The 70842-nt window shown below is 41.6% G+C and overlaps 6 protein-coding genes across 12 annotated transcripts; 4 read left to right on the top strand and 2 right to left on the bottom strand.

The window, feature by feature from the left end:
* The first annotated feature begins 13165 nt into the window (after positions 1-13165).
* LOC139644574 (receptor-interacting serine/threonine-protein kinase 3-like) lies at positions 13166-19715 on the top strand. Of its 4 annotated transcripts, none has more exons than XM_071519988.1 (12): positions 13166-13238; positions 15662-15855; positions 16006-16333; positions 16446-16591; positions 16690-16739; positions 17658-17813; positions 18026-18108; positions 18259-18325; positions 18440-18501; positions 18839-18887; positions 19090-19328; positions 19423-19715. In XM_071519988.1, exons 2-12 carry the CDS (start codon positions 15701-15703, stop codon positions 19435-19437), a joined length of 1350 nt encoding a protein of 449 aa, XP_071376089.1. In that variant the 5' UTR covers positions 13166-13238; positions 15662-15700; the 3' UTR covers positions 19438-19715. The 4 variants fall into 4 exon arrangements, with proteins under 4 accessions (XP_071376089.1, XP_071376091.1, XP_071376088.1 ...); XM_071519990.1 differs by having other exon boundaries at positions 13202-13306; positions 18842-18887; XM_071519987.1 differs by having other exon boundaries at positions 13202-13306.
* Positions 19716-22727: 3012 nt separating this feature from the next.
* Positions 22728-29286, top strand: LOC139644571 (inosine-5'-monophosphate dehydrogenase 1a). Of its 4 annotated transcripts, XM_071519979.1 has the most exons (15): positions 22728-22826; positions 23843-23891; positions 25028-25129; positions 25333-25407; positions 25579-25785; positions 25972-26059; positions 26257-26456; positions 27050-27140; positions 27262-27357; positions 27511-27654; positions 27994-28138; positions 28262-28405; positions 28516-28599; positions 29031-29047; positions 29183-29286. In XM_071519979.1, the coding sequence occupies exons 1-15, from the start codon at positions 22729-22731 to the stop codon at positions 29284-29286; spliced, it is 1644 nt and encodes a 547-aa protein (XP_071376080.1). In that variant the 5' UTR covers position 22728. The 4 variants fall into 4 exon arrangements, with proteins under 4 accessions (XP_071376080.1, XP_071376082.1, XP_071376081.1 ...); XM_071519981.1 differs by lacking the exon at positions 29031-29047 and having other exon boundaries at positions 25333-25392; positions 29183-29204; XM_071519980.1 differs by lacking the exon at positions 29031-29047 and having other exon boundaries at positions 29183-29204.
* Positions 29287-32435: 3149 nt separating this feature from the next.
* On the bottom strand, positions 32436-37166 carry prrt4a (proline rich transmembrane protein 4a). The gene is made up of 2 exons (XM_071519969.1): positions 36521-37166; positions 32436-34558 (listed from the first exon to the last, which is right to left on the bottom strand). The coding sequence occupies exons 1-2, from the start codon at positions 37164-37166 to the stop codon at positions 32436-32438; spliced, it is 2769 nt and encodes a 922-aa protein (XP_071376070.1).
* Positions 37167-40887: 3721 nt separating this feature from the next.
* LOC139644576 (transmembrane protein 53) lies at positions 40888-46116 on the top strand. Its single transcript, XM_071519992.1, has 4 exons — positions 40888-41108; positions 41255-41531; positions 42475-42721; positions 42896-46116. The coding sequence occupies exons 2-4, from the start codon at positions 41307-41309 to the stop codon at positions 43255-43257; spliced, it is 834 nt and encodes a 277-aa protein (XP_071376093.1). The 5' UTR covers positions 40888-41108; positions 41255-41306; the 3' UTR covers positions 43258-46116.
* Positions 46117-46571: 455 nt separating this feature from the next.
* On the top strand, positions 46572-56837 carry rbm28 (RNA binding motif protein 28). Its single transcript, XM_071519986.1, is given in 21 exon segments — positions 46572-46901; positions 47109-47259; positions 47353-47412; positions 47414-47501; positions 47659-47734; positions 47876-47968; positions 48076-48147; positions 48337-48445; positions 48534-48805; positions 50132-50198; positions 50349-50458; positions 50552-50625; positions 50803-50938; positions 51630-51694; positions 51803-51961; positions 52176-52325; positions 52585-52659; positions 52749-52866; positions 53612-53750; positions 53972-54089; positions 55806-56837. Coding segments are annotated over 21 exon segments (2391 nt in total). The 5' UTR covers positions 46572-46783; the 3' UTR covers positions 55947-56837.
* Positions 56838-57146: 309 nt separating this feature from the next.
* On the bottom strand, positions 57147-59902 carry LOC139644577 (leptin-like). Its single transcript, XM_071519994.1, has 3 exons — positions 59897-59902; positions 58980-59181; positions 57147-58879 (listed from the first exon to the last, which is right to left on the bottom strand). The coding sequence occupies exons 2-3, from the start codon at positions 59130-59132 to the stop codon at positions 58544-58546; spliced, it is 489 nt and encodes a 162-aa protein (XP_071376095.1). The 5' UTR covers positions 59133-59181; positions 59897-59902; the 3' UTR covers positions 57147-58543.
* Positions 59903-70842: the final 10940 nt, after the last annotated feature.

Raw genomic sequence — 70842 nt, 5'->3', positions numbered from 1 at the left:
TCCTTTGATCTTAGACAGGCCAATCAATACGGTGATCATGAACAACTTTCAAAGATGGAAACTGGAGAACCAAGGCCTGGAGCTGTGGCCAGGACTTTGTGGACTCAAAGATCGTTTTTACATTCAACCTTGTGGCAACTGATAATAACACCCAGATAATACTGTAACTTGTCAAAATGTAAAACATGTGAAAACTAGCTTGCTAGTTAACTAGCTTGCTCCCCATCTGTTTCTTCAGAGAAGCTGACCAGCGCAACATTAAAGTATTAACTACATCTTTCATTCAGACCTATTTTCTTTTTGAACTTTTACTACTCGACTTACATTACTCTCAGGGATCTCCTTGTCAGCTCTGCCCCACTTTCTATGTTTGAAAACCAAGTGCAAAAGTAATAATCCTAACAAATAATACACATCGTATATGTGTACAGTGTAGCCTGCTAGAAAGAGTTTTTAGAGCGTCAAAGTTGATTCCTGCATCACTCAGATACAGTCAGACACATTGCATCGGCTCAAACTGCAGAACCAACCGCTCAGCAAAATATTTTACATCACTACAGTCCGCTCAGCCAACAAGACTGACTGAGACTGTCAGTCACAGTATTAGCCTATTTATAGTTGAAAGATTAAATCATCCATTAATGATTACTAATCAATCAATCAAATTGACTGAACCCTGACTACACTGATTAGCTAATCTGCCCTTTAAGACAGGAACAACTTTTTATATGGGCAATTCACTTACATTGTATTGCTTCTGTTGCTGATTGATCTGTCTTGGTTGATAAGGCATTTCGGAAAAATATATATGCATTTCTGAATAGGGGGCAGTTAAACAGGAATCTAAAAATGTGTAGCTTTTCCAGTTTAAAATGCAACTTTTTATTACCAAAAAAAAAAGGAGCGCAAACAACATTTTGCATGACATTCCAGACATGAGGCATTCATCATCATGCCTGCCATATATTGAATATTTTTGACTTACTGGTAGCCTACAACAACATTATGCTATGACATATTTAACCTGTGTTTAGCTACAAGTTAAAACTCCTGTTACTAAACTAATAGGCCTACTGTGTAATAGCTGAGACACTCTTACCTGAGATGAAATGCTGCAAAGGTGAGACGTTTGACTTGGTAGCCACTAGCCACTGATCTCAGAACAGCCGCTAGCCAAACGGTCATGCTTTTTACACCTGCACATCCACGAGACAGTAGAGGACTGAATTTTTCTGTGATTTTTCTCCATATTTTTCTATTAATTTCACCACTTGGACTAGAAATGGGCTACTGTGTGTTACAATTGTTAGGATTTAGAGGCTTCACTGAAGTGTTTCTCTAAGTGTGGAGGCAAAGCTGGCTTCATTCATGCCTGTTCTTTTTTTCCCAACGTCCTTGTTAAAGGAGCTCTAGGGATCATATATTGCTTTGTATTTTTCTACTTCAACAATTAATCTGACCTTTATTATTATATCAGGTAACAATGGACATTTTTATTTTGCTGTTAAGTTATTACATTATGCTGCAGTTATTATAGTTGCTACAAGCCTTTACTTCTGCAAACACAAACCAAAAAGTATGCCTGTTAACAATGAAACGACCAAGGACGCTTTCACTGTGTCTAAAATGTCAAACTCCAATTTTTCTGTCAGCGGAAGAACAGTAATGATGAGCAATGAGTTTTGGCCCTTCTGTTATAGCTTTGGGAAAGACTTGCTCATGTTCAACTGCTTAAGATCATAGGAATTACATATGAAAATTCTTTACAGCGGATTTTCCCTTAAGTCACTAGAATAGAGTTTATTAATAATGATTGTATTGCATTGCCAAATGAGTTACAGTACATTTGGCAATACAATGCAGTTTCATTTTTGAGTTTTACTCATGGGGGTTACTTCTACTATTTGGTTTTTGTTTTATTACAGAACACTTTGCAATGCGCTGTCCCTTACAAGACTCAGCTTGAAGGAGTGCAGACGTATGCAGGTTTGTCTGCTATCTTCACTGCTCTCCAAGATTTCCTCATAGTTAAGCTGTTTAGGATTGAAATCACCTTACTATACTCAACAGCCTTTATTCTGGCAATTATAAGCCCTTCCAAGCCACACTAAGCCATAAATAGTCCAAATTTAGCTGTTTCACACAATACAAACAATCCAGTACATTGAATTACACCAGTAATTTCATTGTCACATTTTGCGCAGAGAAACAACAGAATAAACACAACTGACACACAATGAAAGGCATGCGTTTTCTGTCCGCAAGTAAAAATGTTTCTTTCCCCCCTGCAGCAACTCTGAGACAGAGAGATCCATGGCTCTGGAATGCTGATCAGCAGAACCGACTGCTAACATCACTCAGGCATGACTGTTCTGCAGTCTGACTCCAGGCTTCTCACACAGCTTTAGGAAAATGATGAACTGGAAAATCATTCGTTTTTTCATTACATAAAAAGTAGCATTCTGCAGATAAGCAGAAATCCAAATATGCAAGTCCAACTCACTTCACCTCACTCATTCACTCGTTCACTTCACCTAACCTCCGCCACAAATATATTGCTTCTAGTTTTAAAATGGTTCATGGAGCTCACACTCTGAGTCAGATACAAAAGCAGGAAACAGGACAGGAACAGAAAGTGGTAGACAGAGAGTAGAGTGTGAGAGAGAGAGAGAGAGAGTATTCATGAGAAATAGCAAAAATGAAATGCCATCTGTGCCTGTACTTCTAACTCCAACTAATCATCATGGGGGGTAGAAATCTATACAGGGGATAAATTGGTTCAGCAGGAGAGCCTGGAGATTGATTACATTTGGTATTGGCAGTAATATGAAGCTCTGTATGTGTGTGTGTGTGTGTGTGTGTGTTTCTGTGGGCGTACATAGTTCTGTGTATGTATGTGCATTGAGGGTACCAATTAGAACTGACATGCGTCTGACAGTGCTTGTGAAATGACAGGAAAGATTATGAAATGTGAATTACTGTAACACTCTGCAATGATTCATATCTATTGTGCAAGCACCTATTTGGCCAACTATCTGTGCTAGAAGTACAAAGTACAACCACAGTTACTCCTTATACACACACACACACACACACACACACATACGTACATGCACACAATTTTATCAGCTTCTCCCCGTCTGCTGCTGTTACAGGGCAGTAATCAATTATCTCAGTATGATGTCATTCTGCTCCAGGATACACCAACCCTCCCCCACACCGTTCAGCCCTCCTCCATCCATACAGTACACTCTGTTGTTGTGTGCATCAAATCTGGAATGAAAAATGAAATGGGCAAATTATATTCCAAATCCAGACACTGATAATTACATATTTTTTTTCCATGTTCTGACTGAGTTTTTAACGCTAACAAACATACGCATAGACACACTCCACGTCATCAAGTGATTTGATTAGCGCTGAATGAATCTTCTGGCTCAATCACACTGAGTCATCTGGTCTCCATCCTCAGTGAGAGGATAATTGAATGAAGGACAGTAATGAAGAGACATGGACGCCAACATGAAGGGCAATGTAAGGTCTTTGGTATGGGGTCGTGCCTCTCTCTCTCTCTCCATGTGGTCATAGGTTATTCGCTGGTTGCTCGCCAAGTATAAACAGCCTTTCCATTATCGCTAACATGACTTCACACAACAAAGTGCAGACCACACGTCATAGGCTACTAGACGTGGTAATTGCTTCGGCAGGTGTGCGGTGATGTCACCTACCACACCGACACTCTCTCATGCGCGAAACAGAGAGAAGGCATCTAATGAAGTAGAACGCGCGCAGTGCCGTATCGCTGAGGAACAGTGGGGTTGTACGCCGCCGTTCCCCCACTGGTGCTCCGTATGCAGAGCAGAGCCCTCTAGCAACACCACGATAATCCGCTTAGCTTCTCTGCATGTCGAGATAGTGACTTGTCCTGCTTTCTCTCAACTATGTTCGCAATGACCCAACGGAACAGATAGCAATATCCATATTGATCAACTGCAAACCCGCACGTGGGAAAAAGACAACCACTCAAACAAAACAACAAGAGATTTTCAAAAAAACTGAGCCAGAGCAGAACATGGCAGATAAATTGAGCTCCCATTTCCCTCAGCGTCATATAAAGTAGCCCCCCCCCCCCCCCGCCCTCTAGTCATAGCCGTAATTCCATGTGACACTGCACCAGCACCCGCTGAATTATGACAAAACAAGGATTAGCTGCGCCAAAAAATTAAACCCACTGATTGGAGCCACTGTGAGATCTCGTTGGCTTCAATCAATCCTGTAGACGGAGTTGTTTACCTCCCACACTCATTAGCAAGGTACAGATTTAAAGCAACTCCCCACACTACCCGTATTTAATTTCTGCTATGGTTTTGCTGCCATTTAATTTTGTACTTCAGGGTGACGCCCACGGTATCCAGACTCTTCTCGGAGCTAAGCAGCTCAGTGATGAGCGTGGTAGCAGAGTCTGTAGCTGGCCCACTTCTGATTTTAAGTAGGAAGGAACCCCCCCACGATCACAAGCTCACACACATTAGGTTGAACAAAAAAGGAATGACATCATCATGACCCGTGTGTAATCACATAAATAATTGTACAGGATGAAAGTAGATGCTGTCACATCTCTGAGGCAGGCAAATGCTGCAGTGTAAAAGTCTCTGATTCAAACTGTCTGTAGCAGATAGAGCCATGTCACACAAATCTCTGCGATAGGGATCTCAGCGGTAAAGCTTCAGCATGCCCCGTTGAGGTCCAATGATTCCAACTAGCTTGTGATCCCAGTATCTGCTCCAATATCAGATGACAACATGTCTGTGTGGGTCTTAGCTGGAGACAGACTTGTTATTGATCCGCCGATCCTTAGCTAAAACAGAAGCTCTTCAGACCAGGCAGCACATGGGCAGGCAGAGAGAGACGCTGCATCTGCTATGAGATCATCTCCACACTGACACAACTGCTAGGAAATCCCCTCATTATTCTTTTTCAAGCTTGTGAGCCTTGCAGTGCAAATCTTATGATAAACAAGGTAGGACCTTGTTACGTGTCTAAAAGGTACCATGGCTGACAATGTAATCAATGAAAATGGAGGGCATAAAATAGAGTAAAAATCCCCCCACACTCATTCATATTAATCTGACACAGCCCATTCATAACAATATGAGGATATTGGCCCTGACTCTCAATCATATTGAGCGGTGCTCTCCCCCACTTGGCCCAGTCTGTATGACAGGCATGAGACCATTCTGTTTTATAGCTGAGCTACTATAAGTCTGGGCCAATCACATTAGTTCCAGACCAATGGAGCCCTGAGGAGAACTAAAACACAATTTGCTACATTTATTTATTTGCATCAGCCACAACAGACGAGTGCCGAAGCACAAGCAAACATCATTTTCCTGTTTGTGGTAATTGAATAAGGTCACTTCCTGCCAAACAATTGAATTAGCTTGGCAAGAGTCTTGCTGAGTGTATACATGTGCACAGGTCTTTGTCTTTGTATGTGTGTGTGTCTGTGTGTGTGTGTATGTAGAGGGGGGATGAACAGGTTACAGTGAAAATGTAACAATGAAACAGTGAATGGAATACATCTGTTGAATTCTCCTGCAGTTTTCCACGCAGACGCTGAACTGATGGTTACCTGTGGTACCTCTTTTCTTCCCCCAGAGTCTGTGTGACTGAAGTGACATCCATTTTCATTCAAGCGAATGAGATTTTTGTGTAAAATGCACTACAGTGATTTTATTAGTGCCATCTTTAACCTCTCCACGAGACTCCCTAGAGGTGGAACTGCGACAAAGGAAAGGAAGAGAGAAAGAAACTAATGCTTTTCTAGACAGCCTCTCAAGTAAAAACAAGCTGGCTCCTCACAGTGAACATAGCCAAATCTGGTAGCAGATTTACACATACATATGCAGTACACACACACACACACACACACACACACACACACACCAAATGCACAGAGAGAGGGCGAGAGAGAGAAATGATACAGATACAGAGTAAATAAAACTCTGTATCTGTATCTTATATGTATGTATGTATGTATGTATGTTTGCATCTATGCATGCATATGTATATCTATCTCTTAATCTGTCTTTTCATTTGTCCATATCTATCTATCTATCTAACTATCTATCTATCTATCTATCTATCTATCTGTATGATTTGCCTGTGGTTGTTGGTTGTGGGTGATGTGGGTTATTTGTTGTGCTGTCAGTGTGAGTTATTAAAACCAGTTCCTGTAATTACTGCAGGAGATAATCACTTCTACACCTGAAATATTAATAGACACAGAGGAAGGAAGCATGATCAATATTAATCTAGGCTCATGCACAGACACACAGGCACAGACAGACAGACAGATAGACAGACAGACAGACAGACAGACAGACAGACACACACACACACACACACACACACACACACACACACACACACACACTCACACACACACACATACACACAAGCTGCATAAACTCCCATTAATAATTAAGCTAGGTTGAAGCTCTGAACATGTCATTGTGAATACAAATGCCATGGATTTCATGGACAAATCACCAAGCTCCTAAATTAGTTATCTGACGCCTTTCTAGTTCAGTGCATATTTAAAGGAAAATTCACCATGAAACAGAGTTCGGTCATGTTATTCCTTGCCCTTGGTTAGCTCAGTGGGCATGAACACATCTCTACCAAAGGAAACACCAAGAGAGCCGAAGAGTGATGTCCTCATTGAATTGCGTTGCTTATCTCCAACTGACTGAGCGCAAAGTGGTTTTGAATGGTGAGAAAATAGAATATTTTCCAAATCATAACTTAACAGTAACAGTAAACAGTTGTGACAGTAAGCTAGTTTTCCTATGCTGTCTGGGTTGACAGCCAGGCAGTTTAGGGCTGTCAGCTCTGACAGTGAGAGCACTTGTAAGGGAACGCCCTCTATGCTAATGCTAACATATGCAGAGGCAGTGTAAAATGGAGTCAGGGGAGTAAGTAACTGTCTGCCAGTGATATGATACTGTGCTCAGCAGTTGAACCCATTCACATCCCCAAGCCATACAGGGCTGAGAAAACGCTTTGAGAATGAGTCTATTTTTGGTGGGAACAATCCCAAAGGTGATGATGTTTGTTCTAGCATGCCACCCTCTGTGAAAATAAAACCTTTCTGCCTCCTTCCACTTTTCCTCCTCCTCTCTTCCATTCTCTCTACCTCCTCCCTATTCCTGCCCTTGTCAGTCACTCTTCCCTTTTCACCTGCTTCCTCCCTCTGCCCTGTCCGTCATCTCTTGCACTCTTCTTCCACCCCATCTCCTTTTTTCTGCCGCCTCTCTCCCCTGAGTGGGGTGCATGGCCTATCGCCATAGTAACAGACAGCCATGACAGGTGGAGATAGCAGGTAGTGCGGCGATGCATGACTCCTCCTGGGACTGCAGAGCGCCAGCACTATAGAATGAGAATGAGCAGAACACGCTCTCCCATACAAAGTCTCCCTCCATGCAGGGTGCACTACTCTGAGCATTCAATTCATTGAAGCTTACAATGAGAGGAGTCCGTGCCTTATCTGTATTCTACACATGCAGCAAAGCCATACTGCCATTGTTTCACTGTTCGGGCCGGACAGAGGGAAATTCAGTGGATTTTCAGCACGTTCTGTGTTCTGTGTTTCTATCTCATTGCTCTCTATGGCCAGATCTGAACCAGGCCAAGCCAAGCCAATCTGTGTCATGTCACTGAGGAAATGTGCTCCACACTAACAAGGTCCTATAAATACCCTACCATGGGCTGCAGCAAAACTGTTTTCTCTATAATGTGTAATTGAACTGATTCACAGTCTTGACCATGCCCACAAAATACAGCCACTGTGGATTAATCTCTTTTTATTGGGTGTGCTTTGCAGATGTTTCACTTTATGCTATGGCAGACACTTTTGCTTTAAGAATCTCACTGCATCGTTTCACCTCTTTTGTGCTTGTATTTAGTGCTTTTATCATCTAATCTTCATTCTTGCCATTGCTCCCTGTCTAAATACACATTTTACCCAGATCTAGTCTGGCAGGAAGAAATGGCCACACACTGATCACGCACAGAACACAGTCCCTTCAGCGACTTATTCACACTGTAGACACAAACACACACATTAAAAATACATGCACTTAATACTTAATTACGCACGTCTCCAATACACATATGCAGACACCATGTTCAGCACCCCCACCCCTCTCCCTCCCATAGTGTGTGGGACTCATGCCACAGCTGACCACTGCAGCAGGGTCTGGTTGTGCACGTGGAGCAGTTAGACAAAGCTCCAGGTACAGTTTTCAGCAGTGAACGGGGAAAGACACACGTTTCTGCTGTGCGGGAAGTGGTTGCCGATTCTCTGTAGGAAGTCAGTGGAGGGTTTCAGGATGGTAGACAGACAGTAGTAAAGGGGAGGAGCAAACAGGCAACATCCTTTTTAATGAGATGACAGCTCACCACCTGCTTTAGTTGTGGGGCATTTTCCACGAGCGGAGAGAGATGAGAGACAGAAGGAGAAAGAGAGAGAAAGAGACCAGAGACCGAGACCAAGACAGTGCATGTGTCTATACAAGGAACATACTGTACCCCTCCAACACTCACCATAAGCAAACACACGGCTGATTCAGGCATGAGTTGGACGGCCATGATAGGATCCTCCTGTAGATTCTTCAGACACAGAACGGCACGGGACCCTCTCCGTTATCGTCTTCCTCCTCCCTCTTCCTCTCAGCGAGCAACCTCCTCTCTCTCCGGATGAAGTCCTTTGACCGGTCCTCCCACTCTGTGTCCTTAGCAACCTCCTCTCTCTCTCTCTCTCTCTCTCTCTCTCTCTCTCTCTCTCTCTCTCTCTCTCTCTCTCTCTCTCTCTCTCTCTCTCTCTCAGTGCAGCAGACACCCTCTGGTCTTTAATTGTAATATCACAGACTCTGGAGAGCCTGTGACTCCCCAGCCTCTCTCCGACTCCTCAGATTGAGCGAAAAGCACTCCCTCTCTCCAAGTCCTTTGATCTGAGAGCGGAGCAGACCCCCCACCCACCCCCCCGTCCTCCTCTTCACTTTTGATACACTCCCCGCCCTCCTCCCCCAAAACCCCTGTGACTCCTGCACCCCCTGGTAAACGCTCCCCTCCCTCTGTTGCTGCCTCCCGTCTCCCTTCCCAGGCTGCTCTCTTCACAACACAAAGCACATCAGGCTGTTAGACACTCTCTAGGCGCGCACGTGGCTCTTCTGTCTGTCCGTTTCCTCCTGAGACTGTCCTGCCCTCCTGAGACTGTCCTGCCGCTCCTCCAGAGGTCCCAGCCCGCATCAGAAGCACTCCTCACCGGGGCGGGAGAGACAGAAGCTCACCTTGTCTCTCCACTCAGAGATCCAGGCTGCTCCAGCGCAGAGGGCTCCCCCTTACACTAATCCCCCCGCCTCATGTATCAGCATGAGACAAGGAGAGGGAGAGAGAAAAAGAGCGAGGGAAACAGAGAGTGTTATGAAAGACAGTTTTGGGAGAAGAGAGGACGAGGTAAGGACAGCAAGGAGGAGAGATAAAGAGAGAGATGTAGTGGAGAGAGCAGCCACGCTGTGCAGAGCGTAAATGAGGGTGGGTGGAGAGGAGGGAGGGGAGAGAGCAATGGAGATGGAGAGAGCGAGAGCAGACCGCGCCTATCGATGCCGGCAGGGAGCGCATCAGAAACAGCAAAGGAGCATGGGATGTGGGCAAACACACCTCTGCTCACTTAATGAAAGGTGTGTATGTATGTGTGTGTGTGTGTGTGTGTGTGTGTGGGTGGGGCTGTGCGCGTGTGTGTTTTAGCTCCACCGCAGCCATCATATCCACAAGCACCTGCGCTCCAGACTGCGCTCTTTACATTTGAGAAGTAAGAGCAGCGTTGGACATTAATAATTTAGACAGAAACAGTCTCAGCATGGCTTTTGTGTCGTCTGTGCATGAGAGAGCATGTGTGTGTGTGTGTGTGTGTGTGTGTGTGTGTGTGAGAGAGAGAGAGAGAGAGAGAGAGAGAGAGAGAGAGAGAGAGAGAGAGAGAATGAGAATGAGATATGGAGAAGCAGGTCAGATACTGAAATGCTTTAGATTACAAATGAGCATGTCTTTATATTAATGATGAATGTTATTACTGAAATGATTGCAAAGCTCAGTGTAGTCAAGTGGTTCTGGCTCAGACTTGTAATCACCTCCATTGTGTGCAAGAGCCTATGTATATGTGTGTGTGGGTGTAGTGTGTGTGTAGTGTGTGTGTGTATACACACATATGCACAGTGTAGCAGAACCAGGTCTCCACAGCTCCAAATGGACCCTTGAGTAACATTCTTTCCCAGGAACAAAAATGACCCTTCACCTTTAAAGACACAAAAGTGTCACCTTGACGCTAACCAAGACCAAGGGGGGATCTCCTCCACCAATCAGACAACTCTTCTCCCATTTACAGGCCTTATCTACGAGCCACATCGAACTGCAGGCCCGGATTCACACACACACACACACACACACACACACACACACACACACACACACACACACACAGCCTGCCTCTGATAAAGTTCTGGGTCAGAGAGTTGGAGGAACATTCATTAGACTGTTGTCAAAATCAGGAGAAATCCTTGATAAAGACTCATAAATCTTTGGTTAGTACTTTGCGATGGATCTTAAAGTATATGTCTAATCTTATGTCTAACTGCCATGATTTATATAAGAGTTATTCGCATTATTCAACTTCTTCATCTTTACATGGGTTTAGATAGTCATGTTTGATATCAAAGTGTTCAGGAATTTATGCTGAGTTCAATAATGTGAATGTTATGACTGTAAAGTATATCATGTTAACAAAAGGGTCAGAAATTGCTTTCCCTTTCCAGTTTAGTTCCGTAGGAAAACCCCACCTTTCTGGATAGAGCCATAAAATCGTAAAACCATAAATTCCTTTCATTCTTGGTTTAGTTCTCCCCTTTTTCCTCTACTTTGTATCTCCTAATGTCCCCAATAAATTTAAAATAATGTGAAGTATACTAAATTGGTTAATCATATAGGCTATGCTTAGGTATTTTAATTATCATCACAATAGTTAAGGTCTAGTTATATTTATCCATTCTGGCCCTAACTCGATAATTATGTCCTATTCCATTATCAACCCCAAAGTTACTATATATCTGTGATTTAAATATTAAGATTACAAGTAGGCTATGTATCTAGACTATTCTGCTAAAACAACTCAGTGCACAGAAAAGTTTGAACAGTGAAAGTTTTATTGTCTAATCATGTTTCATGTAATGGTTTGATACAATCCATAAGTGTTTGTTTACAGGGTTCATAATGTTCACCAATTGACAACAGTAATTGGTTGAGTAGGCCTATGTAAAATACAAATGCGTTATTCTAAATCGTTATCATTACATAGACTAGTTAGGCTACTAAAGTAATTGAGAGAAGTATCCTCATGTGCCTCTGTTTATGACGGGCGTTGCCTGTGTCCAGGACAAAGAAATGTAGGCGGAATCACCAAAACGCCGCGAAGTATCTTTTTACACTGCAAACCCCGCCTTGGAATTCAGAAAACTATAAAACTCTCAGTTTCTTGTCACCTTGGGCGCTTCATGCCCCGAGCTTCATGCCGGAGGCCATGATGCCGTCACCAACTCGAAGACCAACCAAACCAGATTTAGCACAAGTGGAGATTCAGATCTCGCGGCCTCGTAGGCCTAACTACTCTTTGTCACTGATGTGACCCTGTTTTCCACGCCGTTCATACTACGAAATCGAGCCTCGCTGAACCGCGAAGACTGTTACAAAGTTATTTTAAGAACGAGTTATTAATCCGTTAATTATTAAAAGTTAGAGAAGTCAGAAGCTCCTGCTTTCCCTACGGTCGAAACCTCACGATGGAGTAAAAGTAAGGCTGAAACACTTCCATGTCTTTCTGCTGAGAGTTGATGCAAAAGCTAAAGTTATCACTTAATCCAATCAGGAAAGTTAGCATAGTTAGCATAGTCTAAGTTATCCCTTAGGGCGAACCGTCTCGTTCCTCTGGTTTATAGGCTAGGTCTAAATTGACATAACACTATTTACTGTTGCCAATAATCTTCATGCCAATGTCTCTATCTTTCTCATTTTATTTTCACTTCATTCTCCTTTTATTTTATTTCATGCTCATTTCATGAGTCAACCTATAGTTTAGTGTTTTATTCTGGTTTATCATCTGCCCACTTACCATATACTTCCCCGTTTCATGGCTACATGTTTGTTTGTAGGCTATTTGTTTGTTATTTGCGTGTCTAGTAGATAGTTAATAAATATATTCATTCATTATAAAGTCGTTGTTCTGTGTTTCCTTATCTGCAGAGAAAAGCAATCCCTGAACTGGAAAGATCTCATGATCTTTAGATTGATGACTGATTAGTATGAGTAAAGGTCCTTCATTTACGAAGGTGGTGCCCCTACGAGTGTAATTTGATCTCTTGATCAAAATATAAATATTTAGCCTATATAGCCTACCTTTACTAAATTATAAGTTCGATATTTTCGACTCTACACGCTACAACAGTTATGTAACTTGCGGAATGTACTCCATCACAAATGTATGCTTACATTTGTAAGATGTTTCTCAGCGGTGCAACGAAGTAAGTATTTCAAAAGTGTAATCTGATTACTGTGCTTTTTCAGCATTTGTAATGGATTACACCTACCCTGTTTTTGTAATCAAACTACTGTAATTTTGCTACATGCATTCTGTTGCTGCCAAACCCAGTGTGAGTGTGTTATTTGTTAATGTCTCACCAACACTGCTGTCCTACAAAGGCAAAAGGCAGCGACGGCTCAGAACTTTACTGCCCAGCCAAATGACTTACAAGAGGATGTTTGAAAATGTGGTGATTTGTTTGCTTAGTATGAGGTTGTTTATTCTTTATCTCACTCTCACCAAAAATAGAAGTTGCTGCATGCTTCCTTTGTAGAGCACACAGATAATCCAAACCTGGACAGAGATCGATATACAGTAGATGACATGCAGTTTACATCAATCTCTGACTCTTTCCATTAAAAAAAACTGCTGAACCTACTTCAACCACAACACATTCTGCTATGCCACATATTTCAGTGAAAGCAGTTAAACCTGAAGTGTTACACATGTGACGACTTTAACTCCACCCCTCAACTTCAGATACATTCTCAGAGACAGGAAACTGAAGACTGTCTAATCTTGTGTCGCCACAGCGGAGGTTGTTTGACTGGTATGTACTAACACAATCCTTTATATGGACATTATAATCTACCGTACAACACATGGGGTTATGATATGGTGAGTACCAGCAAGCTTTAAACAACTTAATGAGAGGGAGATAAGAGAGAGCTGTTGGAAAGAACTAAAACAAACGGGTTTATTTATAAGGAAATGGGAAGGAAACACTGTGCTGAGTCTGATGTATATGATTAGGCTACAGTTTTTTGTTTTTTTTTACAGTTGGTTACAAGCATTTCTCAATACTGAGTTCACTTTTTCAAAACTCTTCATACAGCTCTCTGCACCAACATGCAGCACAGCACTAAGATGAAGAACATGAAAATGAAATGTTAAATGGCAAATTGAATTATAATCACGGGAAGTCCGACAGCGGAATATCCCTCTTGTAACACAGCGGTATCCTCGGGAAAAGTGAATGCTTTCAAGAGAAAGAAACTCTCAATTTCCTCCATGGGGAATACCAAGGAAGAGAGCGTCAATTTTCCTGAGTTGACACAGTAAACGCGATGTTGGTGAAATTTTTATAGATAAGAAACACTTAAGTAAAGAGTATGGAAACGATAGGCTACACCGTCTCGTCTGGTCACATTGCTGTAAATTGGCAGGTTTAAGAATGTTGCAGACCACATTCTTTTGCAAATTTTTGGTGCAGTCGACATAGTGTTATTTTGCAGTTAGTAGTTTGACATCTGATAAGCCGGTAACACTTTACATTGAGTGTTAATTAAATAATGTTAACTAATGCATTTACTGACATTAATTAAACATGAATAACAACATTAACAAAGATTAGGTAATGTTAAATGCACATTAACAACTGCATTAATTAATGTTGTTATACATGTTTGTTAATAATGTTAACTAATGTGTTTACTAGGGATGGGACGATCTGTTTATCTCACAATATGATTCGATACACGATATAGGGTTCATGATTCAATACAACCAGGATACAATGTAATAAATAAAAGTTCAATCAACAAAGTCTGACTGTGCAGAATTATGTTTATTTCTGAGACACAAATCTCTCCAGCGATGACATTGGCTTGCTAGAATGTAAACAATTTAAAAATGTCATTACAAAGTGTAAATAATATAATTTGAATAAAGAGCTTGTGAAATTGTGATGGGCAAGCCGTCTCATTTATGATTACTACAGCAGAATAAAATGGAGCTAATATCACCATTCATTTTTCTGCCCCACAATATGTTTGTGATATACTGAATTTCAATACATTGTCCCATCCCTAGTGTTTACTAACATAAGCATGGACAGTGACATTAACAAAGATGAGTTCATATTAAATGCACAATAGACAACTGCATTGCAGTAGCCTAAGTAATGTTGTTACACATGTTAATGCAAATGTATTGTCTAAATTGAAACCCTAACTCTTAATGTATTATATCCTGGCATTTTGCAGTTTGACATCTGATGAACCAAATCTGGAGCTTCGCTCCACAGTATTTCCAGCCATAAGCTATTTCTAGTTCTTTTTATTTATTTTCATTTGGTCTTATCTGTGTTGTGAAGGGCTTTATGGCCAAAGTAAACTATCAAAACTTTTTTAATAAGAATTATTTTTCTACATGAGAGGATGATTTAAAAACGATTGTTAATAAACTCTTGTTAAACTTCAAGGTTGTTAGACTTTGTGATTGCTAACCTCTCTCTCTCTCTGTCATTTGTCTCCTCCAAGCTTTGCTGACTGAGTCATTCATATCTCAAATTCTGTCTCCCAGTGAAACTTAAAGCTAATTGTGGCAACATATTCTAACATGTTCAGTTTACTTGAAAAAAGTTTGGAAACCGATTGCCTCACTTTTTTTCCACAGTAGCCATAGCTTGAATTTGCAGATTACTGTAAACACATGCTTAAATAAATAGTATTTAGGAAATTCACATTACTTAATAACATAAATTATTTAAATTGAAGAAATGCCGGAATAATACTTAAATGTAAACTGAGTGAAGTTTTGCTGGTGGTTGAGTTTGAGTGAGAAATGAATTCCAGTATTTTGAAAATTGTGGTCATTGAATTCATTTTGTGTCAAAGCAATGAAAAATGATTCACAGTTTGTGCTACCTGTGTGAAGAGTTTTGAAAATGTGAACTTAGTTTTGAAAAATGCTTGTAATCAATCATAAAAAAAACAAAAACAAAACTGTAACACTACATTGCCATAGTGCATGAATAGAAATGTTTTGTGTCAATAACCCCATAAACAAAGCTGGCATAACCTCAGTGTAAAAACAAGGATACATTGTAAGCAGTAAGTGGTGTAGGCCTACAATGAATTACAAGAATACAATGTAAGCAGTCGCTGTACATTTATATTTATGTTTTGTGGCTTGGGTGTGGAATATTTCCATATTAATTACTTCATAATTATTTCCAACTTTTTTTGCTAGATTTGAGGCTACCATTGCTATACCCTTTTTCAGCAAGAGATGGCACTGCCGAGCCACAAGGCTGTGCAGATTGGTGATGACAGCCTGCAGGACTGGAAGGCGGTTGGTGCAGGGGGCTTTGGACAGGTCTACACGGCCAGGCATAAGGACTGGGGGTTTAATGTGGCCATTAAGGTGCATCATCATGGATATGGGTAATTGTCTGGATTCTCTGTAATTAGGCTTACTTAATTCACACTATTCATTTGCTTCATAAACATCTATCCTTTCAAAATTAGTCTTTCAAGCAGCGACGTTCCTTCTGCTCTCTCTCTCCTCCTAAACTGCCCCCTACCTCATTCCAGCTCCAATACAGATGGAGCCTTGTGGCACGAGGCTTATCACATGGAGCAGGCTTCCAACCCTTTTGTGCTGAGGCTTTTTGGAGTGTATCGTGGCTGTCCCCCAGGGGAATCTTCCGTGCGACTGGGTATAGTCATGGAGTTCATGGAAAGGGACTCTCTGCAGTCCCTGCAGCAGGCCCTGTCTGGCCCTCCACCCTGGCCCCTGGCCTTCCGCTTGGCCCACCAGGTGGCTCTAGGCATGAACTTCCTCCACAAATTGACACCAGCTCTTCTGCACAAGGACCTGAAGCCCAGTAATGTGCTGCTGGATGAGGACCTCAATGTCAAGGTAGACTGACATTAACCTAAATTCTGGTATTTATTTTAAATACAAGACTGACTGAATTAATTGTTAAATCTCTCTAATTTTCCCATGTCATGTTTTTCCTCTTACTCTGTAGCTAACAGACTTTGGCCTGTCCAGGGTCTCCACCAGTGATTTGAACAGCAGCAGATTTACAGCAGGGGAGGAAGGCTCTCTTGCCTACATGCCTCCTGAGGCTTTTGATCCATCATACGAACCTGTCCGTGCCTACGACATGTACAGGTCAGCTCTCAAAGGAATGCTTTGAACATACTGTCTTAAAGTAGCCTTAAATGTATGAAAAATGTTAATTTAAGAAAATCTTTTTCTCTCTTTATCAGCTATGGTATACTTCTCTGGTCCATTCTTACTGGTAAAGAGCCCTATCCAGGTAAATAATGGCTATTTCAATGTATTTTTATTCTCATTTCCCTTGTCATTTTATGGATCCTATTGTTGTTCTGTTTTCCACCATGTTGTTTCTTTTATAATTTATGATTTAGATCTTTAATTCAATGCAGTTATATCTTGCCATCTGTTTTTTGTTGTTTTTTTATTGGTTGGGTTATCTCCTTTGTACAGAGTGCATCTTGTTTTTATATTTCTTATCATATTTTCTCTTTTGTCACCGATTTTTATATTGTTTGCTTCTATGCTTTATCACTTTACAACTAAATTAAACTATTTTAGTTTACACAGAAGCACAGACTCACATGCATGTACTTTACAGAGGATGAAAACTGGACAAGGCGACAGCAGTTGCAGATAATTGTTACTCGATTTACTGTAGAACCAAATGAGTATTTTTAAAACCAAATTCTGATGTCTCTCAACCAACTAGTTACCAGGCCATTTCTTGTAAATTCTGGTGCCTGTAAAGCAAGCAAAGCCTCATTTCCCCAAATGTTCAGCAAGCATGCAGTAAAAAGTGGGACTACTACTCTGGTTAAATTTTTTATATTTTCTAATGGTAACACTATTCTCAGAAACTGTAATGAATTGCTCTGTCTTTTTTGAGAGCAATCAAGAGATAATGTATGTATATCTATAAAACCTGCAACACAGTGTTGCTGCAAAGCCATGTTTTGTGAAAAGCATGCTCATAGAAGTTGCAGGAAAAATGTTCTGGTGTAAGACAGAGGTCAAAATTAGAGCGTTAAAATACGAGTCAGGGTAGGAAGGTAGTAGTATTTTATCAACCTGTAAACACACACACACACACACACACACGCAGTACACACATATACACACACACAGCTGTGTCCGTGTGTTCTGGACGTACAGCATGTCTTCACTGTATCTCATGTAGCGGCCCCTTACAGTCGCGTGGCACTGCGGATCCCTCTGGGGGACAGACCTCCCTATGAGGTAATCGACCAGAGTAAGGCAGACGGGATAGGAGAGCTGGTTGACCTCATGAAGAAGTGCTGGGTCCACAAGCCGTCTGAGAGGCCTACCTTTCAAAGTGAGTGTCTGTTGCTACCATCGCTATATAGATGGTTACCTAAATGTTTGCCACACTGTACTATGCACTTAGAAACCCTCCGTCCTTCATTTTTGATAGTGTGCAGGTTTTGTAGCACTTACTACACCTGCAGTCTTTACACAGCCGCAGTGTTCGTTCTTGCACATTGTGATTTCCAGTGTGTATTTTAAATATTGTGGCTTTTCTTTCAGGGTGCCTTCTTGTGACCGAGCATGTGTACTCGAAGCACAAGGACAGAATTCGTGCTACTGTCACTCAAGTCTTGTCAAAATTGGTACATAAGTTCATTTGGTGAAATTAAATATATTGCTGTATTACTTTATTAAATTATGATTCATAATTTAGATTAACCTATTTTAATTGCTTAATTTCTCTCCCTGATCTCCACCCACTAATGTCTTTATAATATCCTCTGTTTCTCCAGGAACCAGAAGACGATCATCTGCCATCAAACGTACATGTACCATCCAGTTTTCATGCTCAGCCACCAGGTACCTCTTTTAACATCACCTGTGGGTCAGGATGAAGTTTAATATGGATCTGATACATTATTCCATACTGTCCACAATACAACAAAATGCAGAACCTTCTACTTCTTTTGGCAGCACAGTCAATGGATACAGTGGATCATGCCAGTTTTCCAAAAACTAAAGGTTCTTCCAAACAGGTAATGCACTTTGACTTTTGCCTCATAGGAAGTTCAAAGCAACGTGTGAGGGGGTACTAGGTGGCCCCCAGCACCATGAAGAATACCTTGATTTCTCTGATAATTAATTCATTTTGCTCAATTAAATATTGCATCAACATTATTTTGATGAGAATGGACATCACATCCCGTCCTTTATTATCATCAACACATCATTCAGTCACAAAGGAAACCTAAAAATGAAAATCTGTTTAGTGTCCTTTGTAAGGAATAAGGATTTGAGTGTCATATAATACTTTTAATAGTGCAATGGCATAATTACATAATATAGACTGAAATAGCTTTTTTCTTTTGACAGCAGGATTCTGTTGCTACGAGTACTGTAAAATTGAGTGATACAGATAAAGGTGAGTTTTTTTGTCCATGACCTGATGTGAAAATGAATTAAAGTGCTTTTTGGCAGTGCGTACATTCTCAATATCTTAACAGAGAGAACCTAAATGAACTTGCTGTTGCTATGGCATTTATGACCAGTCACATTCACAATTAGATCTGGTAGTTTGCCTTAGTGTACTTGCTTTGATTCCTCTCTTCTTCATTTGAAAACAGCAAAGTTCGTGGATGATCACAAGGCAACGTTAATCCAGGACATTGCCAATGTAATGGCAATAGTAGATGACCTTCGAGACATGGTCCACCCTGAGACCTATGCACGGATTCAAGCTAAAGAGACAAACCAGGAGAAAGTGAGGGTGATATATACAAACACACTACGGTCAGGACAGAAGGTCAAAGCGGCCTTCTACGACGCCCTCATAAAAAATGAACTGTACCTAATGAGAGGCTTGGTAAGATTTACTCTCCTTTAAGTGACAAACATAATACTCTGATCCTGGACAAAGTTATTAAAGGTATTCATTTGACTATATTTTCTTCCCTCAGGTGGCCGATGATTAGCCTACTTGGACATTTGGCTAATGATGACAGGTATCAAATACTTAACTGCTTGCTTCTAATCAATCCAAAATTATCATTGTTCTATTTTTTAAGGAAATGTAATCACTGTGGAATAGAAAGCTGTGTATTTTATTCATAAAATGTATTTTGTTATTATCTTTCTCCATTGCAAAGTATGTTTTACAGCAACTCAAGGTATTTTTGTAATTTTTTTTTTTTTTTTTCTTTTAATATTACGCCATATCCTGTGCCTCATAATAAACATATTTGACATACTGGTTGACTTTAAAAGAAAATTCTATCACGTCACATTATCTTTTCTTTATCTTTTTTTTTAGTTGATTCTTTTTTCCAGTTCACAAGGCAGTGTGATGGCATTGTGCCAGTGTCTGCAGCTTAGTTATCAGAGTAAATTGTAATGTGCATCGTGCACATTTTTGCCATTGTGAAAATCCAGGGGGATTGGAGGGGGGGTGGTGGTGCTGCTTCTCCAGCCTACCAGTAGATGGGGAGGAGAGAGACAGAGAGAGAGAGAGAGAGAGAGAGAGACAGACAGACAGAGAGAGAGAGAGACAGACAGACAGAGAGAGAGAGAGGGAGAGACACAAAGAGAGAGACAGAGAGAGAGAGAGAAGACAAAGAGACAGACAGACAGAGAGAGAGGGAGAGAGAGACTGGTAAGAGGCTTTTCTGGTTCAATCCCTCAGTAACTGTCAGAAGCAGTCAGTCCGTCAGTCACCTGCAGATGATGTTGTCAGGGCATCCCTGGCAACAAAGTTACTCTCCTGTCTCAGTCTAACATACAGGTTTGGCTTTCCCTGCTCTGGCACTGAGTGACGGTCCAAACGAATTGAAACTAAAAGAAAAAACAACTTACAGTAGATCCATTCTACTTACAGAATATATGTCCTGCTCTTTCAAACCATCTTTTCTTTCTTCCAGTCTCCATGTTCTCTTGCAGGGTAACTAAATACAATATTAAATACAAACAACTGTTTTCTAAAAATGGAGCTGTGAGTTTTGTTTATTCAAAGCTTCTCACTGTACGTTCTAATGGTAATATACTGAGAAACTGTTATTATGGGAGGTCAGAGAAGCACAGTTGCTTTGGGAATCTATCCATTCTTGGCCTCAACTTTTAGAAAGTTGGCCTTTCTTCACACAATACACACACGCGCACACAGTCTCTCTGTCTCTCTGTCTCTCTCCTCGTTCTCTCTCTCCCTCTCCTCTGTCTTAGAGGAAAGAAGCTTGATGCCAAACAGTATCCTGGGATTTGACCTTTGTTTGTCTCATTTAGAGCTCTGTCTCCTTGAGCACACGCCACGAAAACACACCTTCACACCGTGGTAATCCTCAGAAGGGAAAGTGTGTTTAAGTGTCATCTTGACCCCTCCTTCTCTTTCTCAGTCCTACTCCCTCACTCCACCCTACACACACCCCCATCTCACCCCACCCCGTCCTGCATTAATGCTCCCAATCCTCTTTGTGGGAGAGTGACGTCTGCTACTGTCAGAAACAGAGTTAAGCTCAGCAGGCACCGGGAGAACAGAGTGGAGAGAGGCTCCCAGCCTCGGGAATAACCAAGCAGCACTGCTTTCTGGGCCTCCAGGGGGATACATCACTAGCGCCTAAGCAAGGCCCTGACTGCTCTCCCCGGTGGCTGCTGATGCCCTGCATACGTCCAGCTGGGGAACATCCAGGAGATAACTAAGTGTGCTATGCCAAGATAGTGGACTTCATCCACAGGTCGTCTCTGTCCCTCTGCCCAAGGGCCTTAGTGGCCTCAATCTCCAGGCATGTGTCCTCAGAGAAGCTGAAAAAACTGCAATGGGAACAACTTCTAGGCAAAACAACACTATTTTGAGGGATTTTTTGATGCTGCTGCTTCCACATGTTTGAGAGGACCGTTGCGGTACTGAGAGAATTTTCACCTGTTCGACACATTCATCTGTGAGACTGCAAAGAGTGTGCAATATTGTATTTTGGCCATTTTGGGTCACTTGTTGCACTGGGGACAAAACAGATCGGCAAGGCAGCTCACTGCTATGTCAGGTGTGTGTGAAAGGTGTTCATGTGAACGTGCGTTCAAAGCATCAGGTGTTTATGAGTGATTGTCATTTGAAAGCAATTTGAGTGTCCCATCGTGTGTCTGTGTGGAGACTCTGGCTGCTACTTACTTTGGGTGTGAGGGTGTGTGATTGTGTTTGAGTGTATGTCAGAAGTCAGAAGTGCTTAAAGTGTGTGTGTGAGGCGGTGGAGCCCTTGGAGGTTGTAGCCCTGGATTTCCCTGAGATGGAGGGTCATGGTTATGACCGGTTTGGGGATGGAGAGAGAGACAACTACCAGATTGACTACCGGAGGATTGTAGGGGACATGGAGCCGGCACGGCCGCGCCTCTCAAACCGAGAAGGGGAACAGCCTCACCCCTATGGAGCATATGCCCATGGCAGTCCACATGGGCATGGGCATGAGACTGCAGCACAGCGATACAGCGCTACACGTATCCAAGCTGGATATGAACCAGAGAGGTCAGTGTCATACTTTGAATCCTCCTTGGACTCACACTAGACTGTGTAGGCTGTGAGATCATGACCTTCAGTTCAAACATTCCATGAATTAGTTCAGCAGAAGTCATTAAGCAAAGCCTTTTGTAATTAACTAACACATAGCTGGTGAACGTCTCCTGTAGCAACTGAGATTTTTTTTTCAATTTCTAGTGACGATAGCGGTGGGCTGTTAAAAGCCCAGTTATCAGCTACCTGGGCAGCCAGGATGATGTAACCAAATCCTCTTACCTGCTGTACTGCCGTCACACACGTCTGGAAGGAGTTTCCATTGAGAAGGACAGATTTCTTTTGTTAGCATTTCCTGCCTCGGAGACCAACATTTGTAATTGGATCATTGAGAGCACAACAACACAACACAACCTCTATTCAAAAGGTGGTGCATTTGCACACAGCATAAGTGATAGTTTGATACAGGAATAATTAATGACTATAACAAGTGTTCTTTGTTTGCCCATGATTTATGCACGCTACTTCTCATTCATGTACAGCCAATGATGGAGGGTTTGGATAAAATAGTGAAAAACTACAAATCCTGTAACATAAGATCCAGGAGCTCTATGGAACCATACATTTGGCATGAGTCATCTGTTGTATTGCCATATGTTCACACGCTTACCAAGTATTCAAACCTGACTCTGAGCAGTTGATATTTCCTGCTGCACTATATCATACATTCTGTGTGTGTGTGTATGTGTGTGCGTGCATGTGTTCATGTTGCAGCATGGCTGACTACTTGATCAGTGGAGGGACAGGGTATGTCCCTGAAGATGGACTAACAGCACAACAACTCTTTGCTATTGGTGATGGACTCACATACAAGTAAGATGCTAACAGAACAAACAAGTTCACAGATTCAGTTCACAGACTCATTTCACAGTGTCACTTATACACTGACACACATGCATGTGCACACATGTACGTGCACACACACATGCATGCATGTGCACACACACAAGCACACATGCACACAATTATGCAATGTCTTCCATTAAATGGTTGGTAGTCATATCAGTGATGACAAATCTGCTTGGGCTTTATGTGGAGGATTATTATTAGTAATACCACTTTCAAGGGTGACTTTGAGTGGTTACACAGACATCTGCCATTAAAAGGGAGGTGAACCTGGTGTCGGTGTGTGTGTGTGTGTGTGTGTGTGTGTGTCAGTGGGTGTTGGTGTAGTTTCCTTAATGGAGACTATATGCAGGCTTTATCAGAGTGCAGAGGATAAGTGTGTTAGCTTTCAGTGGGTTGAAAGGCTGGCAGATTATCTCTGCTCACTGCCAGCTAAGTCAGAGAACTGCTGCTTCGTGGGAATGGATATGTGCAGTTCACATAGACTACTGACGCTATACGAAACAAGTTATTGCCAGTGATCATTACCACCACTACTACTACAATACTATTTTTGTGATAGTGTGCAGGACCGGTGCAGCCAAGCAGCCTTTTCTGGTATAGGGGTGCTTGTTCAAAAAGACAAACTTGACTGAAGAATTCCACATTGTAGGAAGACAGCAACTCCCAGGAATGGACAGCAACAATATTCTTCAAATACACAATGCTCACTTTTGACAACAATGTCAAAATGCATACACTTGTTATAGGTTTTAACAGTAGTGAGCATTATGTTTTAGAAGGATATTGTTGCAGTCCATTCTTGGGAGTTGCTATCTTCCTACAACATTAAATTCTTAAGTACCACAGTACTAGTACTACTACTAATAATGATAATAAATAGTGAATTTAATTTATGTTATGCTTTTTTCATTACTACGGTATTATGTTCTCTTATTCTGCTGTCTGTCCACATGATGAGCCTCTGTTTCCTCTCTTCTTAGTGACTTCTTGATCCTCCCTGGTTTCATAGACTTTACCTCTGATGAGGTGGTGAGTATCTGTCAAAAATGTCGCAGACCACATATAACGTTTCCTGCATGCGTGCACTATATCATATATTGTGTATTTGTGTGTGTATCTGCATGTGCCTGTTCATTTGCTACAGCTGTAGTTGAATGAAGACAACAGCTGCTGTAATCCGATCTCTCCCATAAGACTCCAGTTGCAGGCTATATGAAGTGTGAAGATTAATTTTTTTGCATATTTTAATTTATTTACTCTACATTTTTTGAGCATATTTATGTTGACATGGCATCCCTCTGGGCTACACACATATGTGTTCTTGTCCTTGACCTTATAAAACCTACAACTATGCTGTCTTTGAGAGGTTACACACTCACACCTCACGACTGGCAGAGAAACTGGCTCAACTTGACCCCGAAACAACTTTGTAGTTTCTTCATAATAAAAATTAGCTGTTTAAACACATGGTATTAACTGAATCTCACAGTTACTTTTTGTGTTTTGTCATAAATTATCGTTAATTCTTCTCTACTCTGTCCAAACAATAGATGGATGTCTCTTATTTAATGAAGGTTCATCTGCTTTGCAATCTCTAACTCTTTTCTGTGTTCTTTAGTAAAGGGTGGTTGAGCTCCGGGTTGTTTTTTTTGTCTTGTTTTGTTTTTCTCTTTGTAAGCTCTGCTGGGACATTAAATTAATTTCTTGCTGAGGTCACATGGGTTATTGCTGGATAGCAGGTGCTCAAAACAGACACACACCTGCGTCATCTCACACTCAGCAGGTGAAGTTAACAAGTCAGCTTCTAATGTAACCAGAATGGCTTTTAAGTTGTTCTATTGCATGGCAGAATAAAAACAAACACATTCACAAAATGGGTTGCCTATTTGCGATACAGGATTGCAGTGTGTGCAGTCCTGTATGTACATTGTGCTGCGCCTTCAACCCTGTAAGAGTAGGGACGCTCTTTGTGGGAAAGTTGGAGTATTGTCATGATTGTGTGGGTCTTATCGAATAACTCCACTATAAAAAGCTTCAGAGTGATTTGGAGTGATGTTACAGCATGATTCCTTAGGCTCTATCTTTGATTTTTTTTGCTCCATCAGTTCATCAATTTGCAAGCTCATAAAATGGTGTTTCTGTTTCCAAATACACCCCATCCTCAGGATCTAACCTCTGCGTTGACAAGGAAGATAACTCTGAAGACGCCTCTCATTTCATCTCCCATGGATACAGTCACAGAGTCATCCATGGCCATCGCCATGGCAGTGAGTGCTACCACAATACAGCCTATCATACTTCATACCTCATGGTTCACTCAGTCTAGTGCGGTGCAAGCACTTCCATTCTGCTCCACAGACCTGCTGTCTGATAATGATGTATTGTGACAAGTACTCAGTAACATTTCCCTTAGCATGTCTTGTTTGTTTTCTTCTGCTGTCTCTGATTGGCTGGTTTATATGTGTTTCAGTTGATGGGCGGGATTGGAATAATCCACCATAACTGCACTGCTGAGTTCCAGGCCAACGAGGTGCGCAAAGTCAAGGTAAGATGGAGGTAGTCAACAAAGACAACAACTTACAACAGAAATACAAAACCATTTGGGACAGTGTAGAAACGCAGACAGCCCTCCTTCAGAATAAGATGTTTGCTTTGAAAAAAAAAAACTCATCACAAACCCCTAACCACACCACATTTGTGGTTTTGTTGTTGTCAGAAATTTGAGCAGGGCTTCATCACAGACCCAGTGGTGATGAGCCCCCATCACACAGTGGGGGACGTGTTTGAGGCCAAGGTGCGCCATGGCTTCTCTGGGATCCCCGTTACAGAGACGGGCAAGATGGGCAGCAAGCTGGTCGGCATTGTCACCTCCAGAGATATAGACTTCCTTTCAGAGAAGGACCACGACAGACCCCTGGAGGAGGTGTGTGTATTAATTGTGTGTGTTATATGGCCATGTGTTTATAAGCATATGTGCATCCTAACCTTTGAAGCAAATACATGATGCCATATCCAAGATTCTTCATTTTATGGTGCTATTATAAACCTAATAGTGATAGTGATATATAAAGTTCACTGTTTGAAACAATTTCACCTCTGTTTGATCCAGGCAATGACAAAAAGGGAAGATTTAGTTGTTGCACCAGCTGGTGTCACGCTAAAAGAGGCTAATGATATACTGCAACGCAGCAAAAAAGGTAAATCTGTCAAGGAGGTCATGCTACTATAAACATGCTACTGTATGCAAGCAGGAAACAACAGGAAAACATAAAAAAGGAGGTCAAGGACAACTGATATAAGATTATTACTTAAGAACAAGTCTATCAAAGTGAGATGTTCTTTTCCTTCTACATTCAGACTTACACTCTGACTCTCTTTACCTTCTCTCTGTCAGGTAAGCTCCCCATAGTGAATGACAGTGATGAGCTGGTGGCCATCATTGCCAGGACTGACCTGAAGAAGAACAGAGATTACCCCCTGGCCTCCAAGGACTCCCGCAAACAGCTGCTGTGTGGAGCTGCCATCGGCACTAGGGAGGACGACAAGTACAGACTGGACCTCCTCATGCAGGCCGGTGTGGATGTGGTAGTCCTGGTGGGTTTTCACTGTGGTATGGTTAACACTGCAAAAAACGTCCATCTTAAAAAGTGATTTAGTCTCATATTCAACATTCAAATCTTATTTTTCTTAAATCAAGAGAAGAATTCTGCCAATGGGGTGAGATAACTTGTTTCCAATGCGGTTTCACTTGTTTCAAGAATTTTCTAGAAAGAAATGTTAATATCTTGAAACAAGTCAGAGGCAGATCACTGCAATACATATCAAGAAAATTAAAATGTATTATATTCTTTAATTTATGAAACAAGTTGATTTGCATTGGAAACAAGTTAAATTATCTAACCCCATTGGCAGATTTTTTCACTTGTTTTAAATTAGGATTTTAGGACTCAATAATAGACTAACTGACTTGTTAAAAATGGAGATTTTTTGCAGTGAAGCTTTAGGCTGTGAAGTTGTAGTAGCACATCTGCAACTCCCTGCACTAGCCAGAATGAGTTAGGATGGATGTAACTGTTTTTGGTGTGTCTATATAATTCTATAAAATGGGGACTGTAATCATCATTGTATTAACTACAGCAGCCTGTCTCTCATTGAAACTGTCTCACATCTGGATACTTGAATTGCAGGACTCCTCCCAAGGAAACTCGGTGTATCAAATCAATATGATAAACTACATCAAACAGAAATACCCTGAACTCCAGGTAGTTGGGGGAAACGGTGAGCTCATATCCTTTCCTCAACTCTCTCTCTCTCTCTCTCTGCATTTGTGCTGTGAAAACTCCCATCATAACGGTCTCTTCCTTGTTTGACTCTTTTGTGTGTCTCTGTCTCTCTCTAGTGGTGACGGCAGCTCAGGCTAAGAACCTGATAGACGCTGGTGTGGATGCCCTAAGGGTGGGAATGGGCTGTGGCTCCATCTGTATCACCCAGGAAGGTATGATGAAGAGAAAAACTTTTCCCCTTGCCACCCATATATTTTAGAAAATTCTGGGATCATTTAAGATAATGACTGCATAGGGGACAAGCAAACAAAATACCAAACTGGTTTTACTGGTTTAACACATAGTATTATGCTCTTGTATCTCAGTGATGGCGTGTGGACGGCCCCAAGGTACGTCGGTGTACAAGGTGGCAGAGTACGCCCGGCGTTTTGGCGTGCCAGTCATCGCTGACGGAGGCATTCAGACTGTCGGACATGTGGTGAAAGCTCTGGCCCTGGGAGCCTCCACAGGTAGGACAATCTATTCTTCTGTTTTCCCAAAGTCTTACATTTAAGTCATTTTGGTCATGTAGGTTTCCACAGTGATTTACAATGAGTAGGGGTTCACTGCCTTGTTCAAGTACACTTCAACAGCACACATGGGCTGTTGCAGGGATCGAACCTGCAACCTTTCAGTTACAGGACAGTCTCCCTAACCGCTACACCTCTCTTATTGCAGTATTTTTCCAAAACGAAAGCCGTTTTTGCATCTTTTTTTTCCAGCCCTTTCTTTGCCTTTTTGCCCTTGCTTACGTCATCACTTCACATTACCTTTGTCTTGTCTTCGACCTCTGACCTTTCTACCCTTAGTGATGATGGGGTCGTTGCTCGCGGCAACCACCGAAGCTCCAGGAGAGTACTTCTTTTCGGATGGCGTGCGTCTGAAGAAGTACCGGGGCATGGGCTCCTTGGACGCCATGGAGAAAAACAACAGCAGTCAGAAACGCTACTTCAGGTAGAGAGGGAGAAACAGGGAGGATGGTGGGATTTATATGTGCAATCGTATATAAATGATCTGATTATGGCATATCTCTTACTGTGTGTGTGTGTGTGTGTGTGTGTGTGTGTGTGTGTCCAGTGAGGGAGATAAGGTGAAGGTGGCTCAGGGTGTTTCAGGCTCAGTACAAGATAAAGGCTCCATCCATAAGTTTGTTCCTTACCTCATTGCTGGTATCCAACATGGCTGTCAGGACATAGGAGCCAAGAGTCTGTCCATACTGCGGTAAGCGTGTGTGTTTAACTGTGTGTGTACTGTGTGTGTGTGTGTGTGTGTGTGTGTGTGTGTGTGTGTAAGAGCTTTGGTCTAGTCTGATCTGTGTGTCTTTGACCCAGGTCTATGATGTACTCTGGAGAGCTGAAGTTTGAGAAGAGGACCATGTCTGCTCAGGTGGAGGGGGGAGTCCACGGCCTCCACTCGTAAGTCTGACCCCCGACCCCTGACCCCTGACCCCTGGCTTCTGTTGACCTCTTCCCCCCATCTGTGATTCCTCTCCTCACTCTGTGCTCCTCTTTTCTTTGACTGCTCTTGTTGTGTCCTTGTGTTCCTGTCTGTGTTTATATGGGTGTTGTCTACTGCTCCTGTCTAATTTATTTGCATAGAGTGTCGTTTGACGGTGGGGGCTCAGTGGAGTCTGTCATCATCTGTGTTGCCTCCCTCTCTGAACATGAGACAGTTACTGTATAAAAAGTGAGGCACTTGCAATGTCTTGTGTGTCTAGACTACACTTCTGTTCAGTCCCTTTGTCAGAAACCTTCCACTGTCAAATGTGATTTAATGTAATTTATCTGTGGTTAGCAGCATCAAATTGTCTTCTCTCTTCCTTTTCTTACTCATGCTCTCATGTTAGATATTCTTTTCTGCCATGTAAGTACATCCATCCTGTCATCACACCTCCATCCTCTTCTTTCATCCATTCATCTCCGTCCAACATTTGTTTTTAATGTGTAATCACATGGTACATGAATTGCTGACAGTTTTTTTTTTCTTTTCCAATTGTAGTTATGAGAAGCGGCTTTACTGAGGCAGGAGGGAGAGGAAACACTCGATCAGCACCTAACGTCCCGACGCCAGCGGCTACCAGCAGATACACCGGACGCATGTGATCAAACTACAAACAGGACGCCATTGTAACCGTACAATGTCACCACTCTAAAATCTGACTCACACTTTAATCTGGAGACTAAAGGTCAAAGATCAGATGTGCAGGGTCATAGAAGAGAGTCACATGAATGCACGCTACATGAAATCTTAATCTTTCTTTCTCCCACTGTTCAAGGTGTAGTGGGTGACAAAGACAACACAGGGCAGTTTAGCCTTGGTTGAAACTGCTCTGCTGATCCCTTTCTAAGTAACATGGGCAGCCGAGCACAAATATTACACATTAAACACTTTAGCACCAGTTTACCACTGCTGAGCTATTGAGTGGCATGTCTCCCTGTTGGCTCTGAGTTGCACCCTGACGGGGGAGAATATACAGGGAGGTCTTGTAGGGGTACAGCCCAGTCTTTTCATATTCTGCATATTTTACATATTGAATAAAATATATTATTTGCAGGAATACAGACAGCTACAGCCTTGGGCATCATTTTAAATTTATGTTTAACAATTGTCTTTTTCTCAGAAAAGGAAAGTGAAAGAAATAAAGTTAAATAGCTTCTGGCAACGCTGCAGCTCTCTGCCGATGTTCAAAGCCGGCTCTATAAGTGTAAGCTAACCTTGAATTATTTGCGTTCTTTGTACTCTATTTGTACCTTGAATTATTTGTACTCTTGGAAGCCTTATGCACAAGCCTGCCAGCTTGTGCATAAGGCTCCTCGATGTAGTACAATCACTGTATGTTCTCACTGGCTTCTCTGTGGTGTCCCAGCATTGGATTTCCCCCAGTACCTGGTTACTTTTCTAGTTTAGGCAAATTCAACGTCAGTGTTTCAAATGGGTGAAAAATTTGGCCTGTTACATGATGGAAATGTGTGTCCGTTGAAAAGGACGCTGTGGGTGCACCCTGTAAATCTTGATGGCTTAGCTTGCATGTCACTTCTGTATTGTAATCCGTATCTCAGCTGTATTTTATGGTGAGATCTGTGCATGTGCTAGTGCAGAGGGGACTAAAGCTAAGCATAAGCCTTAACTCAAATATACACATATGTAACCAGAGCGCCTTAAAGGGGACATCAAGTGTAATCATATTCTGGATTTACTTAATTTAGAGTAGAAAACACACATTTGTTTGAGGACAGGATGATTGTGTGATGAGGTGTGTGCTGTAAAAATAAGTTGATACAGTTATGTTGTACTACAACAGAGTATCCACAACCAAGTATAGTATACATAGTATAAAGTATATTTTGGATAATTCCTTGGTTTTACCTTTCACTTTTAAATGTAAATGTATAAAAATTACAAATGGTTCCACTTCGATCTTCCATAATCCCACTTTGTAGAGATGCATCATTATTAACATGGCTATAGACTGTACATAATACATAAGCTAAGATATTATAGTTTTTTTTCTTGTTTTCAGGCTCAGTATTTGAGAAGTTAAATGGTGAGTCAATGGAGTAGAGCTGTGGTGTCAGTGGAGTAGGTAGTCACTTGACTGATTGACCAGGCTCAATTTATTGGTCTGTAGAGTTGTAGTCAACAAGATGTTTTTGGTTAATCAATTTTTAATGTGATTTGCATGATTTCCTGGGAAGGTATAAACACCTTAAATTACAGCAATATTTACATACACTGGTCTTTGATAAACATAGGCTCTTAAGAGGTCATTTTGCAGTAATGTCATGAGGGCAATTTTACAATATTGCCACTTAAATTGACTATTTCATTGGTTGACAAAAGTATTTGACAGTTACATAATTTCTTAGTTGGGGGTTGACCTAGAAATTGTCTCCTTCCAACATCCACCTTACGGCTTCAAAATTACATTAGCTGTAAATATTGTTGCATGAATTGGAATAAAGAGAATTTTAACATGGGCTTTTATTTTAACATTTTTGTTATACCTCAAAGAATATAGGGAAAAACCATAAATGCTTGCTGGTGATCCTGAATCCTATGTGTAGGTGACTTTTTCTCATTCCAAATCAAACCAACAGATGGCAGTATAGTGCACATTTACCCACTACTATATTCACCTCACTCCAGTTATCTCCTCTCAAAAATGCCTTTATGAGTCAAAATAGAAGCCACTACAATCAGACTGTCACTTCAGTTCTATCCCCAAAACCAGATTTTGTTATTTCCTCATGTTGTTTACCACTGTAGGTGGAAATGTGTCTTGTACATTATTTTGGCAATGGGATAATACAATCCTAAATCACAATCATATTTACAACTCAGCAGGAGCCTCATAAGGTTTTTGTCTAACCTCTGTATATGTGACATATTTTCTGTTTTCACTATTCATGTATGCAAGTAAATTCTGTAAAAAACAAACAAACAAAAAAACAAACACAAAAAACATTATACATGCAGAATGTGGATTACTGACCCAAGTCCTCTCGACCATCTCCTTTGTACAAACTGAAGGATACTGTCAATATTTGACTGCTGGTGGTCAGGTGGGGAGACATTTTGAAATGAGCACAAAGATTCATGATTAAAAAACATCTGGGGTGCATAGATAGAAAATGTATAATACAACTTTGTTTTAGCCCATATTGTTTGTCCCTAAGCCACTGAGGCGTGTTCTCCTTTATATTCCTTTCATAATCTCCTGGAGCTTCATGCAGCAGGATCACCTCAAATATCAAAATGTTCAGTATTAACACTGCTGCTTGAGACCATTTTTTGATAGGATTTATACTCTTTAAGCAATAGTCATCTGGTCCTTGACGTTCATGACCGTCTCACTCAGATGAGCATTTACTTAAATGTTACCCAGCAGGTAGCAATAAGCATTGATGAGCCTGTCATAATATTCTAAAAACAGAAATATTACTGCAGAGAGGAAAGCATAAAGAAGACGCTGAAAATGGTGTGATGATAATGAAGTCAGCTTTGAAATCTCATTTTGAATGTTGTGTATATGTACAGTATTAAAAATTATGAGTTGGTTTTGCATTGTGTATCAATAAATATCACTGTCCATTCAGTTTGTACTTTACATTAATTCAGTTAATTATTTTCATCTGTATATCTAGTATGATGTACATTTAATTTCTCCCTCTGAACTTTATCTGCATCTACTATTTTCTGTATTTTTACAATGCTATGTTCATTCCAACCAGAACTGGACCTTTACAGCCTCCTACAGTTCAATGGTGTCACTGCAAACACTCAGAGCATCAATTTGTCTGCAGACGCTGATAAACTCTGCCTGTACGGCCAGATCCTGTTCCAGCTGTTTGCTTTCACTCAGGTGTTCAGTCCCTGCCAGCCGGCCAAATCCCTGGCTGTCCTGGGAGGCTAAGCTCAGGGTTCGGTAACGCCTGTGGTAAGGCAGGTGGGGGATTGCCCGTGGAAGACTGCTCTGGGCAAAGGTTTGCCCTTTGTTGGTCCAGGGATGAGAGCGCATCTTCCCCGTCTCCCTGGAACTGCAGCACAGGCCCTGGGATGAGCTACTCAGGGAAGTTTGGCACAATGAGCCAGAGTTACTCCCTTTCCAACTCCACTGCTCCGGAGATGATGGAGACTTGAGAGAGCCATGTGCCTGGGAGGGTCTTGAGTTGGACAGGGGGTTCTCTTGATCCATGTCTCCACAGGAAGAGGTTCGGTAAAGGACAGTCTCCACGGAGCTGGGGCCTTGCTGTGAGGTACCTTGGCTAGGAGAGCTCAAGGAAAGGCTGGAAGAGGCGTGGAGCGGCCTTGGTAGACCAAAGAGACTGTGGGAGAACAGAGCTTCACTGAACAGGGCCTGGTCGATGCTGCGGGACAGGTCTATGGGAGATGGGGGGCGCAGGTCCGCAGTAGAGTCAGTGTCCAGACCCAGGCTATCTAGTGAGGACTCAACCCCACTTTTAGCCTTATGTGGTGGGCTAGGGGGTGTAGGCAGTGGGAGAAAAGAGATCCGGGTTTGGCTGGGACGGGGGGCAGACTCTAGTCCATTTCGAGGGGGGTCCACCATTGAGCAAAGAGGAAGAGCCTCTGACTGTCCCTTAGTGATGACCTCACAGACCACCAGCTTTTCCTGCTTGCCCTGGGACCAGGAATAGTGGGAGGGGAGGCCAGGAGAATTTACTTCCTCCTCTGAGGGCAGCGTTGGCCCTCTTGAGGGGGAGCCGCAGGATAGGCGGGACCAGGATCCTGGCCGGGGATGAGCGATAGTCCTGATGGAGGAGTTCGTGTGACAGAATAGTGGCTGTGCGGCAATGAGTGACAGGCCCAGACACACACCCACCTCACAGAGCCGGCAGCCTACCTGGTAGCCCCACCAGGGCCAGGGCTGGAAGCCATAGCCATTGACCCCACCCAGACCAAGGGTGTGCAGGATCCCATAGAGCTGTAGCCCTCCGCACCCTAACAAACACAGCGAAGCCCCTACTCCGGCACCTGCTGCCCTGCCCCAGTCCTCCACCTTGGCAAATGGGCAACTTGCAGGTCGCATCACCTCAGGGGAACCTCCGCTCTCTCCGTTGTCATTCAGCCGGTAGATGTGTTTGGTGTCAGCTCGTATGAAGCAGTAGAAGATGAGGTAGGAGCATGAGAGAAAGATGGAGAGGCACACAAACAGGCCCTGAGGGAAGAGGAGGAGAAGGGCAGGGAGGCTGTGTAGGAGCTGGAGTAGGCCGACACACCCCAGAGAGACCCCAAAGTGCAGCAGGGACATACAGAGTAATAGGCAGGGTCTGGGCATGGCTGAGAAGGAGGTGGAAAGGGAGAGTGGGAGAGACAGACGCGTGCGTGAGCGCAGGGAAAGAAGGACGAAGGCCAGGGAGAAGGCTGAGGTCAAGCAGGGGAAGGGCAGCTCAGAGAGGAGGAGAGAGCCCAGAGGGGGAAGACGGTCTTGGTGACTATAGGCATCATAAAGCAGACAGAAAGCTCGGATCCCTGCAAATGCCAGGAGGAACAGGTGCAGCAGGGTGAAGCAGGGGCCTCCTGGGGGGCAACGCAGGGGCAGGCCTAACAAGCAGACAACAGAGATTAGGCCAAACACAGTGAAGACAGATCCCAGGCCATAGATGTGTGCTTCCCAGGCCAACCCCCATGTAGCAAGAGCAGAGTTCCAGTCAGAATACAGAGGGACGAAGAGGGGCGGGCTGAAGGCCAGCGAGGGATGCAGGGATTCATTGGATGTGAAATCATCTGGGTAGATGGGAGTCCAGGACTGGTTTGAGATTTTGCAGGGTGTGGCACTAGGTTCCGGGTTACAGTCTGGGAGAGAGAGTGCACCACTGGTCTTTGAGCCCTGCTGCCCCTCCTCTGGGGATCCATCTGTAAAACAAATACCATAAAACAACACATTAACAATCTGTCTGTTTCATAGATTATCAACAAACAAAAGACAGAATTTAAAATACTAAACTATTAATCCTGTTCCTTTTAATGAGCTAGAAAATGCAGAAAAGAATATACCTAAAGAGTGAGTTTGATGCTCACTGAATAGTTTAAGACTTACTAAGATCTTTGAGATATTGTATCATGTTTTATTATTAATGTTTTCAAACATTTGATAAGAAAATATAGTATTTTAAAGAGGTTTTATGCTTTTTATGTGGTGCAAACTCTGCGGACAGAATGGACAGAATTTGCTATTGTGTATACTGATGTTGAAGCATGACATTTCTACTTTCTATTTCTACTAGGCACACATAACCTTATTACAGAACAATCTTGGTCTTGTGTTGTCTATTATCAATTATGATAATGATCACATTGATTTACCTTTTCAAAACAACTGAAGAATCTTAAGAATAAATGTAGGTCAAAGTATATTGTCTATGCCAACAAACTTAGTATACTGTATAAAAAGAGAGTGAGGGAGAAACTGCAGTGTGTGAAATGAGTTAATCCATAATAAAACAGAGCAGGCTTGAAACTGGGAATCTCTAACTGGGTCACAGAGAGAGTGAGAGCAGGAGCAAGTGAGTGAGTGTGTGTGTGTGTGTGTGTGTGTGTGGGTGGGTGGGTGTGTGTCCATGAGAGAGAGAGAGAGAGAGAGAGAGAGAGATGTGTGTAGATTAGCTAGTATTGACCTCCTTCCTGCTCTCATTTTGTGTGACTATTAATAAGCATGGTCAAGTGGTGCTTTGCCATCAGTAATGTTGCATCATTTTTAAAAAGGAATAGCAGAAGCAGTTAATGCGTAACCTCCATATGTGACTGCGATTGTGTAACCAATAAATAATGTAGGCATCTTATTCTCAAGGTGGAAAGATATCCAGAGTAATAACACAGCTGCTGTATAGAACCAAAATCAAATCAGGGAACCTACTGGTTAAAAATTGAATCTGCCCTATTTCTGGTCTCCCAGTGGTAGAAGTGGTTGTGTCAGTGCCGCAACCGTAAACAAAGTGTTTCTTAAACTATAGGTTAAGACTAAAAAGATTAAAAAGGTAGCTCTATTCATGGGTCGATCTGCAGTACAACGCCTTGTGACAAAAGCACTAGCAGTTTTTGATGATCTTTGGTGTCAATCGCAAAGTTATTCATCTGAATTTGGGTCCTGGGCTAAAAAACTGTGTTAGAGCCTTAGGTCTGAACCCTACCTGCACCAGACCACCATGGTACTAAATGTGCAGGCAGCCAGAGCTGGTTGACATTTTTAACACAGTTCTGTCAGTCTCCCCCATGCTCATGGACACAACACATCATTCGCTTTGACAAGTGTCTGTATGCATGTGTGTGTGTGAGTGTGTATACAGTATATGTATGCAGGTGTGTGTATGTGCGTCATGTTATCCAATGGTCCAGTCCACCAGTCCAATAGTCTTTTCTTGGTAGCTAATGCACATGGACTGCAATGGGAATGCAATGTTTCTTTTCTATGTTAAAAGAGAAAATGGAGGATTAAGTGGGAGAATACACAATATAAGGATTGAGAGACAAAGATAGGGGAGAGGCATAGAGGAGACTGAGAGAGATATTTGGGAGGAGAATGAAAGCTTAGGGGAGTGAAGTGATGCAAACCACTCTGTGAATGTAAAACAACTGTGTTTGCCAGCAGAATACATATCACAAACTCTGCAGTGACACATAGACTTGGAGTCTTGCAGTTTTTTTAAATAAACAGAATTAAAGCTAAACTAAAATTCTGAATCAAATAAAACACTGCCAACAAAACCAGAATCCTAGCATTCATAACAACAAAGTGAACATTAACAACAACAACAACAAAGTGTAGCGTTTGTGAAATTATGGATTCTCCAAACCAAGAAAAATTCATGGGACTCTTACCTTTCTCTGCCACTGTGCCAACAGCTCCTCTATGTATCATATGATCTGTAAACTCATATAACCCATCTCCAGTGTCTTCCATTAGGTCAGTCCCCTCCTGTATCTTTCCCTGTGGGGTAACAGAGGGGCCTGTGGTCCATCCCCAACTGCCAGTGGCTAGTGGAGGAGTAGGGTGCTCATGACTGGGCCCAGGTCCAGTAGACAGCGCTGGAGAGGTGTCCAAGTCTGGACTGTCTGATGGAAGAGGGCCAAACCGAAGAACAGGTAATTGGCTATCATTAGTCTTGTTCTCCTTGGCTGGGGAAGTTGGCTGATTCTCTCCGGTCTGTGCAGGGTGCGGTGTAGCACCATGCGTGTCCCAGGTACTGCCCTCCGCTGGCCCATACTGAAGTGCTTGTTCCTGGGTAGTTTTTGGTGATACACCTGCTGATGAAGACCCTATTAGTGTGGCATTCTCTTTGGAAGTAGCAACCTCTGTAGCACTGTCTGTGGGACTGGATGTCATGAACCATTTTTCACTAGGATACAAAAGAGACATCTCCGTACCCTCCTGTATATCAGCATATTCCCCGATGACCCCTTGCCTGTCAGTTTCGTCAGGTGATGGTAAGGGCCAACTCAAAGGCAGAGCCAGGAAGTCAGTCATCTTGGGTACAAACACAGGATGCACAGGTGCTGAACTGGGTCTGTGAGGACTTTGGGAGGGCGGTGTGAGATGTTGCGCCACTGTGTCAGTGTCTGGCTGTGGGGTTTCCTTGACATTTTCTCCGGTTAAGACTACAACATGAAGTGAGAGAGGCAAGGAGAGGGAGAGGAGAAGATAGAGATTCCACAAAGAGAGCATGGTGGGGGTCTTGTGCGCTCCTCTGCAAAGTCACATGCTGTAGGTTGTGAGGGGATTGTCCAATCACATGGCTGACGTATCTGTGACCTCAGGTCTCAGGAGATCTCATGCTTAACGCACCTGGAGAATAAATCATGTTCAAGTCACAATAAGCACAACCACAATCAAACATATTGTTATAAATTGCTGGCATCTCTATGTGGGGTGAGGACAAAAATGTACTGTAGAATAAACATTCAATTGAGGTCATTACTGAATTTTCTTAAAAAAATTTGTCATGCTTTCCTTTACTCTTTACCCTAGACCAAAGTCCAATTTCACACACACACACACACACACACACACACACACACACACACACACACACACATCACAAACATAAGAGTAACACACATCACAAACATAAGAGTACACAGTCACATAAATAAAAAAAAGCACCCAAAGACACATAAGAGCAGAAAAGCAGAGTCTTACGCTTCTTGCTTCTCTCTTCCCTCCAGTCCGTCTCGTTTCAGCGCTCTCGCCTCATCAGTAGCCTACTCTGCTGCAGCCTCTCTCAAGTTTAAACACATATGCTGCTCTGTGTTGCTGCATGCCTGCAGTCTCTCTGCGTAGCACTCTGTGTCCTTTCATACTCACTGTGCGGTGCCCCTCTTCTCTCCATCAGACAGCCGACACATGGGACAGACCCCACCTCCTCCAGACAACCCCCACTGTCCCACACTCTGCCGCTGCACAGATCCGCCAGTGAGTTTTCCCGTTTGTCTGCGTGCGGGATCCCATTCTACTGCTGTGGCATCGCATGAATCACACTCAGTATCATCTCTTTCATATTTGCATAGGAACTCCTTTCATGATTGCCTCCTTATTGCTCTCTTTCTTTCACCCACACACATACATTCTCTCTGATATGTGTGATGTATGATGTAAGATGTATGATGTATGATGTGATGTGCAATATGGATGCAGAGTTCTTGTGGTTACATCTCACTGGGGAAATTGATTATTGGAGTTGGCAGTGTTATGGGATGGCAGCCAGAGTGTAGTGCCCCAAAAATGGGGCACTACACAGACCCACATACACAGTGGAGAGGTGGGGGGAAGAGAAGAGAAGAGAGAGAAGGGAAAGGAAGGGAAGAAAAGAGCATAAATATGTCATAGGGACGAAGGCTCAGGCTCATCAACCAGCAGGCAGGCAGTACCCTGCACTGAACTAACGAACAGATCAATATATGGTATTGAGTGTAATTTACAGCTGGTGCTGTGCCCTGCCTCCCTTTCAAAGTAAATATCAAACCAGTAGCTCATTTTGAAATGTGCCAGAACATGATGTTAAATCCAAAAAACAATTCAGAATGTTCTCTTTGAACAGAATATACCAAATATTGTTACAGGCATAATGCAATTCACTGTAAATGTAAATGCATATGTGCATGTGTAATGCATAATGCATGATAGTGGTTACTTGTGTCCATGTGTACATGCCTCTGATGTTAGAGTGGATGCACTGTTTCAGTGAGGAATTGCTGACCTAAAGTCCTTGATTGTCATTCACATGACCCTGCAGCCATGCCAATTATGGTGGCTAAAGGCTGTGACAGCAGCGATCACTCTTTGACGATGCTGTGTTACTCTCTCTCTTTACTATCCTCCTTCCAATGTTATCAGGTTGCTCAGATGCTTTTTTTTTTTTTTTTAACCCAGTGGGGGAAATCCAGCAGCCTCATGGCCTAATTCAATTCCCTTGGATGCTTCTAAAATAGACACTGATCCACATACCTTCAGATGCATTTAGAGTCACAGCAGAGTCTGAAGCATAATCTCATGTTATGTGCTTGTAAACTCTTCAGTACCCAATGCTGAGTTAGAAGTCATGAAGCCAGGAATATTATTGCAAGCATTGTGTCAAATTGGATACACTACTATCTAAAGAAAAAACAACAACAACAGCAAAAACAGTGCACAGCATCATATTAACTCCCCACACATTTTTCAAATACATATTTATAATAATAAAACATGACAGTGTACACTAATAATGAAAACACAAAATCTGCTTCAGCATGTCCAGCCTAATGTGTGGCTCTGACAGCAATGCATTAGCTTTAGGGCAATAATGAATGGAGCGGTTTACCAACAGTCTCCTAAATCTCATCTTGTCTGTGCATTGTGCATCAGTTTCTGCTCACAGGGTAAAAATGCCTCCGCTCATCATTCATTCACATCAGCACAGATGAAGGAAGAGAGAGGAGGCCATTTCAGACTATTTAGACAGTCAATAGTGAAGATAGGAACTTCCCGAGGGGCGTGATCAACCCGCTGTCCGATGAGGACACAGGAAAGCACCAACCCAGCCGTAACTAAGGGGACTGGAAAGGAACAATGGCAGGCCAAACATATGAGCTCAGTGAGGGACAGGGCCAAATTATTGCCGCCTCACACTTGCTATCCAAAGTCATTGGGCAACTGGTCTCTGTTTACACAAGTCATCCTCCAACAAGACAGAGTCAGCAGGGACTGGGGTCCAGCTGGAAATGTGGACAGTCAGGACAAGACACAGAAACAAGGCTGCACAACTTAGCAAACAGGGGCACAGTGGCAAAAACAAAGACAAGACAAAGACTTGTTAGGGCAAGGGGAGGGGTGGAGTGGGAGTAAAGTTATATAAGCAAACTAATAATGTGATGAGCCAACTAAGCACATATGGCCATGTTAGGAAAGCCTATTAAATTATATTAAACATAACTTTTTTGAGCCACCTTTTCCCTTGTTACACCTCTTGTGTGTGTGTGTGTGTGTGTGTGTGTGTGTGTGTGTGTGTGTGTGTGTGTGTCTGTTTCTGTTTTTAATGGAAACTGCTCCATCTACAGCCTGTTTATTGTCAACAATGTTAGGTAAAAAGTAAACCCTGAGGAAATTCACTTGTTTCTTTGCTGGACAAATAAACACATGATTAAAAAAATGTAATAAACAAAAATACACTAGCAAGCAAACAAATAACAAAGTGCCTGCTCCGGGGACCTTAGATAATCTATCCATGCTTCCATGGAGCAACAACCAGCAGAAGTGAGCCAGCACAGAGCCAGATCAGAGGGATGCAGTCCAGCCCAAACATTCACATGTTTACGTAGCATTGCGACTATTTCACAACTAGCCTATTTCTTGAATATTTTCTTTTTTTGTTGTTGCGATCTCTCTCTCTCTCTCTCTCTCTCTCTCTCTCTCTCTCTAAATAAATAAATAAATAAATAAATAAATAAATAAATAAATAAATACACGAATAAAAAAAATATTTGATTATATTTGATTCATTTGATCGTTTTAACAACATTTATTTTTTAAATAATATTTTATGATGTGTGTATGAGTGTAAATCCCTAGGCTGCACTCCAGGTCGGTGGGTGGCAGTAATGCGCCCTTTTACATTGTGTGCCAACCGCCATAAGTAAATACAAGAAGAAGAAGAAGAAGAAAGCAGGTGAAAGGTCGATTCATCACCAACCTGTTTTGTTTACAGATAACTTCACTCACTGTCGACAATGTGCTCGGGGATTTAAAGACCATCTGCATCTCTGACAAGTACCAACACTGGCTGCAATAAAGTAACAGCAGGTTTGGTTAACGAAATTCCGTTGTCACCGTGGTTACCTGGCCGGTCTGTTTTGGTCGACGCCTGTAAAACATCAAGCCGAGCGAGCTAGACATCCCAACAGATGTAGGCGGGTCGAAGAGTCAAATAACAAGGCAACTAGTTATCATAACTCAGAGTGCTTTGACTAATGCTAACATTGATCTCAATTCTCCCAGATGCTTTAGCATGGACAAACTGGGGATCATTTTTGCACCTGGTGTCATTCAGCTCTGTATTCTTGTTTTTTCCTTTTCTGCAGATCCTCTCACCAGTGCCTTCTTGCCCCCAGTGGGTCTCCTGTAGCTGTCACTATGCTGGCCCAGGCAGTCATCATCAGCAGAGGCATTACTACCCAGCGCCTCAGTAAGAACATCACTCTCTACCTGAATGAGTCAGCACATCAGACCCCAGCCCCTGTGCACACCAAACCCCTTCTGCTGATGCTGCCATGGCTGGGTTCACGGCCCCAAGCTGTGTCCAAGTATTGTGAAATCTACTTCCGCACTGGCTTTGATGTGCTCATGGTGGAGAGTGAGGTAAGGAGAGCATAAATCTGAGGCTGCACAAATCACCAGATCAAAACTGATATTGGGGACTGGGGACTTTTTTTTTTTTTTAGTTTAAAACATGTATATAGCTGGATTATTCAGTGGTTGTCTTGAATGCTTCAGCCAATCAGCCACTTCTGGTAAATAAACTTTGGAAAATTAACTAACCTTTAGCCTAAATAGTTTGTTATTTTGATACTGACAGACTATATATTTTTTTATTATGAGTTATATATTATATGCTAACGCTGCTATTTCTCCCTTACTTTTTAACCCATTTTCCCAGCTGTGGATGATCTCCCATTAAGTTAGCTATTAGATGTAGTGGACTACTGGAACGTTTGAAAGTGAGATAATTCTCTATTTTACTTCACTCTCTGTTAGCATATCTGATCATGTGAGTGAAGTGGGAGTTTGCCTGTTCATGTCATACGATGCAAACTAAGTAGTTCTTATTAAAAATAGAATCAGAGAACCACAATTCAAACTGTGATAAGATCCAAGCATAGACAAGGCTGGCTCAGCCACAAAAATAACTAGTCCTCTTACAATTAGCTCAGTAGGTCAAAATGAAGCCTATGGCAATACAAAGCCAGTATGTGTGTGTGTGCATGCATGCTTATGTGGGTGTAGGGCTGACATATTTTACTTGAAAATGTTCATAATGGTTTAGGTTAACAGTTATGGATTTGTCACAGTTAATTACTGAATCTGTGGTTTTTGGCTTTTTGGCCTTTTTGAACATGGTTTTGCGTCTTTATTGTACAGCACTTGCGTTCATGATCATCTAGCTTCACTGGGGCTTGCATTAGAGGATCAACGCACTATGCTCTACGCACCTCTAAGCTGCTTGACTTCAAGTCTTTCACATCACATCGACAAGCAAATGGAGAGTAGTGCTTTATCCTTTTCTTTGTCTTCCTCACGGCAGGTGAAAGAGTTCCTGTGGCCACGCTGGGGGCTGGAATATGGAGAGAGGGTGCTGGAGGTGCTCCAGAGTGAGCACTTTGTGTCACGCCCACTGCTTGTGCATGCCTTCTCTGTTGGTGGCTACACATTTGCCCAGCTGCTGGTGCACGTGTCCCGGGACACGCAGAAATACCAGGGGCTCACACAGAGGATCAGAGGCCATGTCTATGATAGCTTGGTGGTGGGCTCCCTAGAGAAGATGGCTATAGGTTGGTTAAATGATTGACATGATTTCACACATTCAGTTATTTCACTTTATAAAGTATGCACCATCATGCTGACTGGATTCAAAATGATTCTATATTCTTGCATGAAATGCTGAATTCAGTTAGGAGTGAATGATTTGTCTTATGGTAAGTGTGGTTCTTCTCCTCTCTGCCCAGGTCTAGGTAAGACTGTATTTCCTAACTGGGAGAAACTGGTGAAACAAGTCAGCCTGGCATACTTTGGAATCTTCAAACAGCAAACGGTGGATTACTTTAACATGAGCATCGATGTGTTCCGTAACACTCCCATCACTGCGCCTGCACTGTTCTTCTTTTGCGAGAACGATCCGATGACCGACCCACGAGCTATGGAGGAGCTGATCGACTTGTGGCGGGAACGTGGGATGGACGTCACGGCAAAGAAGTGGGATGATTCAACACATGCGGGTCACATGAAGAGGCACCCGCAAGAGTATCTGAGCACCCTGGACACGTTCCTCCAGACCCTCAGCATCACCCCTCTAAAGGCCAAGATGTGACTAAGGTAGCAGTGGCAATTATCTGTGGAAAAACATATTTAATAATATTTTTAAATTAATCATCTGTGACTTTTTAAAAATCTAATTATATGTCCGTTTTATTACTCTCTATAGCTAATACAACTTTTGCATTTACATTTGGTGTCAGAGAGGTCTTTCCAGGGAAAAATCAATGACCACTTAACACCAAAGATGTTTCCAAAAGGAAAAACAAGGAACTTGAGGATTAACGCTTTAACTATACGACATAGGAAACTGGATTTTACTGGATTTTGCTAAGTGAATAATCTATTCTGAATTTCCTCTTTTTTACTTCCTCTAAAAATGGCCTTGTCTTGATTATTTGGAGAAAACAAAAATCCTCATTGTTTTTCGTGTCACTCACAGGAATATTTGTTACATGTATTGTTGAGGCACTGTTGAGCCCTTCACTCCGAACTGTTGGTTGCTTGTAATGTGAGTCAACTATGAAATTAAGCTTATTGAATCGTTGCTTTCACTAAGTCACTCTGGATGGGAACGTAGACTAAATGCCTTAAAAGCCATACATAATGTAAACTGAATATTTAAGTTGCACATTTAAAGTTCTCAGATTGGCACTGCTATAGTTAACACTCAGGGAAATGAATACTGACATGTCACATGTACAGCTAGCCAGCATTCGTCATTGAATGTGTCACAATCAATGTTAAGAAAACTATTCAATTTCTAGTTTCCTATTGCAGTTGAAATCAAATGATTTTTTTTTATTTTAAATACTGAGAAAATACTGACAAACATGTTTTGTGAAGCAGAAAATGTGAGTCATATCCATCAGCTGTTAGCTGTCATGAACATATTCTACCTTTTACAACCAAAATGCTCCATATTAACTCCACCAATGCACAACCTCATTTACTTACTCAGTGGACTTAAAGTAAGGATTTAATGATTCTTTTGATGGAAGTGCACTGCAACTTGTCATCCTTACATGGATGCATGAAATATTATAGATGAATAGATCAGTATCAGTGTGGTAATTCTAGTTTATAGGGTTATAGGCGTAAACTATCCAAATCAAGAGCATCCCTAGGTACATTTTGTGACAAGGGTTAGGGTTAGTTAAGCATTCTGTAGATCTGATACGGGAAAATATTATAAATAAGGAAATGACTGGTTGCTCTATATTGTCAAACTGGGATCATAAATGTATCGGGTGCTCTTGGAAAACGGGGAAAAAAAGAGTGCTACAAACAAAAGGACAATCCAGGCACTCCAAATATAAGAATATAACCATGAGGAAGAAAATATTTAAAAAGCCTTTATTGTAGTGGCTAAATCATTAAAAAAGCCAACATGTTTCAACCACTATAGGTCTTCTTCAGGGCTTTAAAGCCCTGAAGAAGACCTTCTTCCTTTTGTTTGTAGGGAAAATATTAGTATGCAAAATACATATACTGTATCTGTGAATGAGATAACCAATTTAGTTATTGTCCTTAATTGTAGATCGGTGATGGTCGAGTGACAATATTTTTTTTAATTGTGTCATGTCTTTCTACCAGGTCTATGCTATATTTCAATGTTTGTATTTCAGTGTTACTCAAAATAAGTAATGTTGTTGTTTTACTTGTAATTTGTTTTACTTGTAATACCTGTAATTTGGTACACCATTCATTAGGCTACAACATGTTTCTGTTACACACCCAAAATTGACGACTGCATCGTCTCTTACCTTCAAAAATTGGGATAACTCTGTTACCTCTCTGGTGCTCTTCTCCTGTGCATGATCAGGCAAACCAAATAGTTAGTTGATGTAGCAATGTTCTTTTCATCCTTTTGTTCAGTAAAATCAAAGCGATGGGAATACTTGCACCCAGAGAGAGTAAACTCTTCTGCCATTTCTGATCTATGCAGACTTACTGTGGGAATGTGTCAACTGAATCTTGGAATGAGCTGAGATAGTTTTGGGATAATTCTACTTCAGTTTGATGTTTAGAGGGGGTGATAACAAAAGTAACAACTTTTTTTTTTTTAAACTGAAATATTTTTACTGAAATTTACATAATTTGTTACACTAGTCATTAAAAGGAAAAGTAGTACTATTATAAGGCCTTACTGACTAATTCATTACCAAACACAAACCAAAAGCCATATGATGCTCCAGAATCTCCAATACTGGTTGAGTTCATGGCAGAACTACTGTATGTATCAAGCATCTTACAGTATGACCCAACTTGTGATGATGAGCTGCACTGTTGTATTCATGTACTCTTGTGACTGAGACAGCCATGGAAAATGCTGTGCAATTATGATTTTTTGCTTATTACACCATACACAGACAACCTGTGCCTTAAGAAGGGGGGCGCTGTCATTGTCAAAGAGACCGGTCTTATTGAGACAGATCCTTTTACCATACAACATGCTGCACTGCAGGATGAAAGACATCACCCAGATCACCTTTTTATTTATTTGTGTTTACCTTTGCCCTCTTAATTGGTCGCATTGAATCTAAACTTTGTGAGGAAATTCATGCTGCCTGATTTCATTATACTCAATTACCAAAGCTGTAACCATAGGGATCTTTTCAAAGATGCCTCTATACTTCTAACCTTTTATTACTCTCACACTTTTGCAATACTGAGATTCTACTAACTGTTATGTACCAGTTACTCTCCATGAGTGCATAAGGAGCCCATGTTTCATATGGTTTATGCTTGACTTGTAATTGTGTACAGATTACATTGGTTTAGAAATTTCAATTGTTTAGGAATTTAACTAAAAAAATGTCCTTTGAAAGCTGTATTTGAACATGAAACTGCATCATATGGTAGACCTATGTGCCTATTTTGTAACTTGAACATTTAATAATCTTTGTACTTACTATGCACACAGAATTTTGTGTGCATAGTGTGTTGTTTGTGTAGTGTGTTGTGTGTTGTTTTGAAAAATAAAAGTGATGGTAACTTGACGTGGTGCAATGTGTGTGTCAACTTTGGATACTTATAACCATGTGAGGATACATTTATATAAGTATATGACCATTTATACTGGTGGATTTAAATCAATCAGACTTTATTTGTATGTATTGTATATGCAAGCGAATGCAACTCAAAGTGCTTCACAACCCAAATGAAATGTGAAAGGGATCCAACGAATGAGCGAAATATGGAAATGTAATATCAGCCAATAAATAAATAGGTAGATGTTTGTGTAAAGCTCTGTTACAGTAGGTGGCGGCATGTACCTTTAACGGTGGATGTGTCCGCCAGTAATTCAGAGAAGAAGAAGAAAAAAAAACCTAATGCCTCGATGACAACTTCCGCTGAATACTGAAGATGGCTGCCCCCACATGTAAACATGCGACTATCTAACTTGGTCGTGATATTGAAGTTAAACAGTTTTTAAAAAATGTATTCATCTCACTAATAGGTTGAGATTGTTATATTGAATATTAGGAAACGAACTGCAAAGACAATACTGTTAACAAGTTACGCTTTAGCTTGTGAATTAATTATTGTTTCCGAGCCATAAGCCTAACATTAGAGCCATGCCAGCGATCACTGTGTTCGTCCGCTCTCTGCCGACGTCGGCTTCAAATCAACGTCTTGAAGAGATTTTCTCCGAAATTGGTCCTGTAAAGCAATGCTTCGTGGTCAACGAGAAAGGTGAGAACCGTAATCATTCAGCCGCTGAAAACAGCTTGTACAATATCAACTAATATGTGTGTTGCTTAACGTAGTTTACTGGAGATGGAGCACGCAGGGCGACACAAGCTTATTAATACAGAGCGAGCTATCGAGGCATCTTAATGAATGGTTGCTGTGGCAACAGAAATCACTGATTAATATTGACATACGTGTCCATACACCCAGGCACAGACAAATGTCGGGGATTTGGCTATGTCACCTATGCCATGGAGGAGGACGCACAGCGCGCCATGAAAGAAATAAAAGAATACGATGGACAGAGGATATCATTGTCAGTGGCCAAGAGGAAAGTAAATGACAAAAAGAAAACAGGTGCGTATGAATGCATGTAAACCCCATAAGACTAGTGAATGTGAAAAGTCTTGATAACTAATCATAGGTCCCTGTCGTGGCTCTGTCTTGCATTTAGCACCGAAGGAGCCCGCTCCAGCTCCAGCTCCAGCTCCAGCTCCAGCTCCAGCTCCAGCTCCAGCACCAAAGGGAAATGAGAAGGAAGCTAAAGGAATCCGGAAAAACATGCTGAAAGCCAGACTCATCATCAGGAATCTCAGTTTTAAGGTGCAGAATGTAACAATTAACAAGCAACCTTTCATCCATTCTCTGAATTTGACTTAATAACATTGTCACAATTACTTACTTGCTGCCATGGTGGCATGGTATAGGCTATAGCTCTTTACTTGACCTGTAGTGCATTACAGTTTGTGTTGTGTCACAGTGCTCCGAGGAGGATCTGAAGCAAACATTTGCCAAGTTTGGCACAGTCCTTGAGGCCAAAATCCCCCTCAAACCGGGTAAAAATGAACAACACATATTTTGAAACAATGGTTTGAACTGTCATTGGATGTAAAAGTGAGCAAAGGATTATCATGTCCTCTGAGTAGGTTGATTGTTTCCTTTCTACATTTACTTTATTTTGCCCATTCTTTGTACAGACGGGAAGATGCGAGGATTTGCGTTTGTCCTATTTAAGAACGTGTCTGAGGCAGGGAGAGCGCTGAACGCTATCAACCTGAAGGAGATCAAAGGTTAGTGAGTGAGACACTTCTACTGATATTGTATTAGTAAGACACACTTTTCATTGTTGTTGTAAGTGGCCTCACTTTGAAAAAATAAACTTATTGTTCATTCACAGGTCGGCAGGTAGCAGTTGACTGGGCTGTGCCGAAGGACAAGTTTGTTGCCACACAACCATCTTCCAGTGCAGGTAATGGCAGCATTGTACATCTTCAAGAGTAAACAACAATATCTCTTTTTATTGTCCCCAACAAATTACATATATGATTCCTACATATAACAACAGAAAATGCTTTTTATAGCCTTGTGGGCATTTGACAATATGTATATCAAGATGCAGATCATTACAATTAACACTTGAGTTTTGTTTACATCATAGGACCTAAAAAGACAGAGGAGGCAACTGCAAAACAAACGCACACAGAAAGTGACTCTGAGGAAGAGGAAGGAGAAAAGAAACAAGCAGCAGCACCGCCTCAGAAGAAAAAGTACAAATCTCAATTTAGTATACACCAGTTATCATGCGTCTGGTTGTTGAAACAATGAAAAGCAATTTTGTGCCAATCCTGTCCACAGGGTCAGTTCTAAACCAGCTGTGCAGCAGGTGGAGGAGTCCCAGTTGGAAGATGAAGATGACGATGATAGTGAAGAACAAGACAGTGAGGAGGAGGAGGAGAATGATGATGAAGAAGAAGAAGAAGAAGAAGAAGAAGAAGAGGAGGATGCTGTGTCCCAGGAGGGAGAAGACGATGACAAGAGCAGCTTTGAATCAGACGATGATGATCTTGATGAGGATGAGGATGAGGATGATGATGATGATGATGATGATGATGATGATGAAGAATCAGGTATAATTCTCTGCTTGTTTTTTTATATATGTATTTTTGCATGAGATGCACTTGAAAAATTATGTTTTTCTTGCATAAGGATTTTCTTAGAGGGAAACTTCGCCGATTTTCAACCAGCATTGTATCATTACAATATGGGTAGTATATGCAAATGAACAATGTTTAACTTCCCTCCATGTTGCCTGCACCCAGAGCTCCCCGCTTATTTGCCGGCAAAAGTCCGCTGGGTGACACAAAACGCGTCATCCGGCGGACTTTGGAGATCGGCTTTAGACTACAAACTACGTTTCCGCATTTTCTGTAGTGGTGCCTTCAAGGACGGTAAAATGTGGGTCTCCTAAAACACTCCCATCCCATGCTATGCTAGCGATAGGGAAAAGCAGACACTAAAATATCATACTACTAAATACTTTAAAATATCAGAATATTTGGAGAAAACTAGTTTCATGATACGAGGCCGAATATCGCCTGTTGAATCAGACACAACAGAGTCTGGAAGAGGAAGCGACCACCGGAGCGACGTTTCAGCCGCAGCTAAGCTAAGCTAAGCTGCTAAGTTTCTCCATGATTCATCCAGAAGAGCTGAATCTAACACAAAAAAACATCTAGCTTTACAATATAATGTCGGAGCAGAGATGTGGCGCCACTTTTACAACTTATGAGGTCGAATATAGAGCTGTGGAATCAGACAAAACAGAGTGTGGAGGACAGGGCGAGCCGAGAGAGACGCTCTGCACCGGTGAAGGCTGAACACCTGTGAACGCCCGGTGACGATCGTCAGGGGGACAGACAGAAAACTCCGCGCTGCAACAAGTTTTCTGACAGAATATTATATCAGACTTTGCCAACTCTGAATACAGAACAACAGCGAACAGCGACTGTGTCAACTTTACCTGTAACTTGCGGCTACATCCAGCGGCACCGTTCAGCACTCACATAACGTAACTGACTCCAGCGCGCCGGTTTGTTTTATGATCCTTTGAAAACGGGCATGGAAAAACGTTTTGTAAATTAAAATAAGCCTCAGTAAAGAGATATAATGCTGCTTTGTCTCTGCTAACTTTGTCTTTGGTGCTACACTGATTGTGAACACACCGTCAGAGTCAGTGACGTGCGCAATGCATTCTGGTTGTTGTAGGATTCCCCCTTAAGAGCGATATGGGGAATCTACAGCCGTTTTCTCAGTTTTCTCTGGTCATAGGACTCCAATTTCAAAAATAATTGCACATTGCTACTACATGGGTGACCTAGTTTTAATAAATCATCATATTCACAGCAGTGAAATAGGCCTTTAACACTGGTGGCTTCACTGCTTTCTCTCTCCAGAGTGTAAGAAAACCCCAAGGAAACCTCTCCCTTCAGATGTAAAAGAGGGCAAAACGGTCTTCATCAGGTTGGCAGTTCTCCTCTCCTCACTTTATTCTTAAACCTGCTCACATTCACCTTACTCTGCCCTCTTCCACTCCTCTTAACTGGTCATCCTTTCATCCTCAACCTGTTTCCTAGCACTCACAGATCTTGTTTGTGCCTCTGGCTGATTTAGGAACCTGTCCTTTGACACTGAGGAAGAAGGCCTTGAGGAGATTCTCCTGAAGTACGGGGAACTTAACTACATCAAGATTGTTCTCCACCCAGACACAGAACACTCAAAAGGTCAGTCAGTGGTGCTTTGAGTTAAACTTTTGTCTGTCACTTGTTTTCAGAAAGCAGGTTGACCAACAATCTCTGGGTTTGTTATTTTGCCAGGTTGTGCATTTGCCCAGTTTAAGAGTAAAGAGGCTGCAGATAAATGCATTGCTGCAGCACAAGATGAGGCAGAGGTAAGAGGCACCATGATTAACATGAATTCTTACTTTAAATCATTAATTAGAAATATTCCAATATATCTATAATTTATATGTACACGTATACTGTCCTCTTGGCTCATATCTGTTGTCCTGTTACATACAATGAGTTCATGTTGCTTACTAAGTTGTAACGTTGGGTGTTCGATTCAGAGCGGCGGTATCCGTGTAGATGGTAGAAAGCTGGTGATCGTGGCAGCAGTGAGCAGGGAGGATGCTGCCAAGCTGAAGAACAACAAGGTGAAAGTAGAATCGGGCACCAGGAACCTCTACCTGGCCAGGGAGGGATGTGAGTAAACGCAACACTTCTCTCCTCTCCCTTTCCTTCTCTCCTAACCCTAACCCTCTCCCACTTCATGACCTATTACATTCTTTCACTCACTTATATTCACCTCTCTCAATCCTCTCCAGCGACCATACTCTCCCCCCTGCTGACACTTTGAATTTGTTGAATTGTTGAATTTTTTATATTGTCTAAGGTTTTTGTTTTGTTTTTTTAACCTGTGGAAGGCATTTCTGGGCTTTTCTTTGGAGTTTTTAAAACAGAAAAAAATATATATTTATATGGATTTAATGCAAATAAGATCCTGCAGTAATAGAGGGTAGTAAATATGCAATTTTTCCAGCAATCATGAAAAGAATGCAATGCATGTGGTGGCTACCTGATGTAAATGGCTCACATTTTTGCCTCAGGAAAATACACTGAAGCTGCCTTGCTAGCCAGGCAAGAGTTAATCCTCACGTTAATCGCAATACCATGATTAATTTGCAAGGTCATGTCTGGCTTGTGGGGCCAGTATTGAACTATCAGAGTAAATCAGTTCCCAGTAGTCCAATTGGCTGATGTCCTTTTTAAAGTATTTACACTGCTGCAGATCAGCAGACTGTCAATCAGAAAACCCCTTGACCGCCACTTGAATTGCCTCTGAGTCCTTCCTTTTGTATTTCATTCTCTTCCTGACTGCATCACCTTCTCTTAGTGATCCGTGCCGGAACCAAAGCTGCAGAGGGCGTGCCTGAAGCAGACATGGCCAAGAGAGTCAGAGTGAGTTCCTTCTACGCTTTGTATTCCACAATAGTTAGCTTTCCAATTACCAACACTTGGAGAACTCTTGTATTGACTCTTGTATCTTGTGTTGCTTACTTCCCTCAGTTTGAAGAAGTAAAGAGGACCAAGCTTCGGGACATAAATGTGTTTGTGTCAAAGACCCGATTGTGCGTCCACAACCTGCCCAAGTCAGTGGACAATAAAAAACTAAAAGCACTCTGCCTTCAAGCGGTAAAAGGAAGCAAAGGAGTCCACATTACTGAGGTGAGAAACAATACGGCTCACTGCTAGACATTTCATTAACGACATCAATCTCCTGCCCATAGCAGCTTTGCTAAACATGCCTGGAAATAGTTTTTGTCCAAGTGGCATTAGGCCATCATAGAATTAAAGACATATCTCTATTTGCCCACTAAGGGGTGCTGTTGAGTTGCCATGCTAGTTCATGCAGTATGTGTCCCCCTGTTTCCCTCTCTAGTGTAGAGTGATGTATGACAAGAAGCCGGAGAAGGGCCAGGCGTTGGGACAGTCACTGGGTTATGGCTTTGTCCAGTTCCGGGATCACGAGCACGCTCTCAGTGCGCTTCGTCACCTCAACAACAACCCTGACATCTTCGGCTCACACAAGGTAGGTTTCTGCAATTGACTGTTTCAGTACTGTGGTCATCTGTGGGGTAAATGTGTCAAGGACATGTTTATTTTCCCTGCTGTTGTGTTTATTTATCCTTGAAAGTTTTAGACCTTAGATTCGATATTGGTGGGTGTCTGTGTGTGGTGTGTATTTGGTTTGGCAGACTGTGTTATTTAATTAACATTTACTTTCCTTTCTTGGTCAATCAGCAATCATGTGTTACTGAAGCGTCTCTGCATTTCATGTCATTCTACAGAGGCCTATTGTTGAGTTCTCCCTGGAGGATGGAAGGAAACTGAAAATAAAAGAACTGCGCCAACAAAAAAATAAGGTGCGACACTTACAACTTGTAACTTCTATTAATTCTGAAAAATGCTACATTCTAAATGGAAAGCATTCTTGTGGGCATGTTTCTTCCAGGAGTTTTTCAGAAATAGACCTTTAAAAGGTGGAGCGAAGCCTGGAATACCTGGAGATGGAACGGGCCTGAAGAAAGGTGGACCTAAAACACCATCAGAGCAGACAAGGAAGGATAGAGGTATGAAAATGATTTTGTTCTTTCCATTCACTTTCTTTTAGTTTATTGCCAATATTAGAAACACATTAGGCAGTTGGACATCACACTAGGCTTTGACCGATATGGTTGATAACAATAGCAATATTCCTTTGATTGTAGCTGCTGATAGCTGCTATTTTGTGCCAATTTTCAATATCTATGACCATTTTCATGCCAAAAACAAATCTGTAGTATTGAGTGTTTCCCCCAGAATTTTATTTATGGCAGGGCAGAAAAGCAAACAGTATTTAGACCATGGGAGGCTAAAACTCTCCATTGAGACCCAGGATATTACTATTATTAATAATAATGGTAATAATAATGCATACAAACTTAGGTGAAGTCCAATGAAAATGTTGCATTAGAATCAATTAATTTTAGGGGCTTCCCTTAGACAACCATTATAATATTGATCAATTATACAAAGCACCCTTTGAAAACAGGCTGGTATCAGATACACAAGTGTGCTGTATCAGCACACTTATGTATCTGTCTGATCTGTCTGTCTTTTACTGTGCCCCCATCATACTCAACTGTTAACCAAATATAATGGGAAAAACATACTGTACTGTGACAGTATGGGAAAAAGCATATTAGTGTCATCATAACATTGGCTGTATCAATGAATGTAATTTGAAGTCCAGAGGCATATGTTTCTAGTTAGCATTGTTCTTCTCTTCTTACTCCTCCTCTTCTCTCTTTCCTCTCTGTACCGTGTGTGTATCAGCTTTTCCTCAGAACCAGAAGCAAGGCAGATACTTCTCTGGCTTCCAGACAAACCCTGAGGTGGAACATGTAGACCTGGAAGATGGAAAGAAACGGAAGAAGGTTCTGCCCTTTCCCTCCCACCGGGGACCCAAGATCAGGTACTCTATTGGTGCTATTATTCCTTTTACTAGTCTCCTGCATTACTCATGCATTACTGTCTGCTATGCACTGCATATCACTCAGTGCTTAAGCAGTTAAACCCACATTCCAAAATTAATTTGACCATCTACATTTTGAGGATATTCATATGTAATCTATAACAATTTGACCTGCACACACAACAAACACATTATAGATTGTGAATTCTTGTCTTGTGCAGAATGCGTGATAAAGGAAAGCAACTTGCCCCACCACCCAAGAAGGCCCGGGCCGGACCCAGCAGGAAAGAGCGACAGGGACGACAGATGATGGAAAAACCCACACAGCCCAGAACCCAGGTACACAATGTAATCTGTTTTTATCTTTTAATTTGGAAAATAGAAATGCAAGAAAGATAATAGACCTCTATACTTTTAACCAAAGGATGGATAATGAAATGCCCCTTCATGAATATTGATATGCATGAGGATGTGCGGAGGTAGGAACAAGATGAAAAAGAGAAATTAGTTTGAGTATCACCAACCAAAAAAACTTTGTTGAGTGGCAACATGTCACAACAGCAGTTAATGCTGTAGCTCTGAGAGCCGGACCCTTTGTAAAACTAAAAACCAAAATGGTCGAAGCTGTGCTCAGTGTCACTGGCGGGGGCGAGGGGACACTGGAGCTCTCTCCTCCTGACGGATGTCTCACCTCAATAATGGGAAACCCTAATTAGTGGCATTGTGCCAGAAAAAGAGGGTGACACCGATATGGCATTAGAGGAAGTTGAGACTGCTGCAGGTGACACAGGTATCCTAAATGTGGCTTTTGTTTTTGGGAAGAGTGAACCTAACCACATATCATCAGGGATGTGATTATGTTTTTTTCCCACAGGATTTCAGTTTTTTTTTTTTTACCCACACAGTTTCCATTCGTTTCTAATTGTTATTTCTGTTTTCTTGCTCTCTCCCCATCACTTCTGACTCTTTTGCGTTGTCCTTACTACATCCCTGATCATATAGTGCAAAGGAGACACAAGTCCTAGGAAGCCCAGACATTAATGGAAAACGAAATAAAAAATAAAGCTGGCAGGTGTTGCACATTCTGGTAATTACCAGAGGTGAAGCTTGGCCTGATATAAAGGTACAAAAATGGACTGGACCAAAGCGAAACACAAAACTGTTTAAGCGTTTTAACAATTTTACAGTTTTACCGAAGGCACAGCACATCCATGCATTACCCATTTGTGTAGTCAATATAAAATTTGATGCTTTGGCTCCACCAAGTGAAATTACATTGGAATTACAACAACACAAGTAAGGACTTGACAAGATCAAAAGCAATAGAAATATTAATTTAAAATGGTGGTTACACTTTGTCAGCTCTGTTTCAGAAATATAGGCATATAAAAAAAACTCCTCTCAGCCAATCAGAAGTAATCAAGTATTCATCAGAGCTGGGGTTTTTTTGAGTAAAAAATAAATAAAAAACAAGTAATCCCATGGTTTACTCTTTATATCAATGATTTCTTCAGATTGATTCACATCACCAGATACAGTACATGTGAATATTTCTTATAGGAAAATGTTATTATGTGCCGCCACATTAATAATAGACACAGGCCATCTGAGTACAGGGTGCAGCTGACTGGATAGCATCGCTACCAGCCTCTCTTTATGCCTGTTATGAATTCTTAGCCCTTTTCACAGTCTGTTGATAGTGGAGACAGACAAATATCGACAAGGCAACAAAGCTAACATCATCATGAACTGATAACAGATGGATAAAATGGATATTTTGATTTGGGTTACTGACAATATAAAAATGTGTTGTTTGGATAGAAATCTACAAGTGGGAGATGAATGTGTACCTCACTAGTGTTTTTCCTACTAGCTCTGCCATCTGTTTGAAAAACTTGGTTTGTTTTTTGTTTGAAGCAGCACCACTGCATGCAAATTTAAATGAAAGTACTTTTTGTTAACGATAATACATGTACAGTGTGATCAAAATGTCCTGGAAAGAATATGAACCACATTAGAGCTGCCCTGTTATACTACTCTGTCTTTGTTTTTCAGAAGTTTAAACCAACAAAGAGGCATTTCAGGAGCAGAGAGGAAGACCGCTTCGACAGCCTGGTGGAGCAGTACAAGAGGAAACTGATGGCTAACAGCGACAAGACTACCACTATGAAAAGAAACAAGTGGTTCAACAGTTAACTCTGTGTGTGTGTGTGTGTGTGTGTGTGTGTGTGTGTACGTCTGTGTGTGTGTGTGTGTGTGTGTGTGTGTGTGTGTGTGTGTGTACGTCTGTGTGTGTGTGTGTGTGTGTGTGTGTGTGTGTGTACGTCTGTGTGTGTGTCTGTTAAGTGCTAAGCAGTATGCAGGATTTACAATAAGCACACACATAAGAGTAAAACAGAATTTGTGGTCGTTAGGGCTTATATTGTACGACTACTAGAATAAAGGCCCACTAAATTGAACATGTTGATTTTTTTAGAATAAATAAAAGTCGTATGATCGTTCTATTAAATTAACATCCATTTGATGCCCATGCTAAACCGTACTTGTCAGTATCTTCATTACACTTAAAATTAAAATTCTCGAATCCATGCTCATATTGTTTCAATTCATACTGTGTTTTATTTCACTGAAACAAACCAAATAATGTAAGAATTCCATGTAACACATTGGATAGTCCAATGCTGATACTCAACTAACTATCAGGTAGATGTTCAACAAAGTGTTACTTGTCTAATTGGTGCATCTCCACAGACTATGAAACCCTAAGCCTGACCCCATTTTTAAACCTAAACCCAACCCTAACCTGACTCTATTTCTATCATTAACCCAAACCCTAAGATTCACCTAGACATTGAATATCTATAGACTACTTTTCACACAATTCTTAGTATCACTTAACTATAATGTGACTTTTCAGTCACATTGCTTTATAATCAATCACTTTAAGTTGAGTATCAACAGTGGACTATCCAAATGAAGTGTGACCGAATGCCATTGTTTTCGTTCATGTAAATGGGTGTGTTTTTATTATTTTTTATTAAATGATATCGAAACACTTGGATTTGTTTTCGATTGTTGCAGGATTTACAGATGTGTATGTGAGTCATTTCATTGCACTATAGTTGCCATTGCATGGGCTTTTCTCAGAAAAAAGTAACACGATAAGTTAATGGTAAACTGATGACATTGGAAAAACACCTCCCACACATGAACCATGAATGTGCCAGAGCATCATTGTCCTTCAAGAGACGGACACCCACAATGACGTTATACATTAACTTGGACTACGTGCCCCATTTCCTGTAGCCTTCACCCCATTCCCCTGTTTCTCCCACTCATTACATCACTGATGCACGTGTATATTACAAAAAAATACTTTATTTAAATAGGCTTGTATACACACTTTTTATCCAATGATTACAAAAACATTTTCCACTGTACAAAAATATAAATAGAATGGACATCAACAGTATTCTATTGTAGAGAGGCTGATGATATTGCACTGATAAAGATCACACTGTACCCTTGCTCCTTCCTTCTCTAACAGTTTTATAACAGTTCTCAGACAAAAACATCTGCTTTTCTTGGCATGTTTTACCTGGCTTTCAGGAATCTCTGAGGATGACGTCACTGCTCATAGTGACGTTCGCTCTTGCTACACACAAGCTTACTCAGCTGATTCAGCCTCATGAGTGATTGAATATGTGTATCCTGACAGCACAGTGCTCTTTGTTCCCAAAACACTGGTGTCATATTGCCAGTCTATCAGCATCTGATAAATCTTTTGCCGTGCAAAGCATAGATCAATTTGCATGTAAACATTCCTATTGAAAGTAGGTTACACATTCGCTGCAAACATTCTTATGAAAAGGCCATGTTTGTTAAAAAATACATTTTCTGCTAAATATATAAATAAATATAGCCGCAAGCGGCGATTGAGGGGTCCAAGCACAATTTGATAAGACAGACAGATAGACAAAACATTATAGAAGGTAGAAAGACACACACAAAAACTGACATGTTGTGAAGTTCAGACATGCAGTCTAACACCGGCTGTTGTGTTGGCCCGTGACTTCTGTCAAGTTAATGTTTTCATATGGTCATTTGTCCAAAAATTTGAAACTTAAGAAATTACACTTAGTTACCACAAGTTTAGCGGTGTGAGGAAACAGCATTACCCACGGGATTTGAACCTGCTATCTTTTACATTGCAGACCTATGCATTAACCATTAGGCTACTGAATTCACAGGAAGGCCATTGAAGGAACCAGCCAGTTGTAGCAAAACAGTATGGAATATCAAAAAACTGCTCAATAACTTTTGTGCAGGACAGTCCAGACATGCTGTGAGCCAAAATTGGTGAAGATTGCACCAAATGTGTAGGAGGAGTAGCGAAAAAACAGCTTTGGCCAAAATTAAAAATGGCGGAAAACCTTGAGCGTGGAAATGGGTGGGGCCAAAACGTAAAGTTGCTTGATATAGCGCCACCATGAGGCCAATTGACTTGGGTTTCGTTGCCTGAGTAGCGGCTGAGACTTTCAATAATCCTAACAAAATCAACAGGGTTCCCAGCACTATGTGCTTGGACCCCTAAATATATAATATAAATATGTCAAGGACAAAGAAGATATTGCTCGAAAATACATTACAAAATGTTCAGAATGGCCAATGGTGGATGCTAAGTCAAATTGCAAATTCTTTTTGCTTCACAAACTTGATTAAGTTTAGCCACTGACCCAGACATGTTGGACAAATATTGCCCCAAAAACACCATTGTTCCTGATCCCAGTGGATCAGCAAGTCTCAAGACGGTCCAGGTTCTTCAGCAGCTGATTGAGGAACTCCCTCAGTCCCATGAGAGCCTCGATGCTCACGGTGTGAATATATTGTTTTCGACTCTGCAGCTCCGCCAGCCGGCCCTGCATGGGGGGCTTCGGCCGCGGCTCGCTGCAGTGCCCCTGCCTCCAGTGGTCCAGGTATCCCCTCAACGAAGACACCTCCTGCTTCAGCTGGGGGAGCCCATCAAGGGTTTCAGAGAGCAGGCTCTCGTAGCCCTGCAGAACCATCACTATGGAGGAAAGGCCATCCAGATTATCTGCAGGAGAGCTGATAGTCAGGCCAGCAGGGACCTGCAGCAAGAGAGAGAGAAAATTATTCATTCCAACACATGAACTTGTGTGAACACATCTGATTTTTTGCAGAGTATGTTACAGTAAATATATCTATTACCTGGAAGTCTCTGTCTATCCTCCACACCAGCTGTTCAACATTAAATTTGATTTTGGTCCTCATGTTCACTGCTTCCCCTGACAGAGAAGCTGCTGAGCCCACACTGAAAATCTGCAGCAGGGAAAACAGGAGGAGGGCCAGTGTGTAGTCCATATTTGTAGTATGCCCAGGATGCACAGTATATACAAAAGCACTGGTATTCCTAGGAGAAAGATGATACGGGACATGTTTACAGATCAAGTCATGCGGGTAAGTGTTCTCATGTTGTTGACAGTTCTCCATCTTTATCTAACTTGATGATTTTTCTTAAATATTTCAACTCTAAATGTGTCAACTCACTAAGGCAGCAGGCACAAGTTTGTTTCTGGATGTCACCATTTTATACACCTCAGCTTCCTTCCAGTAATTTCCACAGTATATTTGTTTATGCCAGTCAATATTTGGAAAAGGGAGACCTGTGAATTTCTGACCGTGTAATCGGTACAAAGATCACTGATTTTGTTATTCGCCGCCCCTGCTCTCCCAGATTCTGATACATCCTCCGCAAAAACTGGGCTAAAAGTTCTTGTACTCCTACTAGATTTTAGATAAGATTTGTGTGAGATCTGCTGGAGCTACAAGACAATCTAAAACCAGACAAGGAAAACTTCTTTCGAAAACAATACCTCATCCGCAACACCTGCCGCTTACATGCTACACAACTCTCACAAATAACTCCAAACATTCCAACATGCACAATTAAAACAAATTGATGTGGTCAGAGAAAAGTCATTTGAAGTTAGACGTTAGAAATGGAGAAAGAGAAAGTGGGATAGTGAAGATGGTGAGATAATTGTGAGATGGTGAAACAGAGATGGAAGCTCAGAGTAAAGGAGATGGAGATGGAGACAAGAGATGGAGAGGAGAGTGGACCTTACCTTGGCCGATCTCTGTGTGTATGCTGCTGTTAGGCTCCATCAGGGTATCTTATAGTGGAGGGCTGTTGACTCATCTCTTACTCACCTCTCTCTGACCCCCCGTTCTCCCTCATCCACCCCCTCACAAACCTCTCCCTCTCTCCATCTCATACCCCCAATCCCTTGGTACTACAGGGCAGGGGGGAGGCAAGTTGAAAACACGGTACACTTTGGTGACTACCAGCCTGACATATTCTGCTCACCGGACAGAAACACACATACACACACAGACACACACACACAACTCACACAAGTTATTTTATGAGCTTTGTGAAGTGGTTTTGTGCATGTGATTCAAGAACAACATAATAAAACAATTTTGTTATCGTTGAATATTCACTTTATTAGGGAAGCTGACTAAGAATTGGGTCTTTTTCACAAAGGCGTTAGGAATAGTTGGAGGAGGAAAGAGAGTGACACACTTTAAGTGTGTAGCTCCAACGCATTTCAACAATAATTTCTGAAAGTGCGGAGAGCACTGCATTTTGACATGGCACATCCAGATTTGCACAATACATCCAAGCAGCACATCCAGCTTCCTCTGTACACATTCGGGGTACCACTATCCCACAGCTTACAAATAATAATAATAATAATAATAATAAATATGTTTGTCATTCTTTGAGACCAAAAAAAATTATAGTTTCCAGCTTGACTGAAGCAATAATCTACTGCATCCCCAAACTGACACCCCCTCATGTCTGTCACTGACCTCTCTGTAAACATTACTTAATACTTGGTGTATAAACATTTCTTTTCATGTATTTATATCTTTGGTTTTGTCATTTAACATCATTGATTCCAGGTTTTTAAGTTTATTTGGGCTGAGCTTTGCTGGGACATTCATTTATTATATGACCTGGGATGTTGTCACTATCGCTCCTACTTATTCTCTACAGGGTGTTCCAGTGTTGGGACATTACTTGGCTATCTCATAGGGTGTCACTTATTTGGTGAGTGTGTGTGTGTGTGTGTGTGTGTGTGTGAGAGAGAGGGAGAGAGAGAGAGAGAGAGAGAGAGAGAGAGAGAGAGAGAGGGACAGAGAGACAGACAGACAGACAGACAGGGAGTTGTGCATCTGGAGCCAGCAACATCACTGCTCATCATGACTCTATGGTCCTGAAGTGGGACCACCCGTTTGGGGATGTGTTCCATGCTGCTGTGTTCATATCACAGCACCTCCAGTGTGCCCCTCCTGTTGTGCTGTAATCAAACCCGACCCAGTTGTCACTGCTAATCAACCTCCTCCCCTCTGAGTCATGGTCAAGATGGTTCTTAGTAATGACCAGGCAGCAACTACCACAACTACTACTACTACTACTACTACTGTTACCACTACTACTTCTACTGCTACTATCACTACTACTATTACTACTACCATTACTACCATTACTAGTACTACTTCTACTACAACTACAATTACAATTACAATTTCACATTTGGCAGACGCTTTTATCCAAAGCGACTTACACATGAGATTTTCATACAACACAAGCAAGGTTCTAGTTAGGAGAGAACAATGAGAGTAAGTGCTATAAAGCTAAGTTCTGGTCCAACAGGACATAGGTGCTACGAGGCAGTGCTACAAGGCAGTGCTATGAGGCAATGCATAGAGTGCATAGAGTGCATAGAGTTTTTTTTTTTTTTTTTCTGTTTGGTTACCCGGGCCATTAGGTGAGAAGGTATTCGCTTAAGAGCTGGGTCTTTAGCCTTTTCTTAAGGATTGAGAGGGACTCTGCGGATCGAATGGAATTTGGTAACTCGTTCCACCACCAGGGAACCACAGAATAGAAGAGTCTGGCTAGAGACTTAGGGCCTTGCTGTGGTGGCAGCATCAGGCGCCGCTCCATGGCAGAGCGTAGTGAGCGGGAGGGAGCATAGACCTGAATGAGGGAGTTCAGGTAGGTCGGAGCCGTTTTGGTTATTGTTTTGTAGGCGAGCATCAAGGACTTGAACTTGATGCGGGCAGCAACTGGGAGCCATTGGAGGGATATGAATAGCGGAGTGACATGTGCTCTTTCGGGCTGGTTGAAGACCAGACGCGCCGCCGCGTTCTGGATCATCTGCAGAGGTTTGAGCATACATGCCGGGAGCCCTGCCAGTAAGGAGTTGCAGTAGTCAAGGCGTGATATTACAAGAGCCTGTACCAGGAGTTGTGCTGCATGCTCAGACAGGTAGGGTCTGATCTTCCTGATATTGTACAGAGCAAATCGGCATGACCGAGCAGCAGAAGCCACATGCTCCTTGAAGGTTAGTTGGTCATCAATCATGACACCCAAGTTTCTGGCAGACTTTGTGGGCATGAGCTGAGTTGATTCGAGCTGGATACTGATCTGTTGTTGTACCGAGGGACTGGCAACTACTACTACCACTTCTACTACCACTACTACTACTACTACTACTACTACTACTACTACTACTACTACTACTACTACTTACACTTCTACTACTACTACCACTACTACTAATGCTACCATTACTACTACTACTACTACTACCACTACTACCACTACTATTACTGTTACTACAACTAAATGATTGAGAAATACTTACTGTCTTCTACAGTACTTGATGAGTTAGCGATAAAGTTGCACCACATGACCTAATGGAGGTCGTGCTACTCTTTTACTGGATTTATCTGGCAAAGCCTTTGGCACTGGACGTCAGCAGAAGCCGGACCACTCCCCTAAGGCCCCCAGTTTAGGGTGGAGTGCTGGTGGTCCACCAAAAGCTAATTAACCGTTTCTCCTTTTCCTGCCACACACACACACACACACACACACACACACACACACACACACACACACACACAAACACACATACACATACAACATTTACATCAAGGCAATTGTGTTTTCCCTCAATGGCTTACAGGATCCACTTTTTGCAGTAAAAACTCACCCTTTCTGGTTAGGTGTTAAGAGAAAAAAAAGCCAGGAAAAAAAGTATTAATTATGAATATTACAATTTTTTTTGTCATCCTTGCTATACCCTAAGACATCACATATCGAAATGTTTAGTTTAATGTATTGAATGAAGTACTGCAGCATTGAGGCTTCACCTCTCAGTGAGGATTACATAATTATATCAGGTAGACAGTCACTTTCTGTGTATGCCTTATAAGTACTGCAAACAAAGACACCTATTACACACACTGAATTACAGGCCTTCTGGTTTTGTAGACAGTTTTATAGTGTTTATACAGTGTCAGTCACATTTTCAAACATTCATCACTATTTTATCTGCTTCCGCTTATTTCTCCCAAATTGTTATGATTCAATGCATTTCTGGGAAAAAGTGTTGAAATCTTTGTATTTTTCATTCGGAGTGGCTATTTTTGGAAGCAAAGAGTCTGGTGTTGCTCCTTGGAGAGAGAAGAAGGGGGCTGTGCTCAACATGTTTCCACTGTTCTGAGGCGAAAAAGAGGTTAGAGAGGCTCACACACAACCTTGAGGCTGTGTGTGAGAGGGGGGTCTGCAGGCACAGGGAACACACACACAGGAATGGTCATTTCTCAGTTTCTCTCCAGGTCACTTACTGTAAATCCTGCACACACACACTTATGCAAACGTCCACATACACATACACACACAGACACACACAGACACACAGATGACACACACACACACACACACACACACACATAGGGGCCTCATAAAATGATTAGCACAAAATTGGCGCCAGCCTTTGAGCAGGACAAACAGAAATGTCATAGAAAAACGAGAGATAATTCTGGGAAGGAAAGTGATCAAGTGACAATTTCCCAGTTGCATTTTCAACGGGAATAGTCTGCTATTCATGAAAGCAAAACATGAAGGAATGAAGTGAATAAGACAATTAGATGGATATTTTCCAAGTACTGTTAAACTTCCTTTAGAAGTGTTACTCTCTTGGAGTTTGGGAAGCTATCAGCCCGCAAGAGAGCAAGTTTGATTTCATTTCCTGGCATCTGGGATGAATAAAAGCTGTCTGTTGCACAAAATACTTTCATGTCAGTGTTTTTGCCTGCCAGGTCACAATACACTGGAAACATTTTGAGGCAATATAGGTGGGCCGTTTTGCTTACAGTTAGGACCAACAGTAGTTTTCATGCTTTTGTTCTTTTTAGCCCACTGTGGAATACATATTGATTTTGTCCTAGTTGCCAATCCCTAAACTTGCTGAAGGAAATATTGCCTTACATACATTGCCGTACATTGCCTTAAAACGATGCATGTGTTTCATCACATTTAGAGGTACTTAATTATAGGTATGTAGAAGAATGGAAAGGTCTGACCAAGGGTGGGCCTGAGGAATTAAGACTCTGTGATGTACACTGTCATCAGGAGTTAGGACAGAACAACATGTTTTTCACAGTTAGCCGAATCACAAGACTATAGGCATAGATACTAAAAGCTTTTCACAAATTAATGACTCAAAAGTGTTTCCTCATAGCCAGACAGGGTAGTTAGGCTAGTTTATGAATCAATTTATTTATCCCGTGTTTCTCAGCATGCACTCATCACTTTCACAAAATTAAGAAGTGCAATTTTATGGATGCATCAGAAAGCACAATCATGTGATGAGTAGCCCCGTCTGCGACTTCAAACAGCCTAAACATACTTGAGTTTCCTGGGTCTAGGGGGTTTGTGCTTGGATGTCCTTCGTCCCTGGAATCACAGAGGATCAATCACACCGCGTCCCTCGAGGACCAAGTCACCCCTGGAGTATGACACAAGGAAGGACACTGCAAAGGCCTCATTAATTATTCATGAGTACTCGTGTCACATGACTTATGGGAGCACATGAGTCACATCTTCAGTAGGAGGGTGTCCTAGTCCTCTTATCTAATCATATACGCACAGATGCACACACACTCCACCACACTACACACAAAACAAGAGAAAACCATGACGTTTTTGTCTTAACATTAACATCAAAATTAGGTTAATAGATTCTTAGTAGAAGGGATGCAAGTGCGATATCTTTAAACCAGTAAATGTGGTAGAAAAATATCCTGGCCAAAAGCGTAACAAAGTGTTTCTGACCTATTATTCCCAGTAGAGCCATATTGAAGGGGCCTTACACAGTATCAGATTACTCTTCCACAGGAAGCATGGAAACCAGGAATTCCACACAGCAGGATTTGTCTGGATGAGTCACAGGAATGATGGGAATTCAGACCGAGTGATTCTGTATGCGCTGCCATTCCGGAAGAGACATTGTTTTCACCCACAGACACTTGAGTGACGTTTGCTCTATTAAACCTGACTGAAAAGCCTGAATCAGTTTTTTGCGGTGCGTTTCAGGATGTGTCCAAGCTCCATAAAAGTCCAGTCAAAGCAGAAAACAGCATGCTGCCATCTCGTCATGGATTTTAATGTTCAGCAACACTGGTATCACAGGCTCCTTTTTGCATTTGAAAGATCTATAAAGTTGACCAATAACCACAGATTACAGAAGGGAAAGGGTTAAAACACATGTATACAAATATATGCAAACTATAAAGCCTGACTTGTTCCTCAAGGTCCAAAATATTTAAGGTTTTGTTTCTTGGTTGCTCTTTCCCATCAGTGTTTTCTGGGGAAGCTTTTTATTTCAGTGGAATTTGAATAATACATTTGAAATGCACTTACAGTAAATCCTGCTGCATCCTGTCATATTCCTGTGGTGCAAAAGTTTCAGTCAAGTCCAGGAAATGCACTTACACTAATTTAGTCTTCTTTAGAAACTTCTCTTTTGGATTGTGATTCTAAAAAGTTGTTTTAAATCCCTATGTACAGTAGCTTAATGACATCATTATGGATTGAATTACTCTTATCAATCATGCCATGACAAGGCCCAATGAAGAGACTTATCTGACACTGACTCACAATGAAAATATAGATTTGAAATCAAAACCTTCACTTATGACACTCTTGTGCACATTCAGCTGAACACGTCTAGAATTGAACCTGCTATAACACTGTGAATATACAAATACAGACCAACAGATGTGTTGTCGAACTGATGAATGGGCGCATAACAAAATATTAGCCTCATTTTATGCTCAAATAACCCATTAGTTTACTTTATCGTCCAGAATACACTGCAACACACTTTCACTTTGATTTTATATTGCAACATACATACAGCTGTGTATGTATTTCAACATACTCCTCCATCTTTTGTGTTGTTATATGGGTCACATGGCATTGATTTGCCGCACCTGTTACTGATTAGAGTTCTATAAATAACATAGCTACTCACTACTCACAATCACCCTGAGGAAGGCATGCGTGCCGAAGCGGTCCTTATTAAAAACACATAAGGAGGTAAAGAGTGTGCGGTTTCCTTTCTTTTATAATGTACTCCTTCAACAAATGTAACAAAATAAACCAGAAAATACCGGAGGGATGCACTGTATGCAATTAAAGTGCTTGCTTTATGTAATTTCACAAGGCTGATTCTGATCTTTGAAACTGTGATTTATAAACAACCAGAGGCTCTACCGTTTGACATTGGTACATAGTAGTACTAGTTTGCGATATTCCCCGTCCATCCATCCATCCATCCATCCATCCATTTTTTGGCCAATTAGCTGGGTGAGGGTCTTGATGGCTACAGGGCAAGCAGAGCCGCCCAGGTATCCATTTCTCCATCAACTTCCTCTAGTTCTTCTCAGGGATCCCCAGGCGCTCCCAGGCATGCTGGGAGATGTAGTCCCTCCATGTCCTGGTTCTGCCCTGAAGTCTCCTGTAAGTTAGGTGTGCTTCCAGGTGGCATCCATGCCCGAACCTCACTCTCATTTCTGCTGCTTGTTTTCGTGATCTTGTTCTTTCGGTCATTACCCAAAGCTTGTGACCATACGGTGCCTTCAAGTATTCAACCCACTTTACAATTTCTACATTTTGTAGTGTTCCAGGTTGAATTCAAAATGGATTTAATTAGTCACTGATCTACACCATATAAGCCATAATGTCATTTTTTATTTTATTTTTTTCAAATTATTACAATTTTACAAAGGCATCCAGATGCCTTTGAAAGTCCTTGAGATGTTTCTACAGCTTCATTGGCATACACTTTACACATTTAATGTTTTGGTAGTTTTAATATTTTGAAGAAGTAGCCTGTTTCAAAGTACATGATCAATTTTCGATGCTTGTAAAGTACAAATCATGAAAGAAAATAATAAAATATGCCATCAAATAAATGTATTGGAAACACTGTCCATTGGTGAGCAAGCCTCGGTTTAGGTCAGGAGTTTGGGACGGCACGAACCCCTAGAGTGATGAAATGTGTGAAAATCCCACAATAAAGGCTCCATCAACACCTCATTCCCCTCCAGCAAAGACTCAGTGGAAGCTTACAGAGAGGGCAAAGAATGTCATGAATTACAGAGAGGGCAAAGAATGTCATGAATGATGATATTGCTCGGTTTCAATGCAAGCGTGATTTTTAATTCGTCAAGAGAGCTGTCCCAGAGGAAACAGGCTCTTTATTGAATGTGGTTGTAGACTTCCAGGGAAACTGGAAATGGATGGAGACCGAGTAGGAAAAACCCAAGTCAATAGCCAGCGTCCATGTTGCAGAGCTGCTCAATTCTGTACATTCTGTATATCTATTTCTTCTCCTCTCCGCAGAGTTTTGTCTGAGCTACAGGTAATCACCACTGAGATGATTACACCACAACAGGTTTAAGATAAGATCTCCTTGTTTTATCTTCCAGACTATCATGACTCAAGTCCGAGCAGAAGGTCAACTGACATAAGGAAAAAGGCAAATCCTCCTTTTGAGACTGGGGCTCGGCTCTCTGAGGTTAATAACTTCAGAGTGAGGTGTTTGAAATAGCAGCTGCTGAGCTTCAGCTGGAGGCCTGTGTTGGACTCACTCTTTTAGTGAATGATAAACCACAACTCAACCACAACGGAAAAAAGGTTGAATGTGTCATGAATAGACTAAACAATAGAGGCCAGTGCTGAAGCGGTACAAATCCAACCGAGTCTTACATTTGGATACGTGTCTATGGATGTAGATTACAGGTATGCATCGCTTCCTGAGAAGCTGAGCACACTGATTTCCCAGAAAGAACAGAATCAGAGTGGGTTGACTGACTGTCTGCAGCAGCAGGTTGAAGCAAAGCTCCTTCTACTGGCTCACATCCGAGCAGTCGGAGCAATATGGTTAACAGCATGACCTGAATTATTCCACCACCGTCATTAAGATGAAGGGCCCAGATGATCACTCAAAATGATTACATTAGAAATAATGATTGGCACTGCCCTTGTTTGAGATTTAAGTGGATCAGCCATGCCAGAAAAAAACCCCAAAACAAACAAACAAAAAAAAAAAACGGCACTGAATCTTTTATGGCGGTGTTTCCTTCATTCTAGTTCTAACCTATAGTTATAATGAATGTATTTTTGAATTATAAAAAGCTGTTTTCAGTCACAGATTAAAACTAAACCAATGGTTAGGCCAAAGTAAAAGCGCTGTTTGTTGCTACATGCTTTTCTTGTGGAATGGTTTTGTCAACGGATGTGGAATAGCTAAACAATGTGTGTGAGTGTGTATGTGTGTGTGTGTCCTTTTACTGGAAGCAAAAGAACATTAGTCCTGTGCAGAAGTAGTAAAACAATCTGTTTGCACCTGTTCCTTGGTATCCTGTTGTGAAATGTTGATTTTTACAGACATGACTAATAAAAGGGAAATTACAAATTTCTGCAGAAGTGGTTTATCAGTTAAAAATATTCACATGTTCACACAGGCTTTTAATTCACTGTCTTTATTGATGCAGTGTTGTGCACTCAAGTATTGGTGGAGAAAACTGCTTGTCATTCAGTCTCTATGTCCACGGTGTATAATTATACCCCAAATTTTCAAATAACATACCTATTGTACAGCCAAACAAATGTATAAAACCACATTAAACATTTTTTTTTTAGAATTGTTACAATTGAGTACAGTAGAGCATCAAAATTCATTATAAACATGAAGAGGTATAGTGTGTTGTCATGCAATACATAAGGATATCATCATTAAGATCATTGTGACCATCATCATAACTGTCCATGTACCATGGATGACAGTTTGCAGTTTCCTCATGGTCAAAAATCTTGAGCAATGCTGCCATCTACTGGAGCAGATGCAATGCTACAGACTGTTTCAAATCTATTTGGGCTGGATGAGGTAGTTCTCAATCCTGGTCCTCAGGACCTAGAGTCCTGCTGGTTTTCATTCTAGCCAGCTAATCAGGGACTGATTTACAGCTGGGATGCAAGGTAAATGCAATTAACTAGCTGGAAGGATAGAAAACCAGCGGATCAGGATTGAGAAGCACTGGTTCTATATTATATATTGGACTAGTATTCATTGATTATAAAAAGGGTAAAATTTCACTACAATCAGTTCAAGCCACTCACACACTAAGGCACCATTTGTGTTCAACAGGAAAATATAACACACTGTATCACAATCTTATGCAGTCACACTTCAGTCATTCAGGCAGGTTGGCCTACACACTGTATAAATCAAGCTCAAGAGTCATGGGGGGTTTCATATAATTCTTCTTTGATGTAAGGATCCCATGCAGATGCTTTTTGGGGTAAGGGCTTCCTGGATAGTCATTTGACAGCAAGCCCAGACCGCAAAAAGACCTGAAAAGAACAAGAGTGTTCAGCTGAAATCATGGCCAAGGTCATACACAGTTGTTCCAGCACCTGAAACACACAGTCACAGATCCATCAGACTGAACGTGAATTTGGAGTAAAAGGAGTCAGAAACAAGTCATAACAAACCTCATTCTGACTTAATTTTTCCATTTAGCTTCTTTTAGAGCAAAAGGGCCTCAGATACAGCACACACTATGCCTTAGGTTACAAACCCAAACATTAAGCACTGAAGGGGAACAGCGATAAAGTTCAGTACTCACATTTTATATTACAGTTTATATTTGTGAACATTCACTAATACCTTATATGATCAGAAATTGAAGAGAATAGATTGTTCTTATCCAAGTATGTGATGTCACTCCAATGCACAGCTCTATAAAGAGCGAATTGGAAAATACACCTTGCAGTATCATACGTGGATACATTTTTAGTGTGGCTGAAAACCCCTGAACTGTTCGTACCATGTGTCACACATTTCACTACACAGGACCACAAAGAGTAAATGGAAGAGGTGAACATGAGAGCATGCAGGGGTATTTTCAGGGTATAAGTGTCTGGGTGTAAATACACAAACAACACTTTATAAGTCTACTAAGTCACTTTTCAATTTATTGTTAATAGGTCAGCACCAGGTTGTATATCTAGATGTCATCACAAATTAGAATGTTAATTCTGTTGCTTCTTCCATTTAGACGCCTGTTGTTTATTCCTTTTAGTTGTTCTTGTTCACAAATATTGATTTCACTATCCTAAAACAGAGGAATAGAATGGAATACTTAGATTGAGTATTGTTTCCCCTTAAGTTAATTCTACATTGGCAATATGCGATAATATGCACCAATGTCCTCTTGGCACTTTCCGCACCGATTTTTGCTTGACTTTAAGTTATTGGTTCATGCTGAATTAAAAAAAACATTTGCATTTTCTAATTTAACGCAATTAATGCATAACTAGCACCACTAGCAATAATCAAGGATCAACTAAAATTATTTAGCAGGGGCTGGAATGAAGTCAGAGAGGTTAGGAGTGAAAATGTATAACCAAACCCTGATGTAATGGAAGAAGCAAATCATGAGATTGCGCTATCATCCCTACCACTCAACACACACACACACACACACACACACACACACACACACACACACACACAAATCATCATCATCATCATCATCATCATCATCATCATCCTCAAACCTATCAAATGAGCACTGTTAATTATATGTCAATGTTTGTAATTGGACAGGAAAAAAACTATTCCCCATAGGATAACCATAACCA

Source organism: Centroberyx affinis, unplaced genomic scaffold, assembly GCF_046629955.1.
Source record: "Centroberyx affinis isolate AG114_WGS23_722 - 3 ecotype Tasmania unplaced genomic scaffold, CSIRO-AGI_Caff_v1 ptg000755l_1, whole genome shotgun sequence".
NCBI classification, from domain to species: domain Eukaryota; kingdom Metazoa; phylum Chordata; class Actinopteri; order Beryciformes; family Berycidae; genus Centroberyx; species Centroberyx affinis.
Note: the sequence above shows the minus strand (reverse complement) of the source record. Positions and strands in the feature narration are given on the sequence as shown.

Bases quoted from the DNA above. Each gene is read 5' to 3' on its own strand.
- LOC139644574 (XM_071519988.1), top strand. From the start codon at position 15,701: ATGGCACTGCCGAGCCACAAGGCTGTGCAGATTGGTGATGACAGCCTG. The intron at 18,326-18,439 runs GTACCTCTTTTA...TTCTTTTGGCAG, and splicing joins TTTTCATGCTCAGCCACCAG to CACAGTCAATGGATACAGTG. The intron at 18,502-18,838 runs GTAATGCACTTT...TTCTTTTGACAG, and splicing joins CTAAAGGTTCTTCCAAACAG to CAGGATTCTGTTGCTACGAG.
- LOC139644571 (XM_071519979.1), top strand. From the start codon at position 22,729: ATGGCTGACTACTTGATCAGTGGAGGGACAGGGTATGTCCCTGAAGAT. The intron at 27,655-27,993 runs GTAGGACAATCT...TTCTACCCTTAG, and splicing joins GGCCCTGGGAGCCTCCACAG to TGATGATGGGGTCGTTGCTC. The intron at 28,139-28,261 runs GTAGAGAGGGAG...GTGTGTGTCCAG, and splicing joins AGTCAGAAACGCTACTTCAG to TGAGGGAGATAAGGTGAAGG.
- prrt4a (XM_071519969.1), bottom strand. From the start codon at position 37,166: ATGACTGACTTCCTGGCTCTGCCTTTGAGTTGGCCCTTACCATCACCT. The intron at 34,559-36,520 runs GTAAGAGTCCCA...TTTGTTTTACAG, and splicing joins TGGCACAGTGGCAGAGAAAG to ATGGATCCCCAGAGGAGGGG.
- LOC139644576 (XM_071519992.1), top strand. From the start codon at position 41,307: ATGCTGGCCCAGGCAGTCATCATCAGCAGAGGCATTACTACCCAGCGC. The intron at 41,532-42,474 runs GTAAGGAGAGCA...TCCTCACGGCAG, and splicing joins TGCTCATGGTGGAGAGTGAG to GTGAAAGAGTTCCTGTGGCC. The intron at 42,722-42,895 runs GTTGGTTAAATG...CTCTCTGCCCAG, and splicing joins CCTAGAGAAGATGGCTATAG to GTCTAGGTAAGACTGTATTT.
- LOC139644577 (XM_071519994.1), bottom strand. From the start codon at position 59,132: ATGGACTACACACTGGCCCTCCTCCTGTTTTCCCTGCTGCAGATTTTC. The intron at 58,880-58,979 runs GTAATAGATATA...CTCTTGCTGCAG, and splicing joins GGATAGACAGAGACTTCCAG to GTCCCTGCTGGCCTGACTAT.